Genomic DNA, 72,089 nt, shown 5'->3' with positions numbered 1-72,089 from the left:
GTAATTTTATGAAATTCGAACGAGTCGAGCTGTTGATAAAAGTATGTCAAAGTTTCTTCTTGAAATCATAGAAATCTCTTTTTCTTTTTTGCAAGTTACTTTATTCGTGTTACTTGATAATGTTGCGTTTGCGCGAATTCTATACTGTTTCGATGCTTAATGGGTTAACAATGTGTGAACACGCGCGGCCTACTGACATAAAACGTGTTACGATGTACTCATCGACTTCTATCCAACATTTGTAAAACTATATCGGTCTTTGTCCGTATTCTATGCACTTGGAAAATAATTATGATACGTTCAGCACGCGTTTTTACAATGAAATTCGTTGAAAATAAGTATCTTGTCATAAAAGTGAGGATGTTATAGATACTCGTGACATTTATACAGTAGCCTTGTTCCCTTTTCCATTTTTTATCCACAAAGACAATACGAGGAACAATTTTCACGTTATTAATATCGATTCGTGCATCATAACGTATCTGAATATGTGTAAGCCGCAAAAGAAGAAACGAAGGAAGAAACGTAGGGGAAAATGAGAGTGCCAAACTTCGTATCCTTTTTAGATGAATGAAGAATCCCAGTGTAAACTCGAATTATAACTTGCGAATTGTATTTAACGTCGTTGTCCCACGAGCGACCAGTATTTCCCTTTGTCAAATCGATGTCCGAGATGTACTGACGATTTAAATTATTATATCGATTATATTTTACGGGACAGCTGAGCGCGTCAGCCCAAAAACGATCGTTCACGAGAAATCTTCGTCTATTTTCCTTTTCATTTTTTATTTTTTCTCCCTTTACAATGAAAAATGAAAAATGTCTTTTAGTCCCTTTGAGATCGCACTCATCACACCTCTATCGATGCTTAGCTGATATTTGAAGCGACTAGAATCGATCTGGACGAGATTCGAACAGATGGACGAGTGAATCATTGGGAAATCTTGTCTAGATCGTGAGATGGATCGTGATTTCTTGACGAACGATCGGCTTGCACGCTTAACCGGTCCGTTTTTGTAAATACATTGTACATAAAAGAATTGTGATTTTACTCGACGTGCAAAAAGCGTAGAATTGTACGGTCATACGGATGATTCAGTTCGTGTTCTAACGATATAGCGAAATAAATTATATCATCTCTTCACGACAACACGTGTGTGCGTTTCATTCACCAGCCAGCCTTGAAACGGAACGGTTAGAAGAAGGCCAAATGGAAGAAATCTTACATTCTCCATTGAATGTTCAATGATGTTCGATTAATCGAAACTCGTCGAAATTCAATTAACAAGAACAGAAAAATCCAAATCGAAGAATTCTTCCACCGACGTTTCGATAATCTCTACCATGCAAATTTAGAAGCCTTCCGCAATAAATCAGGATACAATCTACGAAATAATGCATCGCTGTTCACCGAATTTAATCATCGACTTAAGAATCCACTTTTCGATTAACGAGAACACAACGTTCAAACTCTAAGCACGTTCCATCGAACGATTCACTTTTCCGAGGAATCTTGCAAAAGCTTCCCATCGACTTCCAAAAAATCGCAAACCCAAATCTATATCCTATCACCGAGGAACGATTCACCTTTTCCAAGAATTCACCGTCATCTTCCATCGAAGAATAATCCGTCTCGCCGAAGAATTTTCCATCACTTTTCATCGAGGAATAATTCACCTTTCCAACGAATTATCCATCCACTTTCATCGAAAAACTCCATTACACCGAAGAACCCTAACCGCGAAGAATCCCATCGAAGAATCCAATCTGCTTCATCAACTTTTCACCAATCTTTCCATCCAATCTCTTCGACGATCTCATCAAAAGACAAATTTAAAAAGCCAAGATCCGAAACCTTCCTGCTCCTGGATAATTCGCTTCCTCCAAAGAAATCTGCGCCATGCTCCATCAGAATACGATAATCTTCGCCGGACGAACTCGAAGAGACTGAAAAGAAAATGCAAGCAATGTTCGAGACAGACCGTTTCCACGGAACCGTCGTTTCTGCTTCCTTCGCAGGCCAACAGCCTGATCCTTGTCGATAATCGCTTTATAATCGCCGCTTCGAGGACGAATAATTACGCGAGCGGTCGGCTGCCCCGTAATTAACCACGCCGTGTCTGCCCGAAACAACGGATATGCAGAGGCGAACCATTACAAAGAGTCATTATTTTTGCGGGAATTGCCGCCTCTTCATGGGGCCGCAAGTTTCGTGAACTACGCCAGTAGCTTCTATAACCTGCACTTATCGGTTGACAATATAATGGCGGCCACGTCTCCCTTCTTCTTCTTTTGGTCAGTTCACACACGTTATTGGGATGGAAGAATATCTCTGAGATATTTCAGTGTTCCTTTTCGCGCGATTTTGGACGGTATGACGATATTTTTGGTGATTTTATGGATTTTTACCGTGCAGATTTTTAAACTCGTACTCATTAGGAGATGATTTTTTTTCACATTTTTGAATATTCCTTTTGCTGCGGGGCGTTTGGGAGGGACAAAGGTATTTTTGCCAATTTTGTCGCTGCTTTTTCTCTTAGATTTTTAAACGCGTATCAGAAAGTAGTAGCTATTTATGGGTTCTGGCAACATTTCATTTCATTCTGTTATTGTATTTGGCATTTAGGTAGTTCCCTTGGCTGGTCGTGTTTCTCTATCGTTAGAGAAGTTTCCTTTGTGCGAAAGCCTTCCTCGAAACGTTCGAAGCTTTCTTAAAAGCGATTCTTTTAGTCGGCTTAAATTCTAAATAATCCTCAGACCTGAATAAAAGAAATCAAAGAGAAAGAAACATGGTATACAGATACAGAGACGAAAGCAGATGAAGCACAACAGGGACTAACGCAAGAATGACGAAATTTTAATCTCCGGTTTTTATTGTTCCATTTTACGAAACGCGTTTCACCGTCAGCGCGATAATCGAATAATCAGAGTCGCTAAACACTGAATTAGTACTGAATATTAATCGTTATTCTGATTGGGAATTACCGTGGAAGCAGTGGCGGGGGTAACACAGACTATAACTATAATGAACCGCGTTAATTGGAACGTTGCCGAAGAGCCGATAATTAAGTCCAGCGGGGCAGAGGACGTCGCTCGCCAATTAATAGATCTCGTAGTTCATCGGTGTCTACCGCTTGTCGACAGCTCGTAAGTCCGTTTTCAGGGTGAAACGTCGCCACTCTCGACGGCTCATTAATATTCGTGCGAGGCGGTTCGTCCTTAATCGATGATTACGCGGTGATCTGGCAATTAGCGCGTCACTCAGTTTTTATCGATTCTTTTTATCATCAGGAATCTTGTCCCTCGTCGAGATTCTCAGGTTTTTACTTTGTATCAAGCATGGAGATATTAGACATCCGTGGTGGTAGGTTTGTTTTACAGTTGATATTCGCGGAGGTGGATTTAAATCGACGATTTATTAATTGGTCCTTTGCTCGATAATTTAAGAAACAATTATAGTAATTTTGGGATAAAGTACAAGTTATAAGTGGTCGCTTTCACGATTTCATAATCTTTCGTCGTAAATGATAATCGAAACATTTTGTAACATTTCGTTCCTTTCGTTATCAAACTTGTTAATATCGTGCAAGGATATTTATTAATACTCGTAATTTGAGACTCGTAAAATCGCACTAATAATATTAGCTTAATGGTACGATGCCCCGGAATATCGAAGCGATCGATTGGCTTAGATAATTAATTCTTGGTGTGTTGGTTTTAGTTTTATCTAGAGTTTAAGTGGAAAATAATCAATTCCAGCTTAAATAGTATTTGTCCCAATACACAAATTTATCTGATACAGCATTCTAGTTTGCGGTTCGGTAAATTGAAAAGCGATTTTTATTCGAGTAGATGTAATTCTGTTACGTAACTCCTACGTAGGGTTCGTTCGTCTCTCTTTTCAAAAGTATCGATTAGAACCAAGCATTTTTATCTTTCCACCAATTATACCAGAAAATCTGATTTAGCAGTAAAATTATCACGCCCGTTACTCGATGAAAATCCACTTTACCGATATTCGAACTTTCGCAGCTGATAAAACCAGCGTATCGCCAAACATTCTTCGAGCGTCAATTATCACCACATCACTGCGAAACTGTGGTCCGTGGCAGCTTGGAAAGTATCGAAACTACCTTCACCTCGAATCAGAACACTTCGCACAACAATACTATAGCATCGAATCTTCTTTCTCTCCCTCTCTCTCTCTCTCTTTTTCTCTCTCTCTCGTAACAACATCTTCTCAACGAGCTGCAACGATCTAGAACTGAAAACCAGACGAAGACGAATAGCACTAGAGAAAGGAAGATAGAAGATAAGGAAAGACGAGGAGGAGGCAGTGGAAGAAAGAGACGGAGAAGCGGCGTTGTGGAGGAAAGGGTGGGGGTCGTCGAGGGCCGCGAGTTCAGAACTGCTAATTATGTAAATTGCCAGTGTTGCAAATTACCCTCACAGTTTGCGTTCATTCTGCACACAATCCACACGGTCCCTGCACACCTCGCACGGAATCCATCCACTCGGATACTGTTACTTCCTTCGAGAAACAGAGTCTTCTCTATGGCAGACGGAGCGAAGAGGAAGGAGCAGTAGAATAAGAAGAAGAAAGAGAGGACGTTGGAGATGGAACGAGATCCTTCTGGTACCCATGGAACGCCGGTCGTTCGTCATAACCGGTACTCAACGACGCGCCACTAGCCAGATACAACGTACAATGTTTAGCTCCGTATGAAAAGTAAAGCCTTGATGGATATTTTCATTGCCGCGATGACACTGGCGAGAGCCGTGAGAGAATCGTCCAGCGATTCGTCGATCGATTGGGTGTTGGATGGCCGACGGCCTCGATGATTGGGTGTTGCGCAGGATCTAACGATAAGTGATGGATGGAGGATAGGGTTCCGCCACGATTTTTAGGTTTGTTTAACTCGGCCCGAGGTTGGGCTGGATTGGGTTCGCTGGTAGAGCGAAGCCGATGGCAAGGCAGTGGAGTTGTTTGAGAATCTTTGGGAGTTTCGATGTTTGCCAACTTGTTTGCTTGCTCTTGCATAGATCTTACGTATCTCGTGTCGGCAATAAATGGAGTTGTCTTGGGCATTTTTCTCGTTTGATTCGTTCGTTCCTGGTCGAATATTGAGGTTTGCTGAAGGGGTAAGAAAGACGAGAAGGAAATGGAGTTGGTTTAAGAATTTTAAGGAGGTTTGTTGCTTTTGCGAGTTTCTTTTTATTGCAGAGATTTTGGTACGTCGTATTTATTGGTGGATCCTGAAGTTTCTTGTGAAATGGAACGAATCTGGCGAAAATCGGCCCGTGCAAAAACAGCTGACACGTTAATTTCTTGATCGAAATTACACGCGTGTCTCCACCGCATCGGTTACCAGGGCCATTAAACGTATCGTTCCTGCGGTTTCGTCCTTGCTCTTCTAATTATGGGAATCGCGTTCGTGCGGCACGTGAAAACGTCACGTAACGCTTTTAAGGTTTAACACGAGGAACGAAAAAAAAAAAGGAAGAAAAGAGAAAGATTTTGTTCCGATTGCCCCGTGCACGTCACGCGGAGAGATACGCGGACGCTGGCATTAAGCCGGCTCTGCAACCGCGAGGGACGCGAAATCCTCAATTACTCGAGGAGCGCTTCCTGAACGAGCTGCGTGCCCGAACTTCTTCATCCTTCGTCTCAGCCACTTATCCTCCCTAATTTACGCGTATCCTCGCACTCTCTTGTATACCGGCGTGGCGGTGTTTCGTGGCCCCATAAACGCGGTTCTTCCGCTTCTTACCAAACGGTATAGCACAGTGCGATTATTAATTCATCTTCCTTCTAATTTCTAATTCCTCTTGATTCAAGATGAATCCCCGTTCAAGATGAACCCAATGATATCACGCTCTAATTATTCGAATTTTTACGCTTTCGCAGCAGGTTACACATATGCGTGACTTTGGCTGCCAGCGATTGTAATAGCGCAAAAATTACTGTTAAATGAAACAGGCGAGACGTGTCAAAATGTTTAAAAAATACCACTTCAAAGGGAAACGTAATGGAGCGTCGCGGAAAAAGTGAGAAACATTCTCGTGAAAAATTGCGCGTCCGCTGATAAAATCAAAATGCCTCGTTCAAAACGCCTCGCCGTGAAAGTGTGACTATTTGACGTCTCGTATTTCTTTGCTTTTTCGCTGCGAGTTTAATTCAATCCAGGAAACTTAACGAGAGCAGGTTTATAGCGTTTATTAACTTGCAATTCCTCTCGAACCTTCGAGAATTAGTCCAACCGTGTGTCGTCTAAAATTGTCAAACACATCCTCAACCAACAGATCAAGCAATCGTCTTTGGAGAAACTGTCAATTTTCACGGTTTGTAAAAATTCGTAAAAATCGGCAAATGGCGTAAAGATTCCGCTGGCCTATCGAGACGCAACGCAGGACCGATAAAGTGGACCGTGCACACGAACAAATCGTTTAATCCGAGCCAGGGCCCGATCGAGGTAATGACGGCCATAAACTGCAGCCACAGAAGGGTGCACGAAACCCGGTGAAAGAGAAAGAGAAATAGAAAGAGAGAGAGAGAGAGAGAGAGAGAGGCCAAGGTTTCTGGTCCCGAGCAGAATTGGGCCTGACAGGCGAAATGGGCCTCGCGGTCCCGGGCCACGTATACCTGACTCCTCTTTTCCTTCTCTTTCTTCCTCGTCCTCTTCGTCTGCTTATCCTTCTTCTTACTCTTGCTCGTTGCACGGTCGATGCGTGTCCCTCTGGATCGTTTCTCTTTCTCTTGTTTCTCGACGGACGTGCAACTCGGATGCCACAAGTCTGCGATCCCAGATGGAGGATCCGGTTCCAGGAATCGAGCGTGTAAAACATCGGTTAAAGGCGTGCTTTCCGAGCGGGAATCGATGGGAAAACAATGGGCCGACAGCTCCTAAAGTGTCTGACAAATGTTCCGCGCGTGTTGCCCATCGCGTTCTCCATCATCGCGGATTTTTTTAACAGGGAAATTTTGGTTGACGTTGAACGAATATGAGAATCGTTAGAGGATTTTTCGACACGTTGAAGTTTTTCGACGAAGTTCCCTGAGAGAGACGCGGGGAATGGAATTGAGGGAAGTTCGAGGCGTGATTGGAATTTGAAGATTTTAGAGAATGGCATAGAGAATTTGAGGGGAGGAGGGAAGAGAGAAGGCGAGGCCGAATGATTTATCGGTTAAGGGGTTTTTATCTTTGGTCAACGGCGTTTTGGAATTTTCAAATTTCGCAGTTCCAGGATTGTTTCAGACATAGTACGACTTGATGGAAATTGATTCTGTTATCGTAGTTCTCGCGGCTTTGCGAATCTTAGGTCCTCCAATCTTTACACTGCCTTTTTGGATCTTTGAACTTTTGATTTTTCGCACCTTTGAACCTTCGAATGTCTGATCTGGTCTCCGGATTTCTATGAATCTTTGAATTTTTGAACCTCCCAATCTTTGAATTTTCCAGTCTTCCAATCTTCCAATTTTCAGATCTCCGAGCTTTCTAAAAATCTACAAATAATCGTATCGCAAATCTCATCCCAAATCTCGCTCAATTCAAATCAAATCCCACAAATCTCACAATTTCCAGCTCAAAGCTAAAAGATTCCAAATTCTGTAATCATCGAAGCTCAACTTTCATTTTCTCATTATATTCGCAGTAACGAAGGAGAACTTCCGACGTGGAACAGCATCATCCACGATCGGCGTTTCCGATCCGTGCAGTCAATAAGTCACCAGCCGCGAGTCGGAGCGGATGTTTGCATTTGAATAACACGTTGGTCGACACGAGCTTTTTCCACGACTCCGCGACGGAGTAAACGGACGACCGGGACGTGGACCACCGAGCAGACCAGGTAAGCACGCTCGTAAAGTCGAAATTAAAGCTGGACTAAGCAAACTTGAGGACACACAGAATTCACCGATCGATTCGTCTTCTCCTCCAAAAATTCTACTTTCTTTTTGATCAACAAAAGAACGCGGGGAGACCGATCGCCTCTGCTAAATAAACAATTTTGTCGAGAAAATATGAGAACCAAGAGGATATTTAATTGTAGATAATAAGCAGAAGAGACTTTTACATCGAATAGATATTACATCGAATTTTCTACTAATTTGAAATTAATGCAGCAGTTATCGACGGCGATTTTCTTTATTTCCTACATAACAAAATTCCAAGTCGACCTCTTTTTTAATTTTTCCCTCTTACACTTTTCATACGAATTGCTTCCACGTTCGATATATTTTTCTACGTAACAGTAATTTTCCTTTTTTTTTTTTTTAAATGTTCGAAGCAACTATCTTCATCGTTCTTTTCTATCGGAAGATAAATGTAACACGTCGTATATTTTTCAAATTACCACAAAAGCGAGTTACTCGGATGTTTGATGAATCCAACATTGCCAGCTACGTACCGATAAAAATTATCAAAATGACTGGGTTTCAAAGTCAACGGGCGTTCTCGCGGAAGCCGCGACTATTCTGTGGGCGTCGATCTCGTTCCCGGAAGCCGAGAAATCCGACGATATATCGGGGGTCAAGCGATCCGCTTGGATTCGAGACACAAATCGGTGGAATGGCGGTTGTTCACGGTAGGTTGAGCAACATCGAGGAAGACGTTGCTCGCGATATGATTAGAGGCGAGAACTCGCGGTTAGATCGATAGCGGAACGTTAACGGCGTGGAAATCGCGACGATCTGCAATTTTCTTTCGCGCTTCCTGCATCGAAGCGCCGCGATGCAGATTCCCCGATTGGCGTCGATTACTCAATGAAATCGAGATCTATTCGATATTTATTGATTGTGCTTCCCTTCTTCTTTCTCGACTTCATTTTCTCTTTTATCCTTTCGCGTTCGATAAGATCGGACGATTCTTTGCAGATCGACCGATTGGCTACTACGGCAAAAATCTTGAAGCGTTTATCCTGTGATTTATCTTGTGATCGAATACGGAAAAAATACAGCTATAGTAAGAAGAGTTTGAAGAAACAAGCGAATTAAAATATTATATATGAGAATGGCGTTTTCTAAAAGACGCTTTATAAAAAAGACGTTTTATAAAAAAACAAATTGAATATCGATTAACATCCGTGAAGGGACGAAAGAATTTACAGTGTCTTCTATGGAAGATCGATCAGTCTCTTGGAATTGAATCCCTCTGAAGGAGTTTTGTACAGTTGCATCAACTAAACGAAAGAAGAAGGACAATTCTTTGAAGAAATTCAGTTCTATATTTATTTCAAACGTCGTTCAGAATCCGTTAAATCGACAATTTACGAACACTCTTTGAAAATAACTACCTGTTCTACCGAAAAAAGAAAAATTCGACCAGTCCACCAGCTCTTCCATAAAATTCACAATTCCTGCAAGTATTTCAAACATCGTGCAAAATTCGTTAAATTCAAAAATTGACAAATCGCTCCCCTACATGTAATTACCTGACTTACCAAAAACGAGGAGAAAGGGAAAATTCTACGTTTCCCGTAAGTCCACTCTGACCTGGCCGAAATCGTTCGAAAATCTGTTCACGGAGAGTCAGTTCAACAAACTCTCGGCAAACATAGCCAGTCTCCATCGTGGCAGTCTCTTACCCTCGAGCTCCGGCCATCCGGAGGGATCGAAGTCACCGGGGAACACAAATTCGCGTGTCCCATCTAATACCATAAATCTGTCATCCGGCGGCGGGGGAACAAGCTCGTTTGACTCGCGCTGCTTTGTCGGTGTGGAACGCGGCGGAATTCGCAATTTAGGCTCGTCGCCGGGCCGCGCGTGTAAGAATCAGTCCAATCGAGGGGATCTCCGTGGAGGCAGCGGTCGGAGCCGCGAGAAAGAGATAATTCTTTAAGGGGGCCCACGTTGTATGCGTGTATACTGTCTTATACGTTTCTCTGTCTTTCGCTTTTCTCGCTCCTTGTTCCCTTCTCTTTCGCCGCAACCAGGCACAAGGTGTTCCAACCCGGAGGAACTGGACAACGAGCCGTGGAAGTGTCCGACCTTCTGCCCCACGCTCCTCCTCACACCGTGGATACACCCCCGACAATATTGTAAACAAAATGGTACCAGTATTTCATTGGTAACCCGACACCCCCTTCGTTGAACCCACACGCATCGCCTTCCGCCGCCGCCTCCTCGTATCTTCTTCCCCTTTCTCCAACTCCTCCCCTTCTTCTTCTTCTTCATCTTCTGCTGCATTCTTTTTATACTTTGACCGACTTGTTTGTCTCAGGTTTGAGTTTTTTCGCCGTTTCGCACTTGGACTCGACGCGAACGGTTTTTGGCAACCAGTATCTGTCGTATATGCGGTAGGTTGATCATTTTGCTATTGTAAATATCGACTGCCGGTCGAAGATAGGAGATTTTATGAATTTTAGGGATCGTTAAATTTTCAAGGAAGCATTGATGGTCGATCTTTGAAAAGTGATGATTTTTTAAACAATTATTGGTCGTTATACTAGTTGAGTTAAGCAGAAAACGAGAGAATAATCGTATGGCAGTTGGGCCGGACTCGCTTTGAAAGCCTCTGTATTTATTTTAACAAGTAAATTCTCTTCGAAGGAGTTCTTAAATCGAAAGATAAAGCAGGGGAATAAATACAGATTTTATCTTGAAAGTTTCACAAAATTGAACGACTCTGCGTGGCTTAATAAATGTTTTCCTCGATTCCAATAAACGTATTAGATTGTAACGTATGTTCGTTCGATGACGCAATAAAAGTAGGATGGTTTTTATTACAGTGCGCTATTTGCATATCTAAAGTGGTATACAAGAGGAGTTTCTTTTAATTTACATGTCGTTCCAAAAATAATTTCGAATTCCATAGATACTGCATTGAAAACGAGACTAGCTTTAGATCGAACGAATCTTATTTCCAGTGAAAAGGGAGCGGAATATCGGTCATCTAGTATTTCACGTGACTTCAATTGAGTTCTAACAACCCGACCACGAAGTGTCGACCGCCATTCGCAAGAAATCTTCGAGCCCAGGTGCAGTCATAGTAAACCGATGTCAAGGAATCTCGCTCTGATAATAGGGACTGGTTCCAAAGGTGTCTATATACGGTTGCCAGAAACCGATCCAAGCGTTTCACTTTGATCTCGAGGAACTGGTCTTGAAGAATCACCTAGAATTACTCGGTCTAACTCCAGTTGTTCAGATCTACGTGAAATTTCACTCTGGTCAAGGAAACTGGTTTCTGTGAACATAAATACAATCACGGAAACTGGACGCAATTGTAAGAATTCTTACACAGTCCTCGTTCTTAACAATTAACCTCATAAACTTCCTTTTAATTTTAAGTCTAACAACGCTCTCCCACTTTTTTTTTCCAATAATGAACTAGGTAGCTTTTCCCGCGCGAAAGAAACTGGCTCTATTTGTAATCTACCATTTCAAGCTCTATATTCGATCAAATAAAACGAGACGCCGTTCCGTCTTCAACACGTTAATTAACCTTGTTTTCTCTGGGCCCATCTTTACTCTATCGAGTTAGCAAAGGTAAATAAATCTATGTGGTCAAAATCTAAAGGAAATCAAAACCTAATTTAGAAATAGAAAGCTACTTCTATGAACATACACATTTTTAACTTGATATAGAAACCTACTTTTATAAACATTTACATCTTAATCGTTGCGACATTAATGTTACTATAAGTGGTAAAGTAGTTTTTCGAGAGATCGTTGTATTGTTATTATATTTCTGGCATCATTGGATAGAGCTACGTATCTCGTTTCAGAAATTAAAAATCTGTAACTTTTATAAAACTTAAGTGTATTATAGTTCGCATTATCATATTAGAAAATTCTGTTTCTGCTGATTATATTTATTGATTTATTAATAACATATCTGTTATTTAATTAACAGATTTAGCAAATGATTTGTATAATGATACAATGAATAGAACGCGATCTCTTATGATTATGAAAATCGTAAATTGGTAATGATTGCGCGCTAGTAGTTTGCGCATCACGTGACCACGCGACTGACGCGACTCGTAAACCTAAATAGCGTGTCGAAGATGCGAGAGAGACAGAGAGAGAGAGAGAGAGAGAAGCTCAAACTGCGTTTTAAATCACCGAACAATCTTCCGTTCACAGGTAAATCGTTGGACAAGTCTGATTACCCACTTCTCGCAAAAAAATCGATCAGAAATTGCATTAACAAGGTCTTAATAGCGCCGGCCAATCTCCATTCGAACAATCATATCGTTTCTCCTAGTGGTTATTCCCTTTTTGGAACGATACGAAACGATTCTAGGGAATAAAAAGACGGAAAAGACGGAAAGATGGTAAGGAACGTTGATTCCGCGGGAACGTTAGCACTGGTAGAAATGCAAATCCAAGGGAAATCGAGGCTGTAAGAAGTTAGCTTCGCAAACATGTGGTTAGATGGCTGAGGTTGGCCCAGGTTATGATAGGTTCGCGTGGTTGGGCCACATTAGACAGATCCACGGATCGAGATCTCGAATCGTAGAAATTCCCCGCTCCTCGACTCTCGACAGAGAGATGATACTCGGTTATTAGGCGTGTAACGCTGTTCGAAGCCTTTTCCACCGCTTTCTATACGGCCAGCCGGCACGGACTTCTCGTACACGATTCATCTTATACGAGTTTGCATCGTTTTCAGCGTGTAATTCAGCGGTTTTGATTCTACCATTCGGGAGGAGGAATCGTAAAATCAGGGAAAATTGCGGGACACCTTCCTTTCCGGTTTCGCGACCCGGATAGAAACCGCCGTGTGGAATTCTTCGATTGGATCGCGTTTTGGTAAGTTGTTAATCAATTACGTAAAGTAGATTTGAGCGAAGAAAATTCTAGTGATACTTGAGAGAGTGTTTATTATTTTATAGCTAAGATTGTTTTAATAGGTTCGGTGTAGAGTTACCGAGATTGAGGTTAGGTTATGTAGATTTTACTAGAAAAATTGAACACGAATCGAATGAAAATATTGTTAAAGTATTCGATTTTCGATCTACCGCCATTCTTTTTATAACCTATAACGATATTTCAAAATAATCACATGGAACAGGTGTGTAACACCTTTCACCCCACCCCTTTTAATCGATTCATCGAAAGAATGAGAATAGCTGGAGAACAATCACGGAAGGAATTTCACGAGTTTCTCCAGCAGTCGAGGAGATCGGACTTTCGTTCGATTGTATATTACGACACCGGTTTCGCTGGCTCTCGAACCGACGCGATAAAAATGCGTGCACCCGGCTGCTGAACGAACAACGTCGCAGCTGATGGACTTTATGCTGACGCGTTGAACGTTCTCGTAAATTTGCATAAAGTTCGCTGGAACGACGATCCGGCTGCGGTTAAGTCCGTTTATAGGACTGGTACATATAAGGAGGGTGAGTTATTGGGTTCGATATATAGAGGTAATTTACAAAAGCGTGGCTAATGATGGCATAATAAATGTGTTTCAATTAATTGCTATATGAAGAATATCTTCAACATCCTTGAATGCTAATTTGGAATTTCTGTTTGTAGTTTTGTATTGCTGTAGTTTTTAATTGCTCTAAGTAATGTCTAAGGATCATTGATTTTTGGAGATTGGAAACTTTTTATAATTCAACGTCCTTTTTGAATAAAATTCTATTGGTGGAGAAAGGTAATAGAAATTCTTTTACTTTTAAATATTCAAGAATGAAATAAAACACTTTGTAGGTGTATTTGCAAAATCTCAGTTCATTATGAGATCATTTTAATACAGGAAATTTATTTAGAATACATACATGTACAATTGCGGATCAGGGGAAGAGCATTTCCTTTACAGAAATTTAGAACTTTTAAAATGTTTATGAATTGAAACAGATGTTCTTCATCTTTGCAAACCTTCGTAAATTTATATTAAAATACGCTCTTTGAAGCATCGATTAATTAATATAAGAATCAGAGATTCATTACAAATACACTGTAATTGATTCGAATAAATTTTTTATCTTAGAAATATCGTTAATGAACTGAGTATACAGATCTTCTTATTTCATTGCGGAATATTTGGTTGATTGAAATCCGCCGGGAGGAATTTTCCATAGAATGTTAGGATGATGTGCTTCGTGTATTGTAAATGAGGCGAATCACGCACTGGTATCAGCATGTTTAATAAGATGCCTTTGCCAGCTAGTAGAGTGATCATCGATTTCCACATTCTTACGTTCAACTTCTCCGGATTCCACTCGAACCGATTCCACTTGACCGCATACTTGTTTCAACTTCGCTCTTTTGAAAAATTTCAATCATTTACATACAATGTAAACTTCCAGAATTAATTCTGATTTTCACGAGATAATCTTGACAGAGATTTCCGTGTTCTCCATGAAGTTCCTAATTTACCGTTTAATCTTTAAATATAGTCTTCATGATATCGAAATTTATATTTTATCTGAATTACGCTTATGCTTAAACAAAGATTAATATAAATATATGTAAAATACCTACACCAGATTATATCGTACCTGATTCAAATCACTGTAGGTGACCCAAACCTAACTTAAAGCTAGTTCAGATTTATGCCTTTTAATCTGCATCCACCCTATCTATATTGTATGAATTTTAAATGTATCAACAGAAAGTTCGTCCAAATTTAAATCTTATTTCTACAAACTTATAGTTATTTAAACAAACTGCAGTTAATACAGGTTTCCTGCATTTAATAAGAAATTTAACTCGTATCCAAACTTTGCTCAAACGATTTTAAAACAAATTAAGCCAACCTGGTCAAATATGAACTAAGGATTATCATCGAAGTGTAGCCGTTTGATCCTTAATTCTTGAAATTCGATGTTCACAAAATTTCCAACATGTATTCAAATCTCATTCAAAGAATAAAGGAATAGCCAACTCGATGCATTTGAATTGAAACTCATCTTAAATTCGATGCTGGCTGAAATTTTCAAATCGAACCACTCACATCCAAGCAGATTAAAACAAAAGTTTAATTGCATGGCGAAAATATCTAGTCCTCTGAATGTATTTCTAATCAAACTCAATCGAAATTCAGACTTCGCAAATTTTTAAACCCCATCTCCACGAATTCACGTAAATTCTCACACAAATCTCCGCACATAATTTCCATCTCCCATAGAAACTTTGTGTTAATCTTCGCTATACACTTGATAGATTAAAACAATTTCAATGGCTAGCCAAGAATAGCCATTTGAATGCACGCGATCACAAAATATTAATAGTTCCTGTGAATTCATATTTCCATGGTTAGTGATCGATCGATCGATAGACGATCCACCGGAGGAAGTCACGTCGAGGAATACTTCTACGATCACCAGACGTCTATTGGCGGAGGGGAACGATATTACAATGTCGTCGCGATGATTATAACGCATTCGATCAGAAGAGATGTATCGTGGCGGGCCTATGCATTCTCGGTTCGAACACGCTCGGGATGCGTGCGTATGCACGGTCACGTATCCTCCTCGAATACTTCCACGTGTTCATTATCGATCGATCGGACGCACGGGTAGTTTAGTATCCGGCCAGAAGTCACTCGAGAAGTCCACCGATTCTATTCGTGAGCGGTAATTGCGAGAAAGCTGATCGTGATAAGCCCTTCTAATAACCTCCTGTTCTTTTCTTCCCTTCTTCCTCGTCCAAAGGGGAAATTAACCTGCCCGCTTTCGAGTAATAGAGACGTCGGGGAAAGTAACCGATGGTGCGCGCAAATTTCTATTTTTTTTTTTCTTACTTTTTCAAACGTCCACGGTTTGATTTTCTCGCGTGCTTTCGGATTTTTGTCTAGATTAATTGAAACCGATAAATTATTTCCTTGTAATTGACGGATCAGTAAGTCCGATCGATTATTTCCTTGTAATTGACAGATCTGCAAATTGAATGATTACGCAGGTTAGAGCGGTTTGGTTTTTTTGCAAAGTGTATCACGTCGTGGAAGTTTCATTATGTTTTATTTGGTTGCAGGTAGCGCTAAGATTCCGATTGCATTCGGTCGTTGGCTACGGAAACTTTGGAAAAGCACGCGTTACGAGTATGTGGGAAGATGTAATCAACGTCATAATTCAATAATTATTCCAACATAAAACCTGAGAAAATCTAATTAACACTATTTACCTTCTTTATTTGGTATACTGTTACAATCTCATCCCTTTGTCATTTAGGTCATCAAAGACCTAGTTAACTGGTAAATGGTAAAGCAATTCTTCGCTAAAAATTCGACGACTTTTATTCCAAGCAAATGTTTAGAAGCAGATAAAGTCCAGTCGAAATCGTCTACAGACTTCGTTCGGTATTTTACAAAAATCTTATTCCTTTGCTATTTGCCTACTCGAACCTCCTTGATGTAACACACTGCAGCTAACTTCGAAATCATCTTAAAACCTCTTCGAAACCTCTCTAACCTTTCACCGTTTCGACCAGCCCAATCCCCGTCCGCAAATAAAGAAACGAACGGCAGAGTAAAAAGGGAAAGAGGAGGGAAAAAAAAAGAAAAGAAGCAGCACCTTTTCCTCCATCTCGCGGTAATAATATCCCGAACGATAAAACGATGTTCCGCGATCCCTCATCGAGATGAACGCTGGCCGCGAATCAACGGGTGTCCCAGAAAAATGCCGCCTGCATTATTCGACTCTCGTTAAATCGATGCATAGAGGCGCAATTTGAACGTGTGCGCACGGCAACCGAGGGCAGCGGTCGCGAGGGATCGCTCGATTTTGCGCGAACAACCGCGATAACGTTCCGGCCAGTTGGAATGGAAAACGAGAACAGGGAGAAGAAGGAAGGTGCAATCAGCTTAATGAATAGTCGCCACGCGTAATTACGGTTGCCTTCGAGGCGAATCGAGATCCTCACGAAGCTTCTTCGTGTGATTGGAGGGGATCCGATGGATTCTTCGACTGTGTTATCTGATAATCTTACATTTCTTTTATCTCTGATCGTCGATTTTGATCTTTCGGTAGAAGTGCTTCTCGTGCAAATGAATGTATGGTTTCAGCGTTGATGAGTGGTTGGTTTGGAAGAAGTCATTGAAGCGGATGGTTTGGGCGTTTGAACGTGTTCGAACGTGTTTCACAGAAGATGGAGAAAGTTCGTCAAAGAATTTCGAGTAATGTTGTACTGTTTTATGGTGGTTGAGATGTTTCTACCAGGTGGTTTGTAATTTCTTTCAGCGCCGAGGTTAGACTCGGCTTGTTAGGTTAAAGAAACATTCTGTAAGATTCTGTAATTGCTCGTAAGGATCAGTTTTATCGCGTGAAAATTATTTGAATTCGAGTATTTCACTTTTACATCTTTTATTCTGATAATCAATGTCGACTTTCAAGAAGATTCTACGTTTCGAAATCCACAGCACTAGCTGTGATTCTAATCTAATTACTATCTAAAAGTTCAAATTTCCTTTATCGTTACTAAATCCATTCTCAAAGTTTCAATTGCAAGAATTACCGTCTATTTCTAATTAAAGGATCCAACAATCTCGTTCAATTTTCCAAAATTCTTTTATGGAAGAGACGCTATCTCAAACTTTCCAAACCTGCAACACTAACTCGAACCAAGTACGATACTCTAAGAATTGAAAGGAGACGGAATAAACTGGCGATATTTCAGCAAATTCGTATCTTTGTAAAGGTATTTCTTCTTAAAAATATACTTCTATATAAAAGTAGGAAGAATCTATCTATCTAAGCAATTTTGCCGATGGAAAGTTACAATAGACCCTACATCCTTTATTTATTTTGTATACTTCTGTATATCATTCGCATTCTGCGGACTTTTACATTTGAAATTTCCCATAAACGCATAAAAATCCGCAATCTAAATGCATCATCAGTTAGCGTACAGAAACCATTGAATTACCATCTGTTCCCGATCAAAAGTTGCACCAGCCTCCTCCACGCGTGCTTCAGTGTATTACCATTCACTCACTGACCGCTCCACTCTCACGCTATTTACACACATATAACCGACACATTTATAAGCCGCTTTAGCCGGCTCCCCCGAGCTGTCCTAGAAGATATACTCGCTACCATTAACATTATTATGTGAGCCAGCGCTCGTCAGTGGGGATAAGTGAACGCGGCCGGCTTATTAAATTGCTGGTGTAACATTACGATTTACAGGGCAATAAGAGAGTTATCCAACCAGTGGCTCGCGAGTACACGCGCGTTAACGTTGCGTGTCTTTCCGCTGTAGGGTGTATATGGCGTTGCCTCTTCAAACTTCTTTTACCCTAACCTCTTCCCTCGTCTCGAGTAATCGTGGGTATCAGTCGTTGGGGGCGTCGAAAAATGTAACGAGATATCATGGCGACCGGTAATCCCCCTGTAAGACGATATTTGCGAATTAATTGCGATTAATGATAGCCAGTCTCGAGAAGGAGATGGTAGAGGGGGTGCTTTCTAGGAAAGATGCTGCTATCGTTGAAATGTTGTTTCTTCACGAACGTTGCTGATTATTATTGTAGAGGCGGGAACGTCGAGCAGGTAATGACTATGAGTTAATGGCAATGGTGAATATTTTTGGTATATCTGTGGCACAAGGTTTTCGAGCGGGGAAAAGCACAAACGAGGATTAGGATCAGATTTAACGTTAAAATTGTGGACAATCGTCTCGCTTCTTTCTTGTCGGATGTTCCGTTTTCAAGTTTAAGTTTGGTTCACTGAAATTAAGTCGGATTAGACTTTCATTAAGCTCGAATTAGATTAAATTAGGAGCAGACTCTTTTCGACCTTCCTACTAGGTTTACTCTGACTTCACGTTGCATTCAAATTGGGTTAGATTTTTCTTACATTCAGATTAGAGTAAATTACGTCAGACTTGAATCGTTTATAATCGAATATGGCATTCAACATATAATAATACAATCTTTGTTAAAGATATAGAAAACTATAAGAAACCATATACAGTGAGAAGACATAGGTTGCAAAATAATCTACAGATAAATAACTTTCTGCTGACCTGCATAACACGGAATAAAAAAATTCCAAATCTGTAGAATATAAGAATTCCTATGTAACAGTGGAAAATGCAATTATCGAAAGCGCGGTGCAAGATTTTCCTTGCGTTACAGATCCACGGTCGAAGAGCACCGAGCTTAAAGGAAAAGGGACGGTGGAAGGGCCGTGCAGCGTATAAAAAGGAAAGAATAAAAACGTTAGAAAGATTCAGCGGAGGGGCCCTGGAGGTTGCAGTGACTGCGAGCAGCTCGTCTAAAAGGAGTCCTAGGCGGGTTATCGGTCGGTAGAGGCCGAACAACATAGCAATTATCAGCCATTCCTCGCAAATAGCTGATGGTTAGTGATAATTATCTGCCGAGAACGCCACGCCATTGGGGCAGCATCGCGTACGAACGATCTATATACCGGGTGCCTAGAGCGAAAACGTCCCCCCTTCTTTCTGTATCGAGTCACTGCGCCGTTCTATCCTTGTCTCTGTCTTTCCATCGGTGTTCTGCATTTCTAGCTTGCTCGAAATTGACAGTGATGTTATGATAATTCCCGTTCTTTCGTCACGAGAGGAGAACCAGATCGTTCCCTGGAACTCTCGGACGAATGAGTTTCTTAACCCATCGGCGGTTATTCTCTTCGTTTGGTGTGACGGTCGAGAGGAATTTGTTCAGATCTCATGGTCGCGTCCGTAATATTTAGATGGTAATTTCTTCTAATTGGAAGATATTCGTATTTAGTATTTTTGAGAATACAACGTTATAGCGGAATAAAGTATATCTCGTTCATTTTTGCTTTATGCGACTGTTTCCATGATACTCTTTATACTTTCTAAGATGATTTCTATGATGTGAAAGGTTTTTGAGACGTTGTTTATAATTTCTGGTAATCTTGTGACCAACAGAAGAATCAAGATTACTTAGTAGCAGCGATTGATCGAAGCGTTAGTGTTTTAAGTTGATAAAATTATGTTCTTCCATCCATTTGAACTCCTAATCCCATATATTTTCATACTGGCGTGTTATTTCATGGTCATTGTATCTCAGTTTACTTGGTTTCAACATCAACATAATGTTAATGAGATTTTATATAGACATCGGACTGTAGATTAAATTTATTGGAAAGCGATAGAAATTTACAGAATTATGTATGGACAAATCGCAGGAAAAAGGAACTGCCAGTTAACGGCTTGAAAGAATAAATTTCTCTAAAGGGATAGTATCGGAGAGAATTCTCGCTTACGAGAAATACGATCGATAAATTACGATCGTTGATTGTAATACAAGCGGAGAATGTCGAAGATTTTCTTAAACAAACTAGCAATTTTTTAGCTTCGCTTTTCTTTCTTTACTGAAACCAGGATAATGGCTAGGATATGCGGTGAACTTTTAAAAGGATGAAACAACGTTGTAGACTTTAATGTTGGCAGTTTAGCAGACATTGCGAGTAAAAGTGCGAACTGGCTCGCTCCGTGTAGCGCTTAGAACTTTATTATAACCTTTAAATAGATGTAATCTCGAAGTCATTACTGTTTACCTCTCAGGTATAGCAATCAGTGTTCGAACATAATCACGTTGGAGCGTGTAATTTGCGGAGCTGGTTGTTTACCGTGTCCCAGGCGTTTGCATTATGCGGTTTACTTACTTATTTTGCAATATTCGATTCTATGGTTACCGATCGAGCAGAATTTGTAGCTACATAAACTCGAAATCGACAGCCTGTCACTGTACCAATTTTCTATTGTCACAAATTTATCGTTGATTCGAGACCTAACTTGGACGAAATCAAAGTGGATCTATAGTGACATTTATTAGGTTCATTCGTATGGACGGTTCGTGACGAGGGTTTATAGCCACGAAAATGGTCCTTAGGAAAGCGAACAATAAAATACGCATAGTGAAACGAACGTATAAATAAGGAAGTGTTTACTCGTAAATTATATTCTTGAAAAATCTATGTCTATTGCTAGAAATCTTATTTCAAAGATTTATCGAAGACAATTTCAAAGATTTCACTTAAGAAACGATGACATTTTGAAACGATGACGCAGAATTTTTAGAAATTTTTCCAAGACTTGGAACAGTAAAGAATTAGATTTGTATATAAATCCTGACCCAATCATTAACTAGAACAAATGAATAACTCAAAGCGGTCACACCTTTTTACAATACAAGTTACAGCAAATTACAGCTAAATAGAGGGACGTAGTTTACAACGGTAGACAGCCTTGTCAAAATATACTGATCTCTCTGTGTTAAAGTTTGTTTGGAAACCTATGGAACGAAATCTCAGAATGATCTCTGTTCGAGGCAAGGGAAAAATGCAAAATGGCCAGATAAAAGGGGCGGCACGCTCGAGGGGGGTCTCAGGGTAAACCGGGACAGCCGGTCGTTGCCACGGCAAATAAGCCCGACGAATACGTTCGAGCAACAGTGTGTTAAGTACTGGCATTAGGGTAATAAGCGTGCAAAGAGAGCGCCGTCGGCCTATCGGCGTCTAAGCCGGCACAGAAGTAGGTACGTGCCTCCACCCACCCACAGATCTCTTCCTCGTTCGTCCTTGTTACGCGAGATTCACGATCTCCTATCCGGTAATCCCATGGTTCGCGTACAAACTGATGGTGAACACGCAGGAAAACGTACCGGTTGTTGTTTGCCTTTTTGGCGAACTTCTGGATTTCTGTTGCGCCTGCAGATCGTTTAGACCGATGTGAAATACATGGTAGTCGAGGATTGGATTTTTTACTAGGTATTTTTGTTGCACGAGGTGCGAAGGAAGCTCCATGCCGGTATATTTCGTTTTTATCGATGTGAATCAGCCTTTATTCACTTGGTTTCTAAAAATTTCTATTTACGAATTTTATTCATCAGTGTGTTCCTTCGTTGATAGTTGTAAGAAGTTTCGTCTACTTATGTTTTACTTATATTGATGTAAATCAGCCTTTACTCGACTCATTTATAAATATTTCGAAGAAACTTCTCGATACTTTTATGTAGTGATTGTAGTAAGCTCCATGTACTTACTACTTATTACTATCCCATTGTTATCAATGTGAATCAACCTTAATTCATTTCATCTACGAATACCTTTGTACACTTATCTAATATCCAACTATCAATCCATTGATAATGATTATAAGAAGCTCTAGCTATTTCAATTTCATTTTCATAAATGTGAATCAGCCTTTATCCGCTGCATCTATGAGTACTTTCGTACCGATGGCTGACTACAAAATCTCGCTGATTTGAATAATCCATAATTGATAATCGTAAGAAGCTTATCTACTTACATACCATTTCCATCAGTGCGAATCAGCCCTTACTCTACTCATCCAAGGATATCTTCAAACCAACACCTACCTGTGTATACCATCCTATTACCATCCAATCCAACATACTTACTTTCTTCATGCTTACATCCACCTTGAAAGAACACCCATTAAGGATCAAACAGTAGCCTATCATATATATAGCGTTATAAACTCTTCAACAATTATTCGCAATACCTATCTGCTGTAATTTGTATAAAGTCGACGAAAAAGATGTTAAACGAATACCTGAAATTCCCTTTCGCCGCCACGATATTAACAAAGCGAACCAGATAACGTAGATCGATGAACAAAGAGATTGCGAAGGAGATATCGCGTTAACTCTTCATCTTCGATGAGTTCGAACAATTTCTTATAGCCTGCTTCCAGTCGAACCCGTATGAACGTGGCTTAAGGATCCTGGCGCGAAGTTGCGCGCGCTGAAAGCGCAGATACGATCTGACCGGCTAAATTGTTTCGGATTGTTGGTTAATTGGGAGCTCGTTTTGGTCCTGCAGCTCTGGTCCGGTGCAAGGGCAGACTGCGAGAACAGGGTAGACAGAGAAGAAGAGGAAACACCGGTGTGCAAATGCCTCGCCCACCTACCCCATGGTGAACCAATAATCGAAGCTCGATATAGCGAGCCGACCTGGTGTTATCCAATCGTGGACCCGGTTGCCACGCAATTGACACGCTCTCGTATGGTAGGGGATCAGGGGGTGGTTGAGGGTGTTTGTACTTGTATATATCCATATGTATATGTATATACACACAGTTACATACACAGGAACGAAACGATGCACGGGTGAAAAAAAAATATGGACGAGGAGGGTTCGAATAAATCTGCTCGGTAAATACCGTCGTTTTTATCTGCCCGGGAAAAATATCGAGGGGGGCTTGATCGATTCCCTGTTTTTCGCCGCTTTTTATCGCGGCTCCCTGGCGTTCGTTCGATTCCCGAATTTATTGGACGCTGCTCGGTGATCAGAATTGTAGATGACTGTGGTGCTTCACGTGATTATTCGTAAATTACAATGATTTACAAAGGATTTTTTATTCGTTAACGCATGAACTTTGCTACTTTATGTTTGATATTTTGTATTTTATTTACACATTTTGCACTGAATTTATATTGCCTACCGTCATTTTTTAAGTTCTGGCAAGAGGAGCTTCTGTCAACATACATTTGCCAGTTTTTAATTCTAAGTCACAGAAATTCGATAAGTCATGGATAGGAAATGATTTGATCTTTCGACGAATGATTCGTCGGTTCGTTGATTAAATCTTTTTATGGTATATATGACTTATGAAGATATAGCTAATCCTGAAAATAAATACACGCAATATCTTTTATAATAAATATGCGTATCTTACCGTAAAATATCGTAGGCTGAATTTGTGATGATCGATCGATATTGTAAAATCAGCAGAAAAATTTTAAACCATCTATGTCTATGTATATGACGACCACGTAATAATTCTTGAACATTTACAATGTTCCTTTTCGCTATACGAATAAAATAATTGATGAGGCAGAAAGACATGAAAGGTAATTCCAGTTTTATGGAAAGTAATAAAATAAAAATTCGATGTTCGTCTATCGCGATGAAAGTCTACGCATAGATGATAAAAGTGGCGAAAGCAGGGTGCTCCGTTACATTGCATTGTAAATGGGGGTTTGTCACGCGTCATTGACCACGAGCTCGCGATATATATTATTTAGTAACGTCCAGCTGCGTCGCGTCGCGCAATCAATTTCTATATCGGCTTAATTACCATTAATAATGGATCCAACCAGACGTTATTAATGGATCGATTATCGGCTCATCTGATATCGAGCGGTATCGCATTTCGACGCCTCTTCCACGTTGCCAGATGATTACAATCCTCTTCCATTTCGACCATATTTATTTTTCGTTTCGCCGATAAAATTACGAGAATGCACGCGAATCGTTTCCTCGAATAGACGAAGCGAGATTCTATCAGGAGAGTCACGGGGGTCATGCGAATAATCGTAAATTTGGCAGATTTTAAATAATATCTAGATTTTTGAAAACGCCTGATAATCAGAAGCATTATTTGACATTTTCTTTTTTTTTACCACGAAATTACTTTCGTTCTTTTTCCTTTTCTTTAAGTATTTTCACTATAAATTGAATAAAAAATGGAAAAGATTTTTTAAAGTTACAAAAACTGTAGAAAATTGTAAAAGTGTTCTATAAAATATTCAAAGTATGTTATTCATCGTGTTAATATTTTTAATTTTAATTTTCGATGTATAAAAATTCCATGTATAAAAAACGCGAATTGCCATAAGCATCCGCTGTCTAATTATAAAACGTAATTATGAAAAAAGATTTTTTAAACTTGCTAAATTTCTCCTACTCAAGTATGAACGTAAAATACTTTTACTTCTCCCATTAATCAATGCAATTCAGTGTTTACATTTTTCACTTGTCAATCAAAAATTCCATTACGTATTCATAATGTTTTTATCAAACGACATTAAGTATTTATACCGAGTACATTAAGCGTAAAACCGTGAGAGTAGCAATAAGTAAAGTTTTACAGGGAATGCGTGAGGGTGTGTTTCGTGACAGGCTTCGTTCCCTCTTAAAAGAACACTCATTTTCGCGTTAGTGGTATTTAATTGCCGATGGTATCACGGTGAGCACGTGAATCGTGAAAATAATTGTCGATGAGATTTTATAGATGTTACTAGAACGCGAATGGAAGAAGCGTGTATAAAGGGGTTGATTTCTCTATTCGCGTTAAAGGGCGCAACTTTTGCAGCAGCTTCTCATTGGCCGATAATTTCGCAGAATAAATTGCGGATTAGGTTCTGCGGATTTCAATAAAATTCAGACGGAAAGAACACGTAAGGGGAGATCTCTGTTTATTACACGATCATTTATTTCCATGTTAACGCTGTTTAATTGTATTATCGTGGTTCGGGAAGTACGTAAGAGATCGCTGATTAGATTTCGCTAATTTTAATGAAATTTAAGTGGCAGTTTTTTATTCTCATCCTGTGCTATGGTATCTTTATTATTTCATATTATGTTGCTAATGAAATCTTTATGAATTCATATTTATGGAATTATAAATGTCAAGGCTTATGAATGCCTTTGGCTTATCGTAAAATACAAATTCTCTATGGAAGAAATTCTTTCCGGAAGTTTTATAGTGTACGTATATTGGCGTAACTTGATTCCGAATGAAATGAAATTAGCAAGTTATCGACAGCAAGCTTCTAGGCGAATCGTCACTCGAAAATTTATAATTCTATAATTCCCCATTCTATCTTATTATCCTACCTTCTCCTAGTTATTTCTAATTTCCTCAAAGATCTACCGCACGTAAATTATAATAAATTTCAATTTCTATAAATTAATATATCTACGTATAATATTACAAATATGTTCGGTGATTATCATTAACGTCCCTATAGATGATATATCAGCAGCGATAGGATACCTCCAACAACAATTTGTCAGAATCTTATCTGCTCTTTATACGCCAAACTACGATCCCGTGAAAAATTACAATCGCCAAGCAACGAGCCAATCAGCCCACAATTTTCATTAAACGTCGCAATTACCATTTTACCATTTTTAATTCCACCGGCCTGGACGCTCTCTTCTTTTTCAACTAAAATCCATCGCGGTATGGCGAGCAATTCATGGAAGAGTCTGACCGGAGGGATCGATAAATCGTGCAAGGATAATAAAGGCCGTTTTGCATGGAATTCGAGCGTGTTTTCGGGAAGGAAACGATCTTACGTATAACGAGATGCGGCCAATTATAATTATCGTTCGATACATTGCTGCGCGGACACGATCGTTCATAACAGCTTGTCTTACACGTGTCTGGCGAGATAACGAGGTGAGTCGCGGTAATTGTCCTTTGTCTAATTACTGACCAGCTGGTCGGCTGACTAATTGTTTCATCGGGTGAAAATAATGGGGCACCGTCACGCGCGTGAACATCCGCACGCACGACTCCGGTTTCCACGGCAATCGATGCTCCAATCTGTTTTTTAGTTTCCTTTCTCTTGTTTCGCAACAAAGTATCGGAATTATTGGAAACGTTGTGAAATTTTTACGCTAACGCGTTGTCCGTCGAATGGAAATTTTTATGATATACCTATCGACGTTATAGTACCGCAGTTAAACACATTGGAAATACTGATAATATTGAGTAATTTAGGTCAACGCATTGAACGCCTCAGATTTGTTATAGTAGTACGTTTATGACGTTGAAATATCGTAGTTTGTTTCAGTGCAATGCGTTGTACATAGATACGTGTGCATCAGATTGTTGCGTAATGTAAATGTTTCCAAAATATCAGATTTCTCATTAAGATATATGACTTGACTTGGAGTAGAACTTTTTAACGAGGACAGAACCTAAATAAATGTTACTTCGGGATAGTTTGGAGAATTAAAAGGTGGGAAGAGAATGGTGGCCAAATTCTAATGCGTTCCATCCTTTTTGTACCGTTACGTGTTTCTCCAATCTTGAGAAGAGCATAAATTACGCGTATGTAGACGTTTGATCTTTAGGAAAGTTTAGGAAAGAGATTTATCAGTCGTGGTAATGAGAAGAAAAATAATTTCTTAGATTCCAATATCTTTCGAACGCAGACTCGAAGAATGAACTCGAAGAATCTTGAAGAAAAATCTAGAGGAAGAATCTGAGAGAATCTGAAAGAATCTTGTAGAGGAAAAATGTAGAAGAACGTGGCAGAGGAATCCAGAAAAACCTAGAGGATGTAGGAAATCTATACTTTGTATCAAGGAATTTGAAATCTCAAGATTCGCATATTCCATCTTAAAGAGTTATTTGCTCTCGCAAAAGCTCCGACCTAAGAACAACAGAAAGAATAAAAAATGGATGCTCGGAGTGGAAATAGCGAACAGTTAACAGGAACCGAAAGCCTATCAATCACAGCCACGTCCATCGTCCTCGGCTATCTACGACGAGAAATCCTGCAGCTTATCATTTCCGATCATTTTCCAGTTACTCAACTGTCGTTCTCTCGTCATCGACGAGTAATTGGCCGCGAGTAGTTATTTCATTAGTGGAACTTGATCGAGAAACGAAGGGGACAGAAACGTGACATAAATTGTGGCTCATAATTGACTCTCTTTTAACCGATCCTTACCTTCTAACGTTGCAATTGGAAAAATCGTCGAGAAACTCTGTCTATATGGGGGGAAAAAATTAAATTAGAAACGAGATAAAAGACGGAAGAATAAACGAGTAAATAAGGTAAGCAACGAGTAAAGAAAATCGAAATACTGTCGGTAATTACTGTCGCATGTAGATCGTCGTTGGTATAATTTTTTTTTCATTACTAACCTACCTTAATTTACAATTGCGATGGTTTAGATAAATTATGAACGCAGAACGAAGCAAATGACACGATTATCGAGATTAATGCACGGTTTGTTCGTGATGGTTTTTCAATCGTGATGGCGTGCCGGTACCGTTCAGTGCCGGAAACACGCAAGTATAGTGACGTTTTTCGTTCGTTCTCGGGACGAAACTCAGCCACTTAGTGCGTCTTTGAACTTCCCAATATCGTTAAAATGTTGTATCGTTCTGGCGAGTATCTTCGTCTATCCTCGGGATGATTGCTTTTCATAGAAACGATACTTGTGTCTAGCGTCTGTTTTATTTATTTCTGTAGTTCTATGAGGTAGTTATTTGGTTGCTGCTACTTTTAGGTGAACAGTTCTTCTTCAAAAGCTTATTTTCTATTTATTTGGTAATTTAATTTAATTTTGATCTGCTGTTGATATCTTTGCAAGCTACGATGGTTCGACTTAATCTTATTAATACTGTAGACTATGTATATTGAAATATCATTCGTGAGAACAAATTATATGTTCAAAATGAAGGTACTTAATCTAAAGTGTTGTGATCAGCCATGATCGATCGAAAATCTTTTCTGATTTTGTTCAGTTTTATCTATACCTCGGTGTACGTAGGATAGTATTATCTTGCGAATAGAATAACATTACAGATTTCTTTATAAAATTAATAAATTATACAAAATACTTAAAACACGTCCAAAGAGAAAAAGTTATCTCTCACCGAAAGACACGAAAATCTACGTCCGAATCAACTTCCCAGGATTATTCACGAATTTCCCACAAACTCTCTCCGTTAATGCTATCACCTTCTCAATCGCACAAAAAGACAAAAATAGGAAAAAGAAAAAGAGACACAATACCCTGTCATTATTCACTGCGTCTTATACAAACACGCGCGGGTGGTGCAAATTGCTCGAGACTGTCATTATGTCTTGCCACACCAGCATCAAAAGGGATTTTCGTTGAAGAAATTCGTGAGACTTTCTCTTGGACGAGGCATCACCGACGATTATTCGTCAATTTTCTCCCACTAGTTTCCTCGACGCTCGATCCATCATCCATCGATGATTACGATCATGGAAATTCCCTTGTCGCAGACGAGGGAACACCGAGGCGTCCGGTAATTTCCTCTCCGCGAGAAGCGTGGGCCTCGCGAGGCGCAAAAACGCGATCCTCTAAGAGGAGGAAGCAGGTTGAGCGCGTGTGCGTACGCCCGCTTCACCGACCACCCTTTTTCCTCCTCTCTTGTCCCTCTGTCCACCCTCGCCGTGGCCTCTGACAACATAATCATCGGGTTTAACTCGCGCTAAAGCATAGTTAAACGGGCAGCTGGAGTGGCGCGCCTAAAATGTGTGTTTAACCGGCTGTCCCGTTTTTAGAATCCTTTGCGTACGGCTCGTTCGCTCGAGTTACACCGTTATTATCATTATTAGATTAATGACGGGATATCGAATGACGTTGTAGCGGGAAAAATGCACGGTGCAACCAGCCGCCATCGCGGGATCGATGACTCGTTCGTTGGTTTTTGGCAACTACCGGGTGTTGCCGATGCTTTCGATTGGCTTTGGGTTAGGTTGGTCGAGTTAGATTTGGATTTGGATGGGAAATTGTCGGGAGCGGTCGATGGGTTGGATTAGGTTTGCGCGGGGTTTCAGAGGATAATTTGGTTAGTCGACGTATGGTTTGAATTGAATGTAATACTGGTTGCAGTTGATGGTTTGGATTAGATCTGAGTTGCGTTTTGGATTAGATTTCAGTGGAATTTTGAGTTAGAGTGCCAAATTTTTGAAGGTATAGTCAATTGGTTGGATTAGAGAGTTGAGTTACATTGGAGAGATAGTTTGACTAGTCGGTGGTTTGAATTGAATTATTTCTAGAACTGCGTAGTGTAATTGATGATCTGCGTTACATTTACTTCGATTTCTGGAGTTTTTGGGAATCGTTTGAAGCAGTTGGATTTGGTTTGAATTGGATTTAAAAATTATTGGAAGTAGTCAGCGGTTTGCATTTGGATGATTTAGTTCAGTTTAAAAAGTATTAACAGCGGTCCATCGTTTTGTATCAGATTCTGAACTCGGTTTTCAACTGGATTAATAGAAATTAATAGAAGTAATTCACGTTTGGATCAGATTCGCTGGGAATTAATCATTGCTTTGAAACTTATAGGTGTGAAAAATATTTTAAGAGAAATTTTGCTTTCGTATAAGGTTCAAACCAAATTCCATAACGTTAACCTACTGCAGCTTCGTTATATCTGAAACACCCTTCATTTCGAATTAAATATCCGCAGTTAAGTAATCGGAAAGAGTACTTAACGTAAACTCTCGTAAAAATCAGGCCAATTAAAATCAAGGCTGTATTAACAGTACTAAAAATGAATCAATCGAATGTGCAAAAAACCAATTGCAGAAGAGAAGAAGAGGAAAGAGAGAGAGAGAGAGAGAGAAGGACGTCGGTAAATTACACGACGTTACGAGGAAATTGATAGTCTAATTATGGCTATCCGATCGGTAGGTAAAGAACCAATTTGCTGGCCGGCCAATCGACAGGCATCGTTCGATTAGGATTCAGGCCGCATGGTAGTCGCGTTAATTTTCACCGGTCGCCGGACGTGATCTTTACACGGCCGATAATCACAACCGGTGCCAAAAATCAACTGTTTAATATTAATAGGCCGATTAGATTAATCAAACTCCGTGGCACCGTGGAACATCCACGCGCAGCCTGCCATTGCACCTCATAAATAATACATTCGAGCTTGTCGAAGGGCGGTGTATTTACATCGACTCCCTCAAGTCGAAAATATTTTCGAGATTTTTGGGGATAAAAGATACTAGAGAGTTAGAAACTGATAAGTCTGATAAGGCGTCTGATAAAGTTCGGTGTCCATTTTTGTATTGCGAGAGTACTTTGTTAGTAGAATCGTTAACAATGATAATACGATAATGATCAAATGGCCGTGTGATGATCACAATGACATGATGATGCTGATGGCCATATGACGACATAAGGTTGGTTCATATGTTAATGATACATAGTGATTACTAATATAGTAACGATAAGATAACGCGACGATGATTTGCTGGAAGCGATATTTTGGTAATTTGATATTGTATAGAATCGATACTAAATTTAAAATGATTTAGATCTATGTTATATATGTAGTGTATTATATATATGTAGTATATGTGTTTTATATATAGTATAGTTATATTTAGAATTAATTGATTGATTTAGATAAGTGAGAAGTAGGCTCATCTTCCGCCATGTTGATTCAAACAGTACGCAATTATGACCCTCGTCTTCTTGTTTCACGAACATGTAGACGTTCGTACGTCCTGTATTTCGAATTCTATAATGAGGTCGTAAATCAGGGTAACTTAACCTCAACTTTAGTCTCGCTCTCGCTCGATCCAGATTACTGATAGGATCATACTACTCGGTGTTCCTTGATACACAATCTCTCTACTAGTAACTTAACTCGCGATTCTAATTACGTGGAAACAAGCTAGCCCGTTTCTCATCTTAACCGCTCCTTAACACCTGCGGCTATTACCAAATCCCATTGCCAGCCAGTTAACAACAATTTCATCCAATAATTTAAGTTTCATTGTCGTTCCTAAAACGAATTTAAGTCGAACGAGTGAAGTTCAGATAAACGTAGAACTGTTCTGAACCAGCGTAATTTAATTTACTAATTCAAAAACACCGGCTCCCTTTCACGAATACCAGATAATTCTCAAACCAATCTGAAATCGACGAACAAACATTTCAAGAATCATATACGTAACATAACGTAAAAGCGTTCATCGATAGACGGCTCGCCAGCCACAAATCGAATCTCCACATCCAACGCTTGGTATATTCGCGTCATGTTGAGCCGTCCTCTAAATTCCGCTTAATCGCTCGTACAGAATAAAAATAGCGTATCGACGAGCGGACAAGTTGGCAGGAGCATTGAATCACGATAAGATCGGCCGTATATGCTTCCCTTAGCATTGTTTAATGAAACGGGTTCTCGGTTCTCTAATGCCATCCGAGGCAGAGAGGGTGATATTCCGCGAGGTGGTAGGCAACACCATTCTCGTATCTGCGCGTATATTTTTCAGGCTACGCTTGTACACGCTTGTACGCGCGTGGAACATCCGAGAGGAGCGTGCAGCGGCCTCCAGTGTGCGAAGAGTTGTACGGATATTCCATACGATGCCGGAGGCCTGATAGAGTCGTCATGTGCCTCCGTGTAATCAGGGGCTCTCAGCTGCATACGCCTGTGTTTCTGGAGCCCATCAGACTTTCTGACAAATCTACTGCCCGACAATGCTCTGTAATAGTATCCACTTTTAGACGGTTCTTCGGCAGATGCTTCGGTTTCTCTGGTGACCGGTTTTCACGCAGTTCTGTGGTTAACGGGTTGAGTAGGCATGGCTATAGTTCGAGCTGGTGTGCAGCTTTCGCTCGGAAATTAGGCATTCGAGAATTCGAGAGAGGATTTGGAGAGTTTTGAAAATTGCAAATTTAGGAATATTAGAACTTAAGCATTTGAGAATTTAGAAATATAGGTATTTAGGAATTTTGGTGGCTACTTGGGAATGTAGGAGTTTTAGGGTATAAAGATTCAAGAGTGTGGAAACTTTGAAATATAAAAAATTGTTAGGTTTAGAAATTTAGGAATCTTGCTGAAGTTTTGCGAACGCAGGAGTTTTAGAAGGTAAAGATCTAAGAATTCGAGAACGTCGAGATTTTGGTTGACTTTGTAGAATTTTTACATTCGCGAATTTAGAAACTTCATTTGCTTCGGTAGAAGAAATTCGATCGACGATGAATGTTAAGTAGCGACTTGAATTCTCGGCTGAAACGCTTTTTACTATAAATCGTACGTTATATTTGTAGACTGGTTTAATCAATTTCTTAAGGAACCGAGGATTCGTGTACTCGGCGGATTTTCAATCTTGTTGATAAGAACTTGCCCTCGATCTGCTTTCAATTTTCAAGGAAAAGCGGTTTCTCGGATACGTTTCAAACGACCTAAATCACCTACAATCACACTATATAAATTTCCCATGTAATCTAACTTTATCGACGAGTTTCTACGAACGAAAATCGAGTTTAACCGCGTAGCAGTCGCGATAATCACGACGATACGCCGCGGCCGTATGATGCATCGTGTTGCCGCTATCGCGACACGAGTTCCAGGAAGATTAGAGCAGCTAATTAATAAAGCGGGGTTATCCGCGTTACATCTTCACGGTATTAGCCGGCCGAATGGCCGCTTCATGGAATCCGATATCTCGGGGACCGATCGAGCTTTAATAAAGTTCTCCACGCTGAACACGCCGAGAGACGGAGAGAGGTTGGTAAAGGAGCAGAGAGAACGAGAAGAAGAATGTGTTGGAATTTCGTTGGTAGAACGTGACCCACGGGGAACGGCATCGCGAGGAACGTTCGAACAGGCTTGTCATGATTCGATACTCGCGTTTGCTTGATAAACGATTCGGTTTCCCTGGGGAGCTTGGATAGCGAGCAATTGCTCGAGAAATTGAGGTTAGCTTTGTGGAGCTTGCTCGAGGAAAGATATGGGATTTGATCGAACTTCGTGCTGTTTGATAAGTTCTTTGCATAGATTCCGTGCTTGATATATCGTTCGATGGGAAAGTTGAGTTTCGTGGGATAAATTTGTAACAAGTTTGACTTATGTATTTAACATTTAGAGAGTCGGATTGATCTTTGTAAAGATAATCTGTCGATTATTCTTTGCTGGAAAGTATTAAATCTGGTAGGAGATTTTATGGTATCAAGTACAAAGTTAGATTCGTTTCTTTAATATCAGTAGCTCGATAGGAGGGCTATGTTTGTGGGAAAGTTTGAAAGCGTAAATTCGTATGTATAATAATTCTTCGATGTCTTATACGAAATAAATCCGTGTTAGTCAAATTCGATATAAAATTAATGGTATTCGTTTAACAAAACGCTGCTGGACTTTACTCTGCCATAGACATTGGTTTGCATAAATCGGTACAGTACCGAATCCTCGCTGTCGCCATTCAACGATCATCATCAGGTACAAACGTGATACAAGAGTTACTCGACGACTCAATTTGAAAAAAGCGTTTAATTTGCTGTTAAGCGTAGATTCGAGATACAGTCAGGAGGGAATTATTCCGAAGTAATCGGGATCGTAGGATACGGTTTCTTCCCGTGAGGAGCGGTACTTTTATCCGCGATTCATCTTGTAAACGAAACGTCTTTACCATGGTATCTGTAGATAAGCTTAAAAGATAGCCTACTCAGGGATACATTTTAATTATTCATACGGGACACCCGTGGATATATCCTTGCTCGACTTTAGCTCGTCACGTACATCGATCTCGATCCCGAGAACAGCGTCGCGCCGTCTATTTGAGAAAATCGCCAGTACCTGCTCGAAAGTTCTCTTTTTCTCTTGACGTAAGGAAGAAAAGGAACGAAGGAGAGAGAGATAGAGATAGAGAGAGAGGGAGAAAAGAGAACGGTATCCGATCAGCTTGTAATTTATTCGACATTTTGTAATTTAAATGCTTAACGCGTGTAATTTAAGCATCCCCTTCTACTGGCCATCGAATGGGTGTGTTTCTCCTTGTAGAGCAAACTCCATTAAAATGATTAAAATTAATGAGACACTTTGGCCAGACGATCGAAGAAAGAGACAGCAATGAAAAATATCGTAGCGTTTCGTCTCGCTGAAATTCGAGATAGCAGTTCACGGAAAAATTGTTTTCACGTGCACGTAATTTCAGGGAAGGAAGTTTGTCGGCCGTATAATCTGAATTTGTTTAAAGTCGCTTAATATGAGAAACGCGGGAACAGGTTTGTCGATCCAGAGCGAGCTGCTATCTTGTGAACGCCGGTAGAGATAAGCGGCTAGCGACTCTTCCACAAGGAATTGTCACAGTTATTAAGAATCGATTTTTCTTCCGAGAATAGTGATAGGTTTGTTCAAACTGGCCACATCAATATCACGTTACGTTACGCTTAAAAATCAATTCCACGTTCGAAACATAATAGTACACAACAGGTGCTTTAATTTAGCTATAATTGATAAAACCTCCAGAGAATTTGTAGCTTCGCAACGATCACGCAATTCCATGTTAGACACATCCATCTGTATATACGTAATACATCTGTGTATCATATCGCTTTATCGAATTTTCCAAAAAAATTGCAACCATAATTTCCCTCGCTCGAATCAAATCGGATTTCAGCTTTCCTGATTATCGACCCAATTTTTTAGAATTCTCTTGGCAATTACCACGGATCGACGGTAGAAACAAACGAAACTACGCTGAATACTGCGAATTTATTAGAGGAACCAAAGGAATGCACCGGCTGATCCTCTCGCGCTACTCATACTTAATATATCAATCATCGGTGTGGATTCGAATGGGCGCGATCGAGGCCGTTCGTCATTAAAATTCATTTGCCGACGATTCACGGCTGCCTCTTTCTCAGTCGGCCGTGATTTTTCCCCGGCCGCTAATCGTCGAGCGAGCGCGAGCGCGCGCGGGCCGCTTGCTTGTAAAGTGGCGAGGCTCGCGCCTCTCCTCGCGGCACAATGGGCTCCATGGATGATTAATGACGATCTTGGAACGTTAATGAGGCGATGACTCGGCCGACTTTGCTTAACCGTTCCCGAGGGAGCCACGATTTTCGTGGCCCTCGCGAATCATACTTTGCCGCAATTCCAACCCCTTTGAGAATTTAACGATGAAGCATTTTACAGACGTTTTATTGCGAAATTATATATTTATTACGAAATTGAGTCTGCACGGTACAATATGCTGTTCGTGAAAAATTTGAGCCAAGGTAATTGGCAATAAATGTTAAATCTGATTCAATGTATTTTATCAATGTAATCAATCATGTAATGCATGTAATCAATGTAATTTTTCGTTCTCCATGTTCTTGTTCGTATTAGAGTCTGCAACCATTAGAGGCTGTTTTTGTATCGTTTACGTGGAGCAGTAGGTGTTAACTTATTTCAAATTCATTTACATAAGCGGAACCTGTAAATCTAAACCTGAAACGAACACGTTTCAACCGCGCGTTAACCAACCTCCGGAGAAGTCTCTATCTCGTTGATCCTAGCGCCAAATCATCTTTAAAAATCACCTTGCGAATTGAAGTCTATATTCCATCAACCCCAAGACGAAATACGCTCGAAGCAAATACGCTCTACCAACTATGTGTGAAGTTTATTTCACCAATTCCAAAATCTTTGTAGACTATATGTCAAGTATACACCTCCCAGCTATCAGGTATACACTCGGAAGTCTCTACTGCGTCAGTTCTAAGAACAGATGCACGCTTGGAACAAGAATTTTCTACCAGCTATAAATCCGGAAATCCCTACTCCATCGATCGGGTATCTATAAATTATCCCATGCGATGTTTGTTCGGTCCAGTGAAAAGAGTCCGCTACAGCGAGTATTACTTATCAACTATATATTAAATCTCTATACGACGTATCTTTGATACAGTGAAAAGACTGTGCAGCCCAAAGAATCTGCCCTTTATTAAAATCCTACGTGCACGGTTAATACTATCATCTGCATACAATGAAGAAGTAACACGCACGTTCCAGGAACGCAATCGCGTTAGAATCCAACGTTGACCCTGTAGTGACTCGACCAGATTCGTGGCTACCAGGACCAGGTGCCCGCGGGGGGCAAATTAAGTTGTGATTATCTGTCGATGCGATTTGGTCGACGTTGCGGTGTGATGTCGTCCCAAGGATCGTTCCACGGGCCACGAAACGAACGATTGCTCGCGAGAAGAGACGCGGCAGTCTCGTAGAAGAACGAGGTAGAGAAGAGGCAGAGAGTCGAGCGGTTTGAAGAAGGAGAGGGAGACACGAGGTTCGTAGAGGAAGAGAGAAAGGGAAGGACGTGTTTCTTCGTCGAGGCAGAAACAAATAGCCATTGTCTGTGCGGAGCCACGGCAGTGCAGAGCCTGAGGAGCATCTATCACCTGCTTATCACGATTATACCACTTGTGCCTTTCCCTCTCAGCCTCCGCTTACCTTCTTCTCCTCCTCTCTCCACTTCTTCTTCTTCTTCTTCTTCTTCTCCTTCTTCTTCATCGTCGTCGTCGTCGGTGTTGTCGTGTTCTTTCTCTTGGTTCTCTCGTCTGTTCCTCGTCGTTGGACCACGCTGGTCGCAGCGTCGGACCCGCGGCGAGTGAGACGTTTCCAGTGAGCACCCTTTTTGCTCAGTTTCCGATCCATCCAATGACCCGTACACCGGGCCCCGGAACGCGGATAAATAATTAGCGGATCTGACGGCAGATTTTATCGGTACTTTGTTCGATGTGGCGCGTTACGCGGTTCTTGCAGCATTTGCAAGGATCTTGAGATGGAAAGTGATGATGGAAAGAACTTCAAGGACGATGGAGGATACTTATAATCTATAACGACAGTATAGTCGTTGTACTATCGTGAAACTATTGTAGAATAGAAATGATATAAAAATTGTACCACTGTATAGTGTACTTATCCTCTGTAGCCAATTCTACGTCACAGACATGCGTCTCGTCAACCTAGTGTCGTCCTTCCAAAATCTACGCTATCCTGCTACTCTCACTTCTGTATCTCAAGTTTCTAAGAAACCTCCGTATTCCTTGCAAGTCTAGTTCAATTCTTTTCTAACCGGCATAAATCACTATCTTTCTTGGTCAGTCGATCGTACCTGGCCAAAGTTTATTATCCGGAAATAAAGAAATGCGGTACCAGAAGCACAGGCAATCTCTTGCGTCCATTACAGCTGGAAGCGTTAAAGCGTCTAGCGATGACGCGACAATAAACTGTCCGCGGTGGAAAAATTGACGAATCCGAGAAATTAGTACAAAAGGTATCATCGACAACGCTAGCGACGGTTCAAGCCATCTTCATCCTCGATACGACGCTTTTCATCCTCGTCAAGAGAGGGAAAAAGAAGAGAAAATGTGGCTTGGCCACCGATTGCCGGTGCAACCGACGTGCAGCTTATCGGACACCATTTGTTCCGGGCATTTTTCCGCTCGTCAGGCTGCGCAACGAGACTGTCGACGCAGGATGATCGCGCAGGTGATCCGTTCCATCCAAAGAGGCCATCGAAGAAGGCCGCGGTCCGGTTGGCAGGCCTGGACGAGCGAATCCGGCCAACAAATGGTCCCGCCGCGAACAGATCGCTATCGTCCACCGCCGCTGGATATATTTATACGAAGCTCCAGTTGGTAATGTGCCCGTGGAAGCGTATGGGACACATTCTCCGCGCAACACGGGACATCCAGTCCCGTCTGATCATCCCCGTCCACGATACTAACCTCCCTGGATCGGGTTACGAGCACTCGTTGCGCCTCCTGCGGCTCGATAGAGACGTCTAATTTGTGAATGCGATCCCACCATGGGGAACGATCGTCGATATCCGGGAAATTAAGCATCCTGGAACCGGATCATCGGGTTCGAAGTGGACTCGCTGCGGTTGACAACGTGCAGATAGGATTTGGGATTATGGGTTACTGGCCGGAATGATCGAGACTCTGGCTACATAGTGGATTGTATGTTCTAACGAACACGGTACATAAGTCCATAAGTATTGGGATACTTGAAATTACTGCGGATATATGAACGTTTGCTTGGAGTGGAACTTCTTGGTTCAACTTTGGGGTCCGATCTTGTATATCAGGTAGTCGTATAAAGTTAGTAGTGTCGAGGAAGATGGACGTATTTTAGGAATTGATAATATTAATCGGAGCAAATAAAAAAGTGGGTGAAAATTAGGCTTATAGATTTCACTTGCGTTCATTGGTAAGCGCATCCGTTTGCTCTTGTTGAAACGGTTAAAGTATGTGGTTCCTACCATATTTTTAAAGTGTGTATCAGTTTTCTGAGGTATCGGCCGTTTATAGTCAAACGCGAAGCAGGAGCGATGCAGTTACATCGTGCGTTTAACTAGCTTCAGTAACGCAGCGCTAAAGAACCTTAAGACAGGACACGTAGAATTTTCATTGGAAAAATTGTGACAAGATGTATAGAATTAACAGTAAAGGAATTTTCATGAATTATAACATTGAAAATACAACAAAAATTTTTAGATAAAAGGATTTAAAGATATAATCTGGTACTTCCGATTTAACTTATCAGGAAAATAATTAAAAGATGTTGGAATTACGTTATCACGTGGTGACTTGAAGGCAGAACCAAAGCCATTCTCTTTTCTCCACCTCGACATCAAATTTACAGAGTGAAATGGCACGGTATCATCGATCATTCTGCACAAGTCCCTCCTTTCCAGAAATCTTCAAGGTAACAAGTAGATCCTTGTTGAAGGAAGACGTTCGAAACACTGCAGGACAAACGGAACGTCGAGGATCTTCACGTGTCCCGATAGAGGACGAGGAGACGTACCAAACGGTGGATGAGAAAAGGGCAAGGCGGGCAGAAGAGGTTGATTCTTAACAGGTACCAGGTCCCCGGTGGATTTAGATGTCTTCGCCGAGATACGTTTCCACGAAGCAGTTTCGGATGGTCCAGAGAAGAACCCAGAGACCCACTGTGACGGACTGCGTTATGCGATCCTATCCCACTGAGAGATCTCTAGTTCGCCTGGTACCGTTGTGACTATGGTCTCTTTAGGGACGTGTTCAGTGAACAAATTACCTTGTGTTTTGAAAACTTAACGGTTCCATGCCGTTCTTCGCATTTTCGTCTTTGTAGGAGGATACCTAGTTTTGAGCAGTTCCAAAATTCAACCGAACACTATGAGACAGGAACGTAATAAATAGACGGCGGATGTTTATTTAGATTTTTGTGAATGTTAATGTAAATACGTGTTATGTGAACGTTAGTTAGCGAATGCTGGTGTAAATTTCTGAAATGGAAGATGCGTAGAAGATCGTTTTATGTATCTTATATAATAAATATTACAATAAATACTGTAGTTTGGATATTTGGATTAATACTGAAACCAAAATAGATCATTCGTAGAATTCTAAAAGCTGGATCTTGTCGATTCGCTGATGTTATTAATTGGAAGATCATCGGGCGAGGAAAGCTTGGTGTTAAAGCGAAGGAAATTTTTCAGAGGCGGAATTTATCAGGTTAATCTGTGAGTGCCTCAATTAGTAATAAATCGCAGTGTAATAATTCAGCACAGCGTACTACGATTCACTGTAGTACTATAGCGTAATGAGGATTTGAAGAGGTAACTGCAGCGTTGAAATAAAAAATAGCCAAGTCGTGAGTTGAATCGTAAAACTGTCAATTCAAAGTTGAATTACAGAACTGTGAACGATTAAAGCATAAAACTAGTAGCAAGGTATATAAACTGAAAGACATGTGACAAAATACGCGATACGAATCTCCAACGATACACCGCTGTGAATCGATAAAATTGCTATGAAAAAATTAATTTGTATTAGTCATTTCGACCACTCCAATAATTCTGCTATTAAAATTATACCACTCAAGAGATTTGATTTATTTGCACCGTATTTGAGGGTTAATTAGGAATCTGGCGTGACTTAATGAAGCTGGAAAATTACCGGAGGAATTGAAGTGACTTAATGAGGCTAGAAATTAGACGAGGTATAGTATGAAGGGTATTAAGTCGGTGTGTTGTAACAATGAAGTCACAATACGAAGGAGGCAAGTGAAAAGGAAAGTACGAGGAAGTGAAAGGAACAGTAGTATCGAGCGTACGAACTCAGCCGAGGGAGAGAGAAAGAGAAAATGTGAGCGAGTGATTGATGATCAACGACAGGAGAAGGTTCCAGTGATGAATTTGGACGCCTTAAATAAATTCGGCAGATTTCGACAATTGTTCGTGCGGCTGTATCGTGTTTTACAATTTACTTTTTTGAAATTCCTCGATAACGGGAAAATACCACGAGTCACGGGTCAATCGTAGAAGAAAGCATCAGCTGAAGAGAAAAAGAAAATCCTCAAAAGGCGGATAAAGAAGATTCAAAATTCTTAGAAATTTTAAACTTCATAAAAGTTGCAGGAAAAATTGATAAAGGGAGAATTATATTTTCAAAGATTTAAAAATATAAAAACAAAGCGATCGAAACGATAGAAAAGAGTAAATGTGTTACGTTAGAAATTCCACAGAAACTTTCTTTCAAATCGTCAGTGATGTAGTTGACAGAGATATCTCTTTGGATGTAACTTTTTGAGATTTAGGAGAGTATTGTGAATGTCAATTTTTAGTTATGTAAAAACTGGAATTCAGGCAACGAGGAAACACGGAACGATACCGAGGAACAGAGCTCTCGTGCACGGATTGCGTAATCGTCGAAAGGTCAATCCACTAATCGGCCAACAATTTGCATGCTTAACACTAAACACCAACAACGATTTCTCTGATGACCACTTGCGATCGTCCTTTATTTTTCCTTCGAGTGACGCACTTGGAATCTTACTATAGATTACAGGATCGAAGGATTCTTCTATTCTGGGTTAACTATGAGACTCCTAAAAATGTTGTCTTTTCTCCTTACAGTCGATTCAAATCGTTGGACAATCTCTCAGAAAGGTATTTTCTTTCAAAGAAAGTTTCTTCAAGAATTTTCTTTTATTAACTTGGTTTTGCAAAAAATTGTATAAAATAATTCTGAACTTGAAGGTTTCGAATGTCAAATTTTTCTTGTAAAACTTCTCGTCCCTTTCGTAATGATCTAGCAGGTCGGCAACATTTTCTATTAAATATTCTAATATTCACGAACGGAGGTGTAGATCGTTGTCCTTGAAAGTAAAGAGGCAGGTTCGATGTCAGAACCGAGGGCACGGTCGATCGTCCAGATTCCTCGCGTCTCGAGCCGTACCAGTCATTATTTTTAATAAACGCGACGCGTCCGCGAGCAGGATTGTATTTCCATGGCTCACGAGCTGGCAAACGGATTATCTGGTTAACCACGACGCGCTTAAACGCCGGCGATTAAACGACACCGATAAAAATGCTGAGTTACCGAGCCTACTCTAATCAACCATCTAAGTTGTTCGATATGAGTAACAATGAGTGCTGCATTTCAGATAGTTGAAGATCTTACTTGGATTATCGACTGATCTAAACCTTGTACAAGTCGGATAGATTAATAATTCGTTTATACTTGGTAGTTGAAGAATTAGCTACGTTCGATGAATGCTCAAACATCGGCAAACAGCATGTAAAAAAGGCTTCATAATCTCGGCAACAATCAAGAGAACAATTACCGAGAACATTAACATAAAACACAAATTCAAACTTACAAACTGCCTCTTAATGATCGTCAAACATTAACGAATAATCCTTCTAAGAAGAAAGAGCTACCTATCAAACACAAACAAAAATCTTCCCGGACCAAAAATCAGCGAAAAAGTTCACAATCCTATTCTCCATGGACTGCGTTTCACAACTGAAAGACTCCTAAAATCTTGGTCGAAACGTACAAATTGCAATTGTAATTCTTATTTATACCTCTCAAACATCAACGAACAATGTACAAGCGAAAAATCTCCTGAAACTAGGAATAACTCGAAGAGATCCACAATCCTATCTTGTGGCATGCGTTTTATCTTCCAGTCGCTTCTTGCGGGGCACGCGAAGCAGGAAGAAATCGAAGAGAAGAGAACAATCGTCGTGCGGCCCTGAGGAGCCAAGAGAGGCAAATATATGCTCGGCGTTAAAGAGACGCCTCGCTTCGACGCCCACGTCGTTCTCGCGGCGTTCTTCGTCCCGTAACGACCGCGACGCCGCGCCGCGCAACAGGAAGAACGGCAATAACCGCGGCACAGAATAAACTCGTTGCGACAGCCGCTCGTCAGGACGCTTCCACGTAAGTGACCATTTACCAGCACCACGCTTCATCGACGATACTAACGGCCACGGTGTCCTGGAAGGATCGCGATCCTACGAGCCATCCTTCGTCATTACCACGGAAATGGCCACCTTCCTTTCCACGGTCAGATTAGATATTCCTCGTGAAACGTACAAGAGGGGCGGTGCCATTTTTCCACCGAGTTTCTTTCCATTTTCTTTCCTATACCAGTTATGTAGATGACCTGAAATTTTCTTTTATTTTCTTTGGAATTTTTATGCTCTTCTTCTCTTCATTTATGGGGAAAAGTAAACGAGGTTACTTTCGGAAAATCCAAGAGATTTACCTAGCTTGAGCAATTCATTTAACGTAGTATTTTTTACTTTACGACCATGTTGGACATTCATCGTTTGACGATGTTGCGAATATCGGAGAAGACAGTTGGAAGGAGTTTGAAGAAGTTGAGCATATTAGCTGAAACGTTTGAAGAAACTTGGTTTGGATCGTGAGAACTAACTGCTTGGTAGAACTTGAATGCAGCAGTTGAATTTTTCCGAGGTTCGACTAATTGTAGGCTCAATTGACGGAAAATCAGGAAGACGCGTCCGAATGATTTTGTAAAGAATTTAAATCGTCAGACATAGACGTCAGACTGTCAGAAGTTTGATCTAGTTCGAAACATTCAGGAAAGTTACACGAAACAAGACAGTGTGATGAAAGACGTTTAATGCTAACCTTAAATCATAAATTAAAGACTGCAGTGGAGAATGTCTAAGAATTTGAGATCTTATTATGTTGTTCCAATTTGGACCTTTCTCGAGTCCTCGCCAAACCTCGTCCATTCAGAAAATAATCCAAATAACCTATCACCCTGCGAAATTCATGCGGTTCAATTTACTCGAAACGTTGCTTAAAAACACTCTTAAAACACTCATCCCCTGTTCCACTGTTTTAAACCAATCGCCTCCTGACCCTGTGAATCCCATCGAGGCAATTACAAATAATCGCCGTGCGATTATTCGCGTGTGCTCAAGCCCCTTTCGACGAAAATTGAAGACAAATTGCCGGATGGTCCCGTGGCCAGGCCGGTTTTGGATTCTCGATTATTTATTAGCGATTGCGCGGTTCCTTTCGCGCGCAATTACCGTGTGGCTCCGTGTCGGCCATTGGTCGAGCCTGGCGGAGAACCGGAAGGCCAACAGCGTGTCCCCGGGACACGTCACGACACCACATGCAGCCAAGTGTTTGAAACGAGCGGAATATTATAATGCGAGCCGATCGCAAACGTGTCATCGTTGCTCTGTCTCTCCCGATATTTTTAACAATGTCCACGCTCGCGTGCAACGCGACAGCTGATAAGAAAATTGCGCAACTTTGTTTCGTCCCCCGGAAACTACCTGGATGTCTGGCAAGGATCGCTTTTACATAATGCACAATGGTTGAAAAGAACCAGTTGGATGAGGTACTTTTCAAGTAGGAATAATGAATCGCGTGAGACCATGTTAAATTCAGGAAAAGAAATTGTCCATATGGGAAGATGATATTCAACGTGGAGTCGAATCTCTCGGTAAAACGCTTTGGGATAATGTTCAGTCGTAATTGAGGCGTTCTTCTTTATTCAGCTGCTTGATTATGGTGTATCGTTTATGCTGATTTACATAATGGCAATGCAGAGTGGTTCTTCTTTTATTATTTATTTTTTCCTTCGGCTATTTTGTGTTCTGGCTTACTTTCCATTGGTCTAACTAAAATTGCTGTGGACGCTGGTCTAATCGTTCTTTTCTTATTAGTATGGAACGTAATGAAGTCTACACTTTATTCATTGAAAAGATTTACCAAATGTTTTCAATCTCTTGGATTCTACGTAACACGAATTTCTAATGTCTCCGATATTTGAAATTTTACGTAAATGGAGTAAACTGGTTCCCCCGGTACATTCTAAACTTGACGACAGTAATTTGGAGAAGAAGGAAGTTGGTACATACGTAGAAGTATAGAAGAATGTCTGATTGATACAATGAAATCAAGCTTCTCATTTGATACGTTGCAACCTAAAAGTAACCAAGACAGAAGTAAACCAGCTAATGCGTTCCAAACTTGACGATATCAGTTGGAAAACGATTACGAAAAATGAGAGGAAAACGTGGTACACATGCATATGGAAGTAGAAGAAGCCCTGGTCCAAAGGTGGTAAGGTAGCCGAACGAGTCATTAACCAGACGTAGCTCTAATGAATTCCGTCTCACTATGGTGAATCCCTCCTGTGGAAGAAGTGTTGGCCTTCCTCGGGCTAAGGGACCGGCTAAGGGACTCCTTTCTCGTTAATAAAAGGCAAGATGGCGGCCAGCAGGGGGTCGGTGAGCCAGCGTGGCCCCCCCGCGGCTTTGACGGCTCTATCCTGGTCTTGTTAGGAGCGGACGAAGAGGCAAGAATTCCATCCTGCAATGGTGGAAAAGAGACGAACGAGCTACGAACGGCTCCCGTGGCGATGCACCGAGGTGCAGCACGTCACTATCGCGCGCCTAAACACACCTCGTGCATCATTCCACCGATGCTCCTTTGTTTTCTTCACCGACCTTCATCCTCAGGAGGATCTTCCTCCGTTGCTCCGGAGGTGATCGCCTTCTCTCTTTTCTAGCCTTTCATTGCTTTCCAATTCCATCCTATTTGCGTTTCTACTTATTTCTTTAGAATCTTCTGCTCCTACTTTCTTCTTCTTTTTTTTTTGTCCTTGATTCATTTTCCCAGTTGTGGCAAGATTTGGTTGCTTTTTGCCTCGAGTCGGGGGTTCGTCGTTTTCTAATCTTTTAATTCTTCTTCTCTGTTTGGTTTGGCGCATCGTTTCGGTTCCAGTCGCGCGTGTCCCCTCTTTCGCGTTTCTCGGATTTGCTCAGATCGAAGTTCGCCTGATTCTTATCTAAAGGTGAAAGGTTTCGTAGTTTTGTGATTCTATAATTTTTCTCCTTTCTCGCGTAGTTTCACAGATCACTTTCGACCCATTTACTTTTTCTTCCTTCTTTCTTTTTGTCTTTGGGTTACTGGCGCTCTGTTACGCTTAACTGCTCCACTTGTAACCTAAGAATATTTCCGATTACGAAATAAATAGGTATAAATCAGCTTCATAATCTCGCTGTTCCTTTTTCAATTCCGATGAAGGAAATGCGTGTTTGTGATGAATATTACGACACATGTATCCTTGTAGTGGATTTTTTTGAGTGATGTACACTTTCTCTAGGTCTCTTCCTTTGAAGGACGTTTAACAACCCTACTCTGGATGTCTTTACCTGGTCTCTTCTTTAATAACCAAAATAAACCATGTACTCCTGCCAAGGAACAAGCGCGAAGTATTCGCTCGGAAGAGAACCTCGTCGAAACTTTCATCTTTCGCTTAATTAACTCGAAAACTCGAATTTCAAGATCGCATCTTCGCCGATAAAATAACACGATAAACAAAATTCTGTCGAAGGAACTCATCAATTACGCTTCTTTAAAACTTCAACCACTAAAAGAGAACATAAATTCCTTGTAACCAATTCTAAAGAAAAATTTTATTCCGCTGCGATACGTACACATATAATATGTATGTACGTACTTCTCTTTAAAACTGAATTTACTTCCACTGTGAGTAACAAGAAGAATAAAACGAATAAGAAGAAAAATAAAGGTCCAAAAAGGAAAAGAAGAAATCGTTTCCTTGGTTGTACCTCGTGGTAAGAACGCGCGCGCCAGTTAACGAATTTATTTTTTAATTTCTGGCCCGTCCAGGCGGTGCTTATTTTAAAAGAGTTGCTCGCCTCTTAAACGGTTCCCTCATTAACTCCGTTCCAGCCTCGATAAATCATATCGATGTAACGCGTGCAATGCAGCGCGTGCGTTCCCTCTTTCGCTTCTTCTTCCTCGCTACGGAGAATTAAGAATTCACGCGTGAAATATGCCCAGCCTGTACGAGCCACCTCCGCATGGAGTCTCCATTAGTGCCTTATGATCGATCTTCCGCGTCTCGATTCCGTCTGGAAGGGGAGCTTATTATCGGCGTGAAACAGGGGAATCAGCCGGTATACGCTGTCTACGCGAGAGGATGAAGTTGAAGAGAAGATCTTATTAAACGCGCGAAGAAAACACGGAACGGGGGATGGACAAGTATGAAATCCGGCTGAGAAGTTGAAATTGCTGGCTGGGAAGATTACGAAGGTTTCCTGTTCGTTTCTTTCTAGTCCACTAAAACATCAATCCAAATATCTTCATTACGCAAACCCTTGCGTTGAGTTCCTCCGTCTTCCGGTGTCTTTCCTTGCTTTGTTAAATTTTTCCAGGCCTTCTAAATCCTCGTTTTATTACGTCAACAATTACCGCGATAGATTTTGTATATTCTTTATTTTCCAACCTTTTCTCCCTCGATTCTTCTTCTTTATGTTTCGTATTTTCTATGAAACTTGTCGCGCTTCAAAGCATCCCACTCGTCTCTTCTCGAACTCCATTCTATTTCAAAAAATAATTACTATCCTACTTAACGCGTCAATTACTCAAATATTCCATCTCCTTTAGTCGCTCCAGTGTCTTCTTTTGTCTTCAACATTCTTCAGGGGCCTTTAAATTCAACATCTCCTAACCTCGATCTAAACCCTATTTTATTATTTACACTGAACAAGAGCTACCGAAGGTTCTTTTCACTATTCAAATACCACGGACAATCGCAGAAGAGGCATATCATATGGTAGAAAAAGAAGCAAGCGTGATATCGAAGGGACCAAACCTGAAGCAAAGCTAGCGTCATCCGTCACCGTTCACAGTCGAACTTCATTCGATTAACCCATCGACTCTCCAAAGCAACACCTTCCGCCCAAACAACTCTACTTTAAACCCTCAAAGCAAACCTTCTCCTCTGACCCAGCCATAAGTCACCGTTGGACTCGAAAACCTTCAACGCACACGTACACACCTAACCTCAAAGGTCTCAACACAACGGCAACAACCAAATCAAAAAAGAACGAAGACAACTAAGAAAAAGACGAGAAAGAAAAGCGCAGAAAAAAAGAAAGAGAAAAGAGGAAGAAGAAGAAGAAGAAGAAGAAGAAGCAGGAGAAGATGATGACGAAGAAGAAGCAGAAAGAAAAGCTTCCCAAAGGAAGAAAGGACAGGACGAAGGAGGAGGCGTACGGTGTGCTCGGTAGAAGGAGAAGAAGGTGAAGGAGGTGGAATCTGAAAGTGGTGGAAGGTTCCTTGGGAGCGTGAGGAGGCGGGAGGACACCAAGTCTCCCTATCGCGGATGAGATCAGATCTCTCTCCGTCTCTTTCGTTCCTTGGGGGAGACGGGCCTGATCTTCTCGGGGCCCGATGTTGGTATAGCAAAACACTGTCGGGTGATGAGCGTCATTACCCCCACCAGTGTAGCTGGTAGGCCAGGAGGGCCGTACGGGCGGCCATCTTGGCTCGAGATCGCGGGCCCTCGAGCCTCCGACGCCGCTGCTGACCAACTTGCCCCGGCAGGACGCCGTCCTCGAGGATCGCGTGCCGTCCCGTCGCGATTCTAACGGTTAATTAATTGGGGAATTACCATCCACTGCACGACCTTCCCTCTGCTGGCCCCGTTTCTAACGATTCGGGCTCTGATTCGGGGAGGTTGAAGAGGGGGTGTTTGATAAATTGGTTTTAACCCTCAGCCGGCGGAGGCTACGTTGCATTTTCCACGAGAGATGAATGTTTATTTCGTAGATAAGGCTATAAAGTGAAACAGAAACATTGTCCCTATGTGGTAGTTGGATTTTGTTACACAATAACGTTGTTCGTACAGTTTGATGGATCAACAACGAGTTGGTAAATTGTTTGACTAATTGGTCGCACATTTCGTGGATTGCTACGGTTCGCGGCTCATGCAGGTTGCTTCGCGTTGCCAGCTTGTTGCGTTTTAAGAATCGAAATAGATCCGTGCGATCTTTGTGTAAATTATCGAGTCCTCTGCAACAAGGTGGAGGACTCTATGGAAATGTGCGAATGCGCGTTTTCTCAAAAACGACATAAGCGTAATATGTAAGATTCGTATTTGTATATGTGGAGGATTTTGTCAAGAATTTGAGGTCTTTACGAGTACATGCGTTAATATCTCTTAATATTTAGAATCACACAGAGTTTTGAATTTTCTCAAATTCTAACGATTTAACGAGAAACCCTACCGACTCTTCCCTGCTCGATTGATAAAAACTTTGAAGTCCGATTATCTCGTTCCATTGTTAATTCGAACGATTCTACAGTATGATAAATTACAATTAAATTTCATATTTAATTTATTACCAGTCTCCTCCTTAATAAAACATACTGAATTTTTTGATAACTCGAGAATCTCTCGATACTAAATGTCAATGCTAATTGTTCGTCCCAGAGAATTATCTTCGTCGTGAAAAGAAAACGAGTTTCAACTAACGTCGAATGTTCTTTATCGGATGATTGACAGTAATATGGCGTATCCGCAATGGCGACAGGTCGTCGCTGGTTTCGCTGGAATCGTTAGTGTCCGTTTAACCGTGAAACCCGCTGGCTACTCGTTAACCAAGCTATACTTTATTTTTCACTTTATGACCATTTTGAAAGGAGTCCCAACAAAGAAGAAAAGTTTGCCGGTGCCCACTGCCGGCGTAAAATTATAATGCGTCAACTTCTGTCTGTATGGACAGCCCTTCGTTTAGCGTGACATATGTTTAAGACCACCCTTCTTCGTGTGCGTTCTCTCCACGAATGTTCACAGTCGCTGTTTCTTAGAAACGTTTCTTTTCTTTCCTCCTTTCCTCGATGTTAAAAATCGAAATGCAAGAGTCAAGACATGTAAAAATGACTAAATACGAAGTTACTATCGATATTATACATTTTAATTCTTCAATAAATATTTCAATTCTCTAATTTGATGTATTGAATTCTCGTGTTCTATAAAAAATCTACAATAGTCCTACAGTAGTTTGACAATTCTATCTTTTGCTTCTCGAAACTCTTAGCTAATTTCGTTCATTAAAATTCTCCTATTCAACCCTTGTCGAATATTCTAAAGTCTAATTTACTTGAAATTATTCTACTTACTCACCTCTTTCAAAATACTCAAACTTCGATGTACTCCAAGAGATAAAATTTTACGTATCGTAGCTAGATTTTCCCTTTATTATTTATCTCCTCTTACTCGCCAAAACATACACAGAAAACTATTTACTCTTCAGAACATGCAACTCACCCCTTCAAATCCAGCAAACCTTCATTTTTATTCAGAAACCATCCAAACCTGAAGATATAAAAGCTCGATGATAGCAAGCATCGTCACAAATATACAAAATTTTTCGCCTCCCCACTTTTCCATCTCTAAAACGGAGAATCGTTTAAACGGAGAATCGAACACGAAAATGGCGGTGAACGAAAACCGCGTTCGGCGGCAGTTCGTTCTTTCTTTTTCATTCTCTCCCCTTGGCTCGTTCAATCGTCGAGTATTTGTTTTGCGGCACACAGACACGAGGGCTTCTTTTCCTCCCCCGGTTCATCCTCCTCCTCCTCTTCCCTCCTCGTTCTTCCCTCTTTTTCTTCGTCCCTTCGAGGGAGAAACCGCACCTCGCGCCTCTCGTTGCTTCATTTGTTTATCGGCCCTCTTTATTACCTGCAATTTGGCGCTCGCTCGCGCGAGGGTAATTTCATATTGGTTTTCTGCCTCTCCTCTCATCCCTCCGCCACCCTCTTCCTCTTCTGAGGAAGGTTCTCTCTGCTCCACCTCCTCCTCCACTTGTTGTTCCTCTTCCACCTTTTTTTATCCTTTTCTTCTTCTTTTTTCCTCTTCTCGTGCTCGCCTCGCGAAACCAGTTACGAGGTAATGCTCCTCCGACCGAGCGGAGGATACGATTCGCGAAATGATCGAGCCAACGAGAGGAAATTGTGCTATACGTTGCATCATGCACGCATCCAAATGTCGAACGATGTTGCGGATAGTGTCGTTTTCAACGAGTGACGGATTAGTAATTTAACTGGATAAATTCGCCGGACGATGGATTTCATCGCGTCTGTCAATTGATACAATGTACACACTTGGAGTGGTGTGATAAATATTCATGGCTTGATAATAACGTTTCCACGGAGTTGGATTCGTTTTTGTGAAATTTATAGATTACGTCGGTGTAAATTGAATTCGTAAAAATTATCTTCGCTTTAAATGTACCGAGAAGTGTAATTTCTGAAATTAATTACAACCATTGAAAGCCATAACCATCGGTAACTAATTTGTGCATATGCGAAATGAGCGTCGTTTTTTCGAGTTATTAGGTAGCATTAAGCGTTGGGTTTCTTAAAAATAATATCGCAAGATTATTAAAATTGTTGAAACATAATAAATAGAAAAACGTTCAAACAGATCAAATAAACGTGGAATAATTTGCAATCCGGTATATTAATTTTTATCGTGTTCCCTGCATGGAAACTACTCGATTCTTGTAAGTTTTCTTCGGATCGTGGATTATTAAGAACGATCCTCGTAATCGTTTTGCGCATTAAGGAAATTGATAGTACGTACTTCTATTTCCTCTCTTATAAACTTTACTTCAACTAAACATACAACTACTTCTTCTAATAGATCCTGCCAGTTTCATGCTGAGAAGATATTCTCAGTTATCTAGATCTAAATATCGTATTAATTATATTCCTTAATCCTCTTACTCTGATATAATTTTGCTGCTATAAGTTCGCGAGATTGTAATAACGAGGAGAATCGGTGGAAACGAACAGCGTTCATGTTTTTTAATTAGACACACGCACACATATGTTTATTATATTTTTGAACTATGATTTTTAATCTATTTATCATTTCTCACACTATTTGCTTACGTATATATATATATATATATAATAGTTTGCATTCTGTATATTTCTTTTCTTTTTAAATATCAACCTATTTAAAACATTTATTAAACTATTTCTATTTTCCCAATTTGAATAAGAAAATTGTAATTATAGTTTCCCACAGCCAGGGAAATTTATTAAGTTGTAAATGCTAAGAAGAAGCCTTATTACGTCATTAAGTTGTTAAAAGAAATTCAAACTTGACGATAGGAAGGGCGATCGTCGATTTTCATCGGAGATTTTTCAAAGGAGAATTTAATTTCAGGGAAGGACACCTGCCAAATTGAGTGATAGGGCCATTATGTTGTCGATAATCGAAAGTTGATATGCATATTGGTCGAACTCGAGGAAATGATTATCGGGGGCATTTAATCGTGCTGGAAAAGGAGCAATTTTCTTATCTTGAACCGAAAATCGGTTGGAAAGAGATGTCTGATGGTATCGCGTGGGTATTTTCTCTCCTTCGTTATCTTATATTTTAATTATTGTATTTACGTAGCAACGATCTTGGTACTTATTTTCAGCAACATTCTCAAGTTAATAAAGTCGATGAAGTAATTTAATTGATAAATTTTTTAAGTCACATTGATATATTTCTTTAAATTTATAAGAGTCTGAATAAGATTTGCATGAAGTTTCAAACATCGTTTTCTATTAACGCTGAACCTAACCGCCAAAATTCCTCTAAAATATCTTCTAGCAATTTTTAATTTTATCACTAACCTCTTGAAGCCTATTTCAACAAGAAGTTTTCACAACCAGTAGACCTAACACAATGACTAAACTTTTACCAGAACTTTTTCAAAAAATCTCTTTTATGAATTCCTAACTACCCGATCCACTATCACGATCCTCTTCAACTTTAAACTCATTTGCAACGGAGAGTTTCAACTTGGTCGTGAAAATTCTGCAAATACGAGTTCCAGTCTTTAAATCTTAAAATCTTTATCGCAAGAATTTGTCATCCTATCAGCAACTCTTGGAAACCCGAGAAACTAATTTCCAAAAAGAAGTTCCGACCAATGGAGCCAATCTGATCATAGAAATTCTTTAAACAAAGGCCTTCATTAACTCTCAGCTTAACCACAAAAGCTTCTAATCCTTGACAATCGCAGAAAGCAATTTCCAAGATGAAGTTCCAACCGATAGACTCAATCTGATCATGGAAATTCCTCGAACAACCGCTCCCAATTCTTAGCAACTATCGCCAACCCTCAGCAATACCAAAAGCCAATTTCCAAAAAGAATTTCTAATCAACGGAGCCGATCTGATCATAAAAATTCCTGCAACAGAGGCTCGCATCGACTGTCAGGTTAACAAAGAAAATGTCCAACTCTATCACCAACCCTGAACAACCCCGGTAACCAATTTCTAGAAACAAGTACCAGTGAATGGAGCGAAGGATGGAGCAGAGAAGACGGGGCACCGGAATAAATCAAGCGAGAGCTCGCCACGGAGCAAATATCCGGCGGGTGGTGGTGAAACGAGCGAGGATGGAAGGATCCAGAGGATCCCGAGCGTCTCGACGCTCCACCCACGAGAGCCTTCTGACGTTTTAACAAACAGCGCCGCGCCCAGAGCGGATAATTATTTTTGCGCCGTTGGATCGCCTCGCGTCTTCATTTACCCGGGGCCCTCTCTCTTTCCCTTTCCCTCCTCTCTTTTCTCCCTCTACCCTTCTCCTTTCCTTTCTTTCTTCCACTTAGCATCGTGGACTTTTCGCGCCAACGATTTTTCGTGGCATGAAAGCAACCCCACCCCGGCGTTTGCGCCTTTTTTTGCACGGCCCTGGGGCGGTCGCGGTCGCGGTGAAGGGTACGGGGCGTGGTGCTCGTTCAGCGTTTTAAATCACCTCCGAGACGTACGTACCGTACGCGAACCACCTCCGACGGGGCCCTCGACGCCTCCATTCGCGGGTATCCCCCGGCCTTTTCGCGATACCGAACGTTCCCTTCGTGGAATCCGCCGCTTTTTGAACTTTAAAAGCGGAGAAGTTTTGGCTAACACGTTGCTGGGAAGAGCGAACTAAGCTCTCGTTATTATACTTGCGACGTAAATTGGTATATTGGTAGGATTACTTTTGAAATATTATAATGGAAAGCGTTTCGTCTCGCCGGAGTGGCTAAGAGTCTTTCGGTCAAATTGTTTCAAATGGATTTTCCAAATGGTAAATACGAGGAAAGAAAGCGAATTGATAGCTTCAATTGTTCTGCATCGATTAGGTGATTTGTTGAAACTGTGGAATGCTTAGGGGGAACTCGTAGGAAGGGAGAATTAAACGCTCATTATTATACACGTCGGTGAAGTAAATTGATGTAATGGAAAGTTTGCTGTGGTAGTGAAATTACTTTCGATACGATGGATGCGATGGAAATGATTTTGTCTAGTGGAATAGCTAAGGATTTTTTGATAGAATTACGTCAGTTATTTTGCAAGCGTTGGGACGAATGCGAGGTAAGGTGGACCGATAGCTTCGATTGTTCTGTAGTGACGAGGTGATTTATTGAAATTACGGAATGCTTAGTTGGAACTCGTAGGAAGAGGGAATTAATTGGTATTGGAAGATAGTTGATTTACTTTTGCAATGAAGTCATTTTATGAGAGTGATTCTACGGTAATTGAGTAATTTACCAACTGGTATTTAGGTGGTAGGTAGGATGCTTCAAGGTTTTTAACTCGATTTCTTTGACTTATTTGCAGAGCAATGGAGCGAACATGAGAAAAGGAGGTGGATCGCTAGGTTCCCCTTGCAGAATGTTTCAAAATTATTGCAGGAAGCTTGAAGCGATATTGGAAATCGTTTCGTACCAGTAGGTGTGAATTGTCGAGTAATTGGAAGGTTGATTTCAGGTTGATACAATTTTAGAGAAATGTTAGTTGCGAGTTATTCTTTAAACAAATAAGGTAAAAGAAACGTTGGAAGGCAATATGAAAGTAACAATTTCTTCTTGTGATACATCGATCAATTTTAAAACTGCAGTAATTAGACTTTGTACTTAAGAAACATTAGTTTGCGATTATATTTTATCCCATCAAAATTTAACGTACAGTTAGTCAGAACATGCCGTGTAATTGTCATTTAATGAAATCTAAAACAAATTGAAATCGCTTCGTGTCTTGTTCGGCACGACGAATTTTGCCGTTTAACTTAAGGGTTGGTGAAACCTCGATTTCGTAAAGTATAAAAAATCTTGCAATTTCAATCGCAAGAATCGAATGAAAATTTGCCAAATCCTAACGTACACCATCTCCAATCAACCTTCATCCCCTACACCCTTGGACATACACTTGCCGGCCAAATTCCCAATTTACCTTCTCCCTCTGTCCAAATCAATTTCGATTAGTCCCGCCTTAGATTCCACATACAGCTATACCAGTTACATCGTCCACAGGTTTCAAATACGGATTCCATTCGAAACTCACCGATACCAAACAGCAAATTCCCGTCACCAAACTCTACATTGTCTCTGATTATATAAACCCTCTCGGCAATCTCATCCCCTTGGCAATTACCATTTTACATTTGTCAGCTGCCCAGTGGAGGTTGTAGTTGCTCAAGATATTTCGAATAACATATCCATTACACCGTTCCAGTGTCAATCAACGAGACAGTGAAGCAAATAGGCCCATAATTACTTTAACCACTGGCCAGATCCTGCTGGTTAGACGTCCCCGGGAACGAAATTTCCTCGTCAATAATCTGTCGTGATCACGTGTGCTGTTCCAACGAGGGTATTTAAGCTTTGAGACATTTCTTGCTTCTTTTTCTCGTTTTATGGGGTTTTTAAATATGAAAAATATGCTATATCTTCGTTGATTTTCTGACTTTTACGATAGTTGGTGATCGAAAAGAAGACGAAACAGTGGAAGAAGCGAATAAATTGATTGGTTCGAGGATAGAAGATTTTTTAAAATAGGTGATAGATGTATGATATCTTACGAGAGACGAATTAATTTAATCGTTAACTTTAATTTTATTAATATTGATACGTGTAATTAATGTTAATAATATTTTTTAATATGTGGCGGAAACACTTATTTAATTCTGAAGGAAATGAAAATGTACAGGGAATGGGAGGAGGAATTTTTGCTAGGATATCGAATGTATGAATTCTTCAAGATTTTATTATTTCTGTCAGTCTTTGCGCAAGAGAGAAATAGGGGTGGAATAAGAACAAAATTAAATTGCATTACATAGTTTAGAATGATGCCTATAATGCTCCATTAACGGTTCTGATTCATAAATTATATTGTTATACTTTCTAACATATTTTATTATTCTGTATTAAAAAATGACTATTCCGTATGTAAATATTACATATTTATGAAACATATTTATGGCATAAAATTCGAAAGTTGGAAATTTACCTTCCCTGGCTAAATATCATAATCGTTGAATTATTTTCGTATTTCAAATATTTCTATTTTATCCACAAAAAAAAAAGATTCTTATTACGAACCGCATAAATAGAAAAATAAAGGAAAGGGAAGATTTTCTCTTCACTTATTTCTTCTAAGTATGCTATATACATTACTAAACGTATTTACCTTTAGAATCCTTAAAATTTTAGTTACTATTTACCCAGCAACCCTTTATCTTTATTAAACGTATAACAAAATAAAATCCTGAAAATGGTAAATAATTCCTTTTTGATAATGCAATAGGGCAAATTTAACGTTAATCGGGGGATGGGTTCCTTGACAAAGGATTGACCGGTGGACAAGTGAGTGATGATCTGCAGGTGACCGCAACAATCGTTTCCTTTGACCATTCTGGTTAACTCACAATGACCTGTGCATTAGCCACAAACACAGCCAACCATGGCAAACGGTCAAAATCCGCAAGTTTGTAAACGTGTTCTCATTGCCTTACTCGGACAGAGCCTAAAATTATCCATTTAACTCTGTCTACCGATTATCTGCTATTTCTCTACCAGATTTTCGGCTTTCGGAGTTGAAGTCCTAGTTTTGCTTGGTAAAGAAGTCAGACGGTTAATTCTCGTAGGGATAATCCCCGGCTAAGGTCTAATACAGTTAGAGTAATCCGGGAAATTGTGTATCCTGGACGGAGGCGTGGAAGGAAAACAGCTGATCGGAGAATAGAAGAGACGTTGGGAAGACGTTTGAGAAAGTTCTTGCTCGTTGCAAGATGTTTTACGATGTTGGGATGAAACGCGATACGCGCTACCCGACAGATTTTATTTTGCGCATTTAATCCTTTACGTTCTTCTGAAATTCGCAATCCAATATTTTTATACAATGCCAGAGTTTGTCGATAAACAATTATTATAAACAATTATTAACAAAAATTGAGAAATTGATTAACAAAATTAATATAAGAATATACGTAAAGTTAGATGAATAAAAGGAACAGCAATAAATGTACAATTTTAAATTACATTTTGAAACCGGTCATTTGATAAAGTTGGTGTTAAAAATCTTCTTGAGACTTCCAACAGACTGTTCTCATTTTCAACGATGTCGCATTAGAGTATTAGCTTATATCCATAAAATGAGATTAAAATGAAAAAATTCTCAGAAATCTACCCTCCATATTTTTCTCCTCTGATCTTCCGATAGAACATCATCTGCCAAATTAAAAGACTAATCTTGCTAATATAAAACTAGCAACGAGCAAAGAAGAAACGGAAGCCGTGTCCTAATCATAAATCATAATCTATAAAATCATAATCGTAACGACTTTTCAGAGAGACTCGTTCACGACCACCGAAATTCGCCGTTAAGCGCGGCTTATTCCCCACCATAAATATTCTTTATCGTCGATCCACCATGGCGGCGAGGTCAGCATTATCGAGGCGGATAACACGAGACGCGGTCCTGATCCGCGAATGCTCGCAGTAAAATTTGTCGCGCAGATCCTGCGGCCATAAATCGATGGAAACGACTACGAACCTGGCAGCAAACAGGACCATGGCTGAAAGATCGGCCACTTTCGATCTCACCGAGAGCTTCAACCATAAAGATCGCGTCGTTCTCCACCGGAAAGAGGATGGTCACAAGGTTTTTCGTTCTTTTATCATCCTATTTTCGGTGTCATCGACAGTGAAGCCAACCTTCCATTGCTATTATTATATCATAGACACGCATCGCAAGACTTGGGGACGAGTCACACAATTTTACAGTACTTTCACTTTCACGACATAGCGTTTATTGAGTATTTTAACAATTAAATATTCCGAAACTGTACTTGTTACTTGGCAAATCAGTTAGCTCCGCAAAGCAAAAAGTGAAGGAAATTGATAAAATTATATAAGAAATTATATACGAATCACAAGTACCGTGGCAATAAAATTTCGAAAATTTCAAAAAGTGCAGTTGATCGCTATGATTTGTAATCTACTCGTATAACCAAATACAAGCTCAAACCAAATAATCGGGTTCATCTGCAACCCGACAATACCAATCTGGGATTAACGATAGAAGCTTTTGTGATTGCGGAGAAGACAGCGAATTTTTGGTACAAGAATTTGAGATACCCACGGAACGTATAATTATAATTCTATAATTTCCAAAGCAGAGTAGTATACCGATTGTAATTTTCAATCGATAGAACGAACGTCTATTCGAACACGATTCGCAGATCCATCGAACGATGACCGACGACCGCATCATCCGTGGTAGTAGTTCTCGTTAAAGATAGCGAAGGTGAATGGGTGGAGGGTTAAGAAGGAAGGTTTAAGCATCTCGACGGATCTATCAATCGCTGTCGTTAGTCGAGTGATCGACGTGGTACATCGCGAGGCAAAAGCATCGCGAAGAAAATCCAAGCCTTCTCATTCGTTTTCTCGTAACACGAAAGATAGAAAAAGATAGCGTCCTGGTCGCGGCTAGGGGTTTTCTCAATCGCGTTGCGCGCCGATTCCACGCTGCCTCGAAATAAATTGGATAAACTGACGTTAAAGCGAAAACACCGGTCGTTTAAGGCGCGCTTCGGCTATCGCGGTTAACGATGCCCGATCCTTTTGATCGGTTATACACACCGATGTTCCGACGTTCGACGTGAAACCAAGACACTCTGTCCGTCTCTCTCACTCTCTCTCTCTTTCTCTCTATTTTTACGTGTACGTGCACGCCTGCGTACGTTTCACCGTGTACGATTGTGTTTGTGCTCGTGTATACGCGCGTGTACGCGCTCACTATACGCTGGGTCGGTGCAACGATGCACCATGATTACAAGCGAGTCGGTGCTTACGTTGGTAATATTAATGTCTCGAAGGGATCCTTTACAACCTCATACCCATCAGTCGCACGCACCATCGCTCCCTAACCAAGTTAAATAATACCTGAATGCGCCGGACAGTGGTTCTCATGGCGGTCGACGTGACTGGTTTTGTTCGGGACTTTGCATTTCGAATTTTAGGATATCGAGTACTGGAACTTGGATGGGGTCGAAGGTAGGTGTGTGTTGTTGATTTTGAGTTTTATTCGGGAGAAATTTAGAATTGAAGGGGAACGGGGATGGAATGGTTTGGTGAAGTTTGAAACGGTTTCAAAGCTTGTCGTTTCGCAGAGGAATTTTCTTACGTTCTCAAGCTTCCGTGGACACTCTGTCTTTCAGACTCTGAGTATCTTGGCTATCTTGGGTTTCGGCTACGATTAGTTGGATTCGATGCAGGTGTAACTGAGAATTGGAAAAAGACGAGGTCGAAGGTTTCAAACACTCGGAAGTGATTTGAAGGAGTTTGCAGTTGTGAAAAGGAATTTTTGCCGAAGTCCAGGAAAAGGTAGAGCTCGAGTCAGTGATGCTTGAACAATGGAACATTGAAGTTAAAGCTTCTAGAAATCTCGGAATAACGAAGGATAGAGCTACGAACAACTGTGGAATATTAGACCATTAGGAACAGTAGAATTGGAATGCTGTGACAAAATACTAAGCTCCGGTATTTAGCATCAAGCTACGACAAAATATACGAAATAGCTTTAGTCAAATGAAGCCTCAACTTAAATATCTCTTGTTACAAAAATATCCGTAACCTTATAAACTATCTTCACACCACATACATACAATCTCTATTCTTCTGAAACCTTCCTCGACACCTGCGAAAGTCCTCGATTCCTCCCCAAACATTTTCACTTGAGAACAACGATCCCGTATTAATTACGATCTGATGGATCGCGTGCGGCCTCACGAGTTAAAACGAGCTTCTCGATCAACTTCTCCTCCTCGTCTGAGAAGACGCCAGCATAAGATCGACCTGGTGACTACCGTTACGGAGGACAGCGAGAAGCCAGTGGAAACTGGAATACTGTATACAGCAGGTGCAGCCTGGACATAATTTCGGTATATGAGCACCTTTCGAGGCACGAGGGGGAACCACGCCGCCAGGGCCCCATGAATCACACCCTCGTTAACCTATACCCCTCGTTTCATCCTTCTCTTCCTCTTTATCCTCTCTTCTTTCTTCCTATCATCCGCCACCTTCGAACGCGGACCAAACGCCTCTCTCCGTGCATATTTCTCTCTCTTATACGCGTTTACCCCGTTTCTTCTCTCCTCGTCTTTCTCTGTCTTCCCTCACATCGCTTTCTACTCGTCGTTTTCTCATATTCGAGCGTACCTCCTCTTCGAGCAGCGGCTTCTATACGCGAATGTTTGCCTTGGCCGCGACACTGCACGGGATCGCGACCCTGCGACACCATGTTATTTTAATTAATAACGTGGTAAGAGGGAATTTAGGATTGACGACGAGTTGGAAATTTGGAGGAATTTCGGTTCGCAAAGAACGGGATCGTTGGAGACGCGCGTGCAGCGAGGTTTTGGCTCGTTCGTTCGAGATTTTGGTACTGTTCGATTGACTTGTGTTGCGGACCCTGTTGCGTAATAATCTTTGAATAGGGGATTTTCACGCAATTTCGCGAAGGCTCTCTCATTGAATGTTGGAACAAATATGTGGGTACTTTATTTCGAACGTTTCTTATACTTTTGCATATTATATTCATTCCGTGTATATTTGCAGTATCAGATTTCTCGTAAACGTATAAAAATCCACATTCCACTTACGAACTCTACGAACAATATCGGTAAATTTGAAAGTTTCAAGTTATAGACTATAAACTTCTCTTTCACGATTTTATAGTTTCTCATTAAATATATGATAATCAGACGACTTGTTACTGTTACGCGAGGATATTCGTCGAAAAAGATGCAAGTTTAAACACACGTGGACTCTTCAGATCCTCTGTCCCCGTGCAGAAGTTTTCTTTCACCGAGGTCTCGGCTTTCTCGCAGCGCCCCAAACGTCGAAACGAGAGCCTATAGAATCGCCGAAATTCCCTGCAGCTCGTAAAAACAAAACGGTTCCGTTGTTCGTTTCGCGTATCCACACCGGTTGCTCCGGGCGAACGATCCATTTGACGAGCCGGCTCGTCGTTAATTAATTAGCATATTGCGCTGCATCGGCCCTAATGAGTTTAATGCCCCGCTAATTATCGGTAGCGAGGGACTTTTACGACCGCTAAATGCTCCACTAAACGTTCCTTGTAAATCATAGTTTAATTGACCGGCAGAATAAAAACAACCGAGAATCGCAGTTGAGAAAGGACGAAAGAAATGCAGGTTAGAGCGAACGTACCATGGTGAGCCATGGTGTACGCACGGCGGGTCAACGATTTCGATTCCATAAATTACTGTTCGATCTCGCGTGTCACGCACCTACGTACGCATTGGCGAACAAAGATATACGTTCGCGACTCGCTATTTATGATAATCGATTCCGGCCCCGACCAACATTCTCCCAGCCCATACACGATGTTAAAGACAGTACCGAGATGTATTCAAAACCGATGATACAACGGTGTGAACAATGATGGGAAATTTAAATCAAGCTCTTTAATCGAAGACTAATTGCGTTAGGTATCGGGTAGTTTCGTCAGCGGACATGGGAATGTGATTTTGGAGAATATGAAAGATAGAATCTTAAGACGTTCCTTTTACGGAAGTGAAATTTGAAGAGTATTCTGCGTGGAGAAATGTTCAAACTCTCTTCTTCTCGAGAATGGAATTTTGTGATATTCTTTTCGGACAAGTTCAAAGATATCGTTCAAAGAGATCTACTCTTGCTCATACTCGAGTGGAATTTTGAGACATTATTTTTAGAGAAGCGAAATTTCCATATGTTTTTCTCACACCAATAGAATTTTGAGATACAGGGAGAAGCGAAAGTTAAAAGATATTTTTTTACTCTTGTTCGTGTATCTTTCGGGTTTTCGTGATACGTTGATTGTTCTGGAATACTTTAATGACTGGACACTTAACAGCTACACGTTATGAGATATTTGGGGACAGATAAGAAAGTGAAAAAGACAGAAATGAGAGCCAATTCGTTGAAACACTGTGAAATGAGCTTATTAATAAATTATTGGATAGTATCTCGGAAAGAACTGTTATTCTTGAGAGATTGTTTTATATTAATGGCGAAATGCTTCTTCGTATCGACTCTCCTTAAATTCATTCATAAAAACGAGAAATCTCGTTTGACATGTTATTTAAGACTCCTTTAAAGTGTTATATCTCGTTTACGATTGCATCTGCGAGTGTTTTTTCGTTCGTACGCGATATCATACGAGTAAACGGGACAAATTTGGAGAAAATGGTTGGCCAGTTACTTTAATGTCGCAGAATCTGGTTGCTTTTACGACCGCATTGGCGGATGCTTCTTATGATCTGACCGAAGTTCCTTTGGAATTTGTTCGTGAATTTGATCTAGAATTGAATTTCAAGCGAGACCAAATTTAAATATTTCTGGATAATGATTTTTAATTTTTAAGTTAGAAAACGTAGCGCTACTTTTCTCTATAAACTTGGACCAATTTACGTAAGTTTCTTGCCATACTTATCTTGTCTTCGGTTTAAACTAAATATTGGCATCCAGAAACAGAAAATCATACCGATACATCCTCAATTCCCTCTATCTGTGCAAAGATATAATTGTTACAGAAAGTATTGCCACGTACTCTTATTTCTTTCATTCTCCTGTGAGACATTTTTTCATTCATCTGCGTTTCATCTTCGCGCTATGAAATTAATATAATCGTGTGAAAGTACTAGGAAATAATACGAAACGTAACGTACTCGCGTCTAATTCGTTAGAATGCCATGATAATTAAAACGATATGCAAATATTGTTCGCAACCACTGTAGATGTACAAACTGCACAAACCTCTAGCATCGAATCACATCCACATAAATCTCGATTTTCCTCGCAACCGCGCCCCGACCAACCATTATTCCCAATCAACGTAAGAAAAAGAACCAAAAAGCAAAAAAAAAAAAAAAATAAAAATAAAAAGAAGAAAGAGAAGAAAACGAAGAAATCAATCGATTGGCTGGTTTGTTATCATCGTTTCGGCCGGTTAAAACCGCGGCGTCGGCCGAGTATATAGGATTTATTTAAAGGTTCTGCCACTTAGGGGATTAAGGTAGGCCGCGAAGGAAATCCATTTGTCCGTTGGATGACGAGGCTGGCGCGCCTCGTTACAATCCGCCTCGTTTTCGGCCGGCCGATTGAAAAGTCACCGGCTGACTAATGGACGCGGGCTAATTGCCAACAAAGGCAAATCAATCTCCATCCGAGGCTCTAGTTGAGTCGTCGCTTCGCTAGTAGACGCGGCGAGCGTAAAACGGCGCGCGAGCGCTGACAGCTACAGTGGCGTAGACGCCATTGTCAACCTTTGTAACCTGCCCCTAGGGAATTTCATCGAACGCCACGGTTATTCGCGGGACGATGAATTAAGGGAAGCTCGCGCGGTTGCATGAATGCGCTGTGATTACAGCTATCCGCCACAGGGTTTTGTGATGGTCTAGAATCGAGAGGTGGCTTTTCAAACGAGCATGTTGATTGGAGACATTTTGTCCGATAAGGATTTCTGTACAGGGGAATCGGTTGGGGTAGCGAAGAATTTTAAATCGTAACGCCGACTAGTCCATCGTTACGATAGTTTGCATGGATAGCATGTATCACTGATAAAATAAGAACAAACTATCGTAACAATTTCAATAATTGGATAATTAATAACGATAAATATTAGTTTTTCTTTTTTAGAATTGCGCATCAACCAGTCGTGTATCGAGCATTGTTCGTGATTAGGCATTGAAAAGTTTATGTTTAAAGCGAATACGATCGAGTATTTCCGGAAAGTTTGGTTTTACGATAGTTTGGAAGCTTAGTAGATAGTTTGTACGTGTGTCGTTATTAATAATCTCCTCTTCGTCGCAATTATTAAAACAACATCGAAAATCCTCTTCTACCTTGAGAGACTTGCGACTTCCGGATTGATTTCGAAGAAACGCTTGATCTAGGAAAAAAGGAACGTTGCGAACAAAAGAGAAGATCGCTACTGCTTCTTGCCTCTATCATCCTTACGACAGTAATTACACGGGCCATCATTTTCAGATCCTAGGAAACCCATCGATTACGCCATTGCGCACACGCGAAGGTGAAACGCCGTTGGAATCAGGACGAGTAACGGAGACAGGAAGATCTGCTGACGGTGAGTAAAAAGAGGAAAGGAGCAATGGTTGCTGAGGAAGGGTTGAGCCTTACGAGACGCGGACGAAGAAGGAAGAATGGTTCGGTGGAAGGAGGATCAAGGCGAAGGAGTGGGGGTGGACTTGACCGAGAGATGAGTTTACTTTTTGCCGGACTCTAATTAGAGGCCAATTATATCGAGCAGGCGTTTGCCTCCACACAATGAACCGCGCGTTTAGTATCGATGTAGCCAGCCGATTAACTCCTATTTGTTGCGCGTTTTGTTCCCTCCCGGGGCTTTTCGGGCCGCGGCCGCTGAATAAATACGGGCTTAAGGGGCACGCACACCAATCCACCACTTCTTCTGGCTGCCTTTCAATTTGGGACTCAACCATACCTTTTTATCTTTCTCTTCTTTCTTTTTCTTCGTTAGGATTTACAGTGAAAATCTGCTAGTTGGTTGTTGAAAAGGTGCACAGGTATCTTCCCGTATGTCCTTTGTTTTAGGGGCTAGATAAATACTAGTTGTAAATTAGCAATACATTTGAGGGTAGTTGAGATTGTATTTAACGATATAATATGAACAGTAATGAAGTAGATAAAGATACTTTACCGAGTGCTGATAATATCGTGGGAACTATCAACTTTATCGAGCTGAATTATCATGTTTGATTTTTGAAAGATTAAATACTATACGCTAACATTCTTGATAGTAAAATTTCTAGAAAATTGTCGATTTAGTTTCGCATTGTGGCTGAAAAATAAGTGATAATCGTTGTGTTATTAATGTGCAATAAAATATTGCATGTAAAATATGAATGATATTAATAAGATCTCTGACAGATTCCAATAAGAAGAGGAATCTTCGTCTTATCTAAATTCTAAAGACGAAATCCTGAAAGTTGGCCACGTTACGAACAAGATGTAAATAAGGGAGAAAAACGTGGAAAGCAAGCCTGTTGATCGAGCAACCTGTTTATTGAGCCAATTATGAGAACGTGGACAAATTCAACGAGCTAATCAGCTTACAGTCATTACGATGCCTCTGCTAGCCACCAGGGAACTGCGTGGCATCTGATAAAATCCCTCTTATTTATTATGTACACCCCGTGACAGTATGTACATGCCGAGCGGCAGCTAGTACGTGGTACGTGGAAATTCATGAAGGGACTTCCGTTTTTGGTTATCGGATCCCGGTTGACACAGGTACATTCATAAACGAACAAATTTACTATGACATCATTGATCACTATTTAGACAATTTACTCTTTGCAGGAAATTATATTTCGCGAAGAACTATTTCTTCAAGTGAGAATAGAATTTGAAAGGATTAAGAGAAAACTTACCGAACTCTGAAGATTAATAGATTGATTGAGAGAAATTTCACATCGAATATAGGATATAGAGATTACAGGTTGATGATTATTATCTTTGTTGATATTACTACTTTTCACTAGGTACTCTAGATAATTTTTCTGTGTCCAAATTCTTAACAAATATACGACAATGTTATTCGAAATGTAATAGAGAATACTATTAAGATATTAAATCCTGAAGGTCAGATTAAAAGTTCCAAGTAAAGGAAATTTCCAACAGATCAAAAAATTGTTCAAGCAGTAAAAACAGATACTAAAAAGGCAGAATTCCAAATGTTTAATTTCGGATAAAGCTTAGAAATTTTCTGATGTTATTAAACCGTAAATGTGAGACTGAAGATTCCAAGTGAAGCAAATATTTATATGGTACAAATTTTTGTATGGAGTAAGAAGAGACAGTGCAGAGATAAAATTCCAAATTTGTCATTTGGTATAAAGCTTAAAGATTTTACTCACTTCGCAAATGTCGAGAGTCCTCGTTGATAAAGATCCTACACTGGTTGTAATATTGCACGCAGGGTTACTCCTGTGCATCCAGTGCTGTTGGTCGATAGCTCGGTTGCCTCTGTGTATAATACTGATTTCATATGCTAATTCCGTGATTAACAATGCCGGGACGCAGCGTTTCATCATCCCGTGCTACCAGCGACGTCTTAATACCGTGGATTTACATGCTAATTCGCCGAACGACGCAATAGCCTTCGCTTCCAAAGCGAGTGGACAATTTCTTCTCGTCTGTTTTCCGACATTTCCCTTCATTGCTAAATTTTCGTGAATTTTTCTGCACGCATTTATTATAGTTGGTCGTTCGTTCGATTTTTCTTGCATTTTATTTTCATCCTTATAATAGAGTAAGAAAGATGAAATGTAAAGTTGTGGATAATTAAATAGGAGATAAATATATTGACGATTCGAAATAAGCAGTTTGTCTGCATTTTTAGAATCTCTAGATTGGCAAATCTACAGATTACTCGATATATGATTCAAAGAGAAAGCTCAAGATATATGAAATTCAAGAATAAAAACTCTGACAAGTCAGGAATTATTTAATAAGATTATAAAAAACCGCGAACTATCCTGCAGTTGGAGAAATAAAAAATAATAACTTTCTCAAACGTTGCAATCTACAGACTCGTACGCGACTTGAGGAAGAAATATGTAGGATTCTTGCAAGCTACGAATTACCTTCCACAAACTATCCTACTATCAGGGAAATAATTTTTCTAAAGCTTCGCGATCCACGAAATATACCGTAATTTGAACAGATAGCTCGTAGAAAATAATATTCAAAAAGAAAACCTCCAGTTAGAAAATCGAAGAATAATTTTTTCTCGAACATTGAACGTTTTCAAGATCCTTGCAAACCACAAATTATCCTCCAGTTGGAGGAATAATAATTTTTACGTAAAACTTTGCAATCTACAAAATGCGGATAGTAACCTAAACGGAAAGCTGGCGAATTTAAAATAAACCCTGTAGTTAGAGAACCGAGCAGTAATTCTTTTCTCGAGCTTTGCAATCTACGAATTAATACAACTCCAACGAGAAAGCTAACAAAAAAACCATGGAAGCAACGATTCTTACACAAACCACAAATTACCCAAAACTACCTAGGAGCAGAAACTACCATCCAAGTGAGAAAAACGAGTATTACCGACCATCATTTCCTGCACACACGTCCGAGATGTTGGAATTAAACGAGCCTAGACTCGCCATAATAAACCTTCAGAAAACCGTCAATTTCCATGCAACATCTCCGAAAGCATCAAGCCTGGTATCTATCCAGTCGATCTACAATTTTCTCGCCGTGAATGTTGAACAACCGAACCACGAAGCGACATCGTATTATTAACGCGATTAGGGTAGTCGAGGCGCGAGTGCACGCGAGGATCGGTTGGAATCCGCTTGGAGAGGACTCTGCGCGTCATGCTGAGCGAGCTCGATCACACCTCGACGCCGTGGGACGTCGAGGAAGCCTTTTATTCAATTACCAGCTTTGCCTTCCGACTAAATTCGACGAGTTTTCGTCGCGAGAGCCACGTCTGCGCATGCGCGCGATATCTTCACAAGGTTAATTTATCGGTATCGTTTAAGAGAAGGAACGTTAATTAGGCGTGGAATATCGGCAGCTGTTTCCTGATAGTCGTTGGTTTATTTTTCCTTCTTTCATAACCTTTCGAGGTGTGGTATGATTGGCTTCATGGCGATGCTTGTAGAAAATTGATAGGTTGAGGTTAGGTTACGGGTGTTAAGTCGCTTGCGGTTTGAACGAACTTAAGGTACGTTTCGATCGATCAGACACTTAGACGGTTGGTTTCGGTTCGGTTTGGAAAATGTTTGCAGAAATTTGGAGGTTATGGCTAGAGTTAGGTTAGGTGTTACAGTTTGAATCCTTGGAATTAACACTTTGTAAGGATAACCGATTTGTATTCATCAGTATCGAGTAAGAAAATAGAAGAAGAGGAAGAAGGTTGTTCTACTGTGACAATTAATCAGAAATATCCCTAGAAATATTTCCAAGAACCTAGAACTAACAGAAATCTAAAGAGAATCAATTTCACACGGAAGATAATTTTAGAACAACCACTGCATTAACCCATATTCTGATAAACAGATCTCCAATTGCCAAATGGAAAACATCTAATAAAAATGTCTAATCGAATGAACCGAATGAATGAAACGAATGAAAACAACCGATAAATTAAATTTCCACCAGAATGTATCACAGGGATAAAAAAGAGGATCTTTGAACATCCTAACAGCGGAGAAAATTTGATCGAAACGCTGGAATTAATTTCTATGGAGTATTTTCAGGTAAAAGTGTTAAAGAAGGCGACTGTTCGCATAAATCAAAATGATGCCAGTGAACCATAGGGTTCCATGGAGGGGGCGGAGAGATGGACCTTGGTCAGGGTTAAGCGTGTCGCTGGCGCAGTATGATGCCGATCCTATCTGAACCGGCTAATATAGTTGTCGTGAATATCTTAAGGTCGGCCGCGCATTCCATGGTGTTTCTTCGTTCGAGGGTCGCCACGGGGCGCCCATTCGATCTGGCGAAAGCATCTGCTAATTCGGAATCATGGGAATTTGATTGGGCTTCCTCCCTTCCAATCTGAATATCCTTGTCTTTGGACGAATTTTTATGCGACTAGGCCTATTACGCTGCTCCTTGATAAGATTACTTTGTCTGGCATACTTTATGATGGATTATATAAGATATTACCTTTTTTCGTAACGCTTCGCGATCATCGTGATAGAATTTTTTACTTCTCTGCATTTCCTTGCTGTTTTTTTTTTTTTTTTTTTTTTGCTGATGCTTTTCGTTCTTTTTACGAAGCTTTTCTTATTAAGAACTTGCATTAGAATATTTTTATTCGTTAAAGTATTTTGGGGATATTCGTAGGAGATTACTTCTAGGATATATAGATAGTGAAAATTTTGTAGCGATGAGAATCATAAACGCTCGGTATGTTTCGACGTGTTCGAGCTCCATTGAGAATATTTTTTAAATGTTTCATGGTATTACACGTTCAGATTGTTTCATGAAAAATGTGTAAATGAGTATCGATTATAAAATTGTAGTATTTCTTACGTCATATATTTCTATATTAGAGACTACGTAATGTAATTTTATAGCAGAATATTTAGTTTAAGATTCAGGATAATTTTTAGTTTTGATCTTCTCGCAGTCGGAATAAATTCTTCGAGTCTTGACAGTACCTTTCGCTATTAAAATTCTTACAACTCCTGTAACTCTACTACAGCTATCGACAGAAGAACAAACTACTTCAACAATTAGATATTCTATATACGCGAGATTATCAGAAATTTATCATTATTTGTATTCAAAATGTCATTTGCAGTGCTATTCGTTTTCGCGATATTTCCATTCCTCCCTTCATTTCTAAATCTCGGGATTTAAAATGCGCCTGCAACGGGATACTTTTTACACCGAAAATCGGCGGGCTTCGTCCGATCTTTATCAGAAGGGGAAGACATCTTTGGCGCGCGTTTAGACTATGCGAATAAATTCGCCCCTTTATTTTGTTACATTTACTTTACGCACGACGGGGAATGTAATTTTAGAATGACACGGCCCAATGAGAAATACGGCCAGGCCGCCCATTATTTCACCGTAAAAAATAATGAGATTCCAACCAGTCACCCGATACCTTCCTTCGCGTTTCTTCGTTCCCCCAGCACCCGTGAATAAATTATCAAAACACTTTATCGCGACGATTACGCGCCGTTACGACTTATTTCCCACCACCACCTTCTCCATTCCTCTCCCCAACTGACGAGGAATCACCGTAATCGTTCGATATCAACGAATATCATGTTACGACACGAGAAATTCAGGGAATCCCACGAAATTCATTTTCAAGATACTTGGACACGTTCTTGGAAAATTTATTTCCTGGAATAGAAATTACAAATAATTCGCCGTCAGATTACAATCGACGTCTTTTTCAGAGTATAGGCGATAAAATTTCAATGGATTGTGACGATTTTATGGTGTTTCATGGGCAAACACTTCGTTTAATTTCGTATTTATAAATTTCGGTCTTTTTGGGAAAGGAGATTTTTAGTCGTATTTATTGTAAATGATCGCTACAATTAAATTTGTATCGAATAAAATGCTTTTTTTAATTGTTACAAATTTCAAGATAGAGAAATATTGCTATTTTTAGTTGCTAAATGTATTATTTATTCTCGTGTCGACAAATTTTCCATTTTCACAGAAAAAGAAATCAAAAAAGCACTGGTAGAAAGAATGACATTTTTTCGCAAGAATAGCAATCTTCCCGAGGGGGAAATTCTTCTTTGGTTAAACTGATCGCAGAAATTTTGCGAATCTCAATAAAACCGTGTCGGCTACACGTGTCCAGGACTCGCCACGAAATGCGAGAAATGTCTCTGGCCAAGCCGCTCGAATCTTCTTGGCCGATCTGTGGCTGCTCCTCCTCGACCACACGACCTGGTGAGCCAGATCTTCCGCAGAAACATTTTTATTTCGTTTTTCAAAAGAATTTCGGTGCTCGTATCTATCATAAACCGAGATTTACTATTTTTGCAAACGGAAATATAAATACGAAATATAATTTTCATACAAAAATTCTAAAATTATTACGTTTCTTTTCATTACGTATTCTCTTAACGTATTTCAGTTTGTAACTTTTTTCCCGCATCGTACATACTCGTATTCCATTACTGTTTACTCAGGGAATAATTATATTTGTTATACAATAATCGTTATATATTCAGCGATTATGGATCTTAAAACGTAAGAAATCGAACAAATTGCAAAAAGTACTAGCAGTGACGAATTTATCGTTAGTTCTTCGATAGTACGACAATCGTATATCCATATTTTCTATTCTACAAGCCAGGCAATCTGTGCGTGTCTGAGTTTTTTAATATTTATCGTACGACGAAATTAAATATGTAACGTACAACTTTTCTGACATAAGAATACCTAAGATTAAAACCAACGACAGTCACCGTACTTACGTGGCGAATGCGTATAAGTCATATGTCAATCGTCCCTTTATTCTTTTTCAACCTAATACGCGCCAACGTTACAACAATAGCACGCAACACCACTTACATTTAAAGAGGACATCAAAAATTAACATTCTCCGTCTCTACACTACCATACGTACAATTGCCCCTAACATACAAATCGTTAGACGCCTGCCAAGTCCCAATTCCACCCCCATGAACCTACGATTAGTATTCCATCGCTGGCAAACAAATTTTAAACGTTTCACAACGACTTCCTTCGAGCATGACCGGTCGTCGTCGAATTATCGAAGAAATCTGACGAAAATGTTCGATCGATTAACGTCGTCCAGGCTATAATATGTCGCCGTGGTGGCTTCCGGCTTTTCAAGAGCCTCTCTATCTTTCTTCGGCCATTTGTCCTTTGTATATGGGCGGCATTGTCGATGCAAGCAACGTTCTGACAACGGTTGAACGATGCAGACAGTGTCAACGGTAAATGGTTATGACGGGGACGCTTTGAATCGTTGATTTCCATGATGTCACATTACACGGAAACGCTGCTTGTCGACACTCGATAACCGGCCGGTCACGATCCATCCTCTACGCCACGATTTATCGTTCCCCTCCGCTTCCCTGTTCGGGCATCGACTATGGTGGTTGTTAATGAGATTGGAACTTGGTTTTTCGTTTGCTCGTGTTTGGGAAAACACGCTTCTGTTTGTTCGATCTTCTCTCTTAAAACCAATTCTTCCTCATATATTTCATTTAGCTTTGTAGTTGCTCTTCGATGTTTCCATCTTCGTTTGTTAGGGGTTTTAGTTGATGCTAGATACTAATTAAAATTTGTACTTTACGTGTCTTGACAGAGTAAAGTACACGAAGTTTACTCTAGTTTGGGGAAGTTTGATTCGAATGGCGTGTAGATCGGTAGGTTTAGATATATATTGTTCAAACGTGAGTACATTTGTTCTACTTCTCATACTTTGATTTGATCGAACGTCATGAACAATATGATACCATAAGATGGCTTTTGTACTGTGGTTTTTCACATATATAATTTGTAATCGTAATTAAAATGATCTTTGAAACACATCCATTTGGAGGAATTTCGCACACGTTTAATATGCTTCGTTTAAGACTGATTGCTTAATCAATTATGAGCGCTTATGAATAAATCTCTCGTTAATTAAAACTGGTATGTGAGAGAAGTTTCCAAGTAAATCTGTGATGCTAAAAATAGTAAAAGCTACGAAATGAAGGTCCGGAAGACGTATCACGTTCTATAGATATAATAACGTCCCTTCGTTTCCTGTGTTAGATAACCATGCCTAATAATGATGTGATTCTACATCCTGTATATTTAACAGACAGCTAATGGACTATCAATTAGGAGACAACTACAATCAGAATCAGAATTTCGTGGATGGACAAACTTTAAATCAAATTCTCTGACTTGTCAGAAAA

The sequence above is a fragment of the Bombus pyrosoma genome, linkage group LG15 (genome assembly GCF_014825855.1).
Source record: "Bombus pyrosoma isolate SC7728 linkage group LG15, ASM1482585v1, whole genome shotgun sequence".
In the NCBI taxonomy this organism is placed as follows: Eukaryota; Metazoa; Arthropoda; class Insecta; order Hymenoptera; family Apidae; genus Bombus; species Bombus pyrosoma.
The sequence above is the reverse complement of the archived record's forward strand: the minus strand, read 5'-3'. Positions refer to the sequence as shown.